We start from the raw sequence: 72,089 nt of genomic DNA on the forward strand, positions 1-72,089 counted from the left end.
GACTTGCCTATTTAGGAAAGCATTCTTCGTTCTTGTTCTGCCAGGGTATGGGATGAAATGGAAGACTTTTTTTTTCATTCTGAGATTTTCTTCCATCCCATCTCAAAAATTCCTTCTATTTGCAAATTTTGTTATTCCTGTGGGCCATTGTATATGTCACTAGTAAACCCACTAACTACAGGGTAAATTTGAGCAGTATTTTTCTAAGGATTAGGCTACATACAGTCTGGTGTTAAAAGACCTGCCGCATATGTATCGGTGCCGCTTCAACACTTGTTGTACAAGATGAGCAGCGAAATAAAATGCGTTGGAGTGACTAGTTTCCGTGGCTTGTCAATTCATGTGAACATCAGGTGCATCTCAGTGCTTCTAACAAGTGAACCATTTTAACCCACACGTCATCTTCCAAAGATTTTGTGTTTTTCCATTTAAGCTAACTTACTGCCTAAATAGATATATAGAACAGAAAATAAAACTGTTCACATTCACCTTCACGTTCACATTCACAATTCACCTTTTGGACACGCAGTCAGACCAGTTCAGCTTAGAAAACAAAATTGATTGTGTACTTTTGTTTTTTATTTGTTTTATTATCTTTATCCTGCATTGCGGGAAAGCGGACTTGAGCGCTATGCATCGGTGTACGCCTTCCGACGTACACCTGACCAACGCTGCAGCCGACTGCAATGTCTGTTTCCGGTTGTCTACTCTACTTATGACTTAAATTTGGTACTACCCATTACTCGAAATCGATTACTGGGTAGAGACAATTATCGTAAAGTTTCTTGCCCAGAAAAACAACTGCTTGAGTTACGTGATGCTGTGAGAGAGTTTCTAGGAGAAAAAAATCCAAGCTTGTTAGTCACTTCAAATATAGCTTTTGGGATAGCTGTTCTGGCTTACTTGGCTGACATTTTTAAACAACTGAATAAACTTAATTCATCGCTGCAAGGAAAGCAGACAAATTTAATTACCCTCAGTGATAAAGTGTCTGCTTTTACGAAAAAACTTGATCTTTGGAAGACAAGATTACTGCAAGGTAACTTTGACATGTTTGATCAATTGAATTTGTACGAATTCACTGAGAAACCAAAAAAAGCTGAAATCAATAAACAACTGTTGATGAATTTTATTTCTGACCATACTCCGTCACTACAGGATCAATTTAACTTCTACTTTGGTGAGTTGAACGTTCAGAGTTTTTTTGTGAGTTTCCAGTCCGTTTCTTGCACTCATTGATTCATTAAAGTTACCAACATTGGAATTGAACCAATTAGTTGAACTGACCTGTGACACTACTTTGAATATGTTGCATCCGAGAGTGAGCTTGATGAAATTATGGATACAAACTTCACATGAGCATCCACAACTGTCTCAGAAAGCTATAAAAATAATTTTACCTTTTTGCGACATCTTATTTTTGTGAATGTGGATTTTCTGCACTGGTTACAATAAAAACAAAGTATCGTTCACGACTTAAAGTCGAAGATCAACTTCGATTGAGTCTTTACTTATTACACCTCGTTTGGATAGCCTATGCTGTGCTCAAATGTGCAAGCTCTAAATGTAGCATTCTTAAGTGACATTTGTTTGTTACAAGGGGAGGAGGAAGGAGGGGGGGAAGTAGTGGTTCGTGACTGAGACACAATTTTTTTAAGTTGTCCTTGAATCTCAAAAGGTTGAGAACCTCTGATATAGCTTACTATTTTTATCAAATGTGCTGTAGTCATGCCGGTATGTGAAGCCATACTAAAAAAAATTTGATTGGTTTATTAATTATTATGATCACAGTTAGCACTTTGGTTTTCAAAGCGCTCTGCTTTTTTTGCTTGCTGTTGATTGTTCATGTTTGCACACAAATGGAATGATTCAAGAGCGATTTAGTGCATTAAAATGACTGCAGTGAAAGTTGATACTTACGAGGATGCTCGTTTCAATGTAAATGTTGTCGACTTCTCGAACAATCGTCTGCGCAACAGTCTGGTTGGTTCAATACGAAACGAAAATCGAATTAAGTTCTAAGCAAGTTTTAAGGTGACTCAAGTTATTTTAACAATTTTTTACGTCTTAAACCGTGTTAAGCTAGAAAGTTAATGATGGAATTGAGATGGAATGATGGAAGACTGCCTTCCATCTTTGATATTCTCCATCGCAAAATATGCCTTCCATTCCATCACATTCCTTGCAAAATATGCCATCAGGAATGTTTTTAACATTATGTCTCTTTGAAAAACTTTGACTTTGTTTTGGAAACTGAAAAACCGTTTGAGCTGTGTCTGATATAAAGTTTTGAGTTATGAAGTAAAAATATTTTATCAATTTGGGATACTACTATCCGATTAGAAGAGCCACAAAAATATGTCGGGAGCCGCAGTTTTCCCCCCGTTACATTACATCAAGATAAGAACTACCGCCAAGGTCTGAAATCAGCCACGACGTGTGACATATTAAGATGAATAGAGGGTTGCCGCTGGCAACTACACTGACGCTGATTTTAGAATTTAGCAACACTTTGAAACGGTAGGTTATTAAAACGAGAAAATGTATCTTAAATGTTACTGAAATAATTAAATAGCTTTAGATATCGACAATTCAGCACCATAGTGGAACCTTCTTCACCAATCACCAAATCTCTCATCACAGTAAAAAGTGTTCCAAGCCATGAAAGGTCTCAAGCTTCTCTGCCAACTACAAGATTAATAAGATAAAGAAATTTAATAACATTCACTTCTGTACATGCTACAGATAACATTGTAAAAGTAGTTACAGGCTGGCGTGAAAATAAACATACTGTAGCTTATAAAAGAGCGGCACCACATTGGATGTACAAGTACATGGTTCATGCTTGTCATAGAAAAATACGTGCAAGTCACACAAAACTGTACATGATTCAATTTTAAATACTTACAGCAGATACATTCTAAGCAATTCATTAGGCTAAATTACATTATTAAAAGCACCGTATACGTAAAAACACTCTAAATTACGACCAAATAAACAGACACTTGAATGCGAATGTCTTCAAGAAAACACTTGATTGTCTTTTTAAATGCAAAGAAGCCTGTGAACAAATTAGCTTTTATGAGGGCCGACCCTACTCTGACAGCAGTGTTACTTTCTGCACAAGAAGGGCTTTAAAACTGCACCACATTGACTGCACGTCACGTTGTCTGACTGAAATGAGTTTTTTTTTTTTGCGTGAAAAAGTGTTACTAAATTTGACATTTTAAATGCAAAAAGTCAAATAGTAAGTTCGATCAACCATAAAATGACTGTAATGTAAAGACGTCGCACAAAATAACGCATTCGAGCGATTCAATATTACATGGCAGTCCGATGACAAGTGCACGTACCAGGACATAAAATTGTACCTATTTTCAAAGTGATAGTTCATTGAAAACGAATGTAGCGTTAGCCAGTAATACGTTTAGAAATGCAGAATCAACGTTATACATGGCAAAAATAGTTTTAAGCATAGTTATTGAAAAAAAGGCAAGTACCGCTCACAATGGGCTGGATGCAACCAACAAAAAAAAACTATAAAAAGTCACGAAACACTCACTGAAAAAATCACAAGCGATGACATCATAGCAATGAATTAGTTCTTTGTGTTCAACAATTATCAAACAATATGATTGTTGAACACAAAAATGTCCACATTCCACAACTGTAGAATGGGAAGGACTACGAAGCAGAGTATATTACTATATTTCATCCAAGTGGACAGCCCTGACTGCAGCGTCAATTTGTACAAGAAAACGATTGTCGTTTTTTCCGCAAGGTGGTGCATTAAAAGTTTTGTTCGGATTTAACACAAAAGAAATAACAAAATACTGAAAAGAAATAAAATCTTAGTTCATCATTTCTTTTCCTTCGTTGCGTGAAATTTTGTGTGAAATTGATAAAACACAATGTAATGAGAGTTTTTTAGTTGCATCTAGACGTGGTTCAATCGTGAAAATGAAGTATGTCGCTGGTAAAAATAAAAAAGCACAAGAACCGCAGCAAAGCACCAAAAACAAAACAATTATAAAATAAATCAATAATTGTAAAAACAAAAGCAGCTGGTTAAAAAATCAACGCACCTGCATATTATAAGACTAGAACAAACTGACGCGCCATGTTGTTATTGTTAATACGAGAGTTTTGAGGTTATCGTGCTGTGTCAAAACGTGAATGCAACGACAGCGTTGTAACTTTAAAAATTTCTATCAATTTAATAATCTTAAGCGTCAAATTAAAGAAAATGAAATAAAAACGATGCAACCAGCCACGCTTGAGTTGACATAATTGTACCATCACTGCATGAAGTAGCCGCAGTTAATTCGAACATTGAATGTTCGATGTTGAAATGGATGCAAAAAAGACATCTTAGTAAACAAAAAGGGCTTCTTTTGCTTCCTGGAAAAAGAAATTTCTCTTGTCTATGTATAAAAAGTTACACGTTGATTATACGTCAGTTAACAATAATATATATCCGCGTGAGTTGAGCGGGAACGTGTGATCATGAAACACGGTACAAGTTAAAACTCCAAACTACGACGATCACTGTTGACTTCAAAACATCTGATAGGTATCGGTAGCAAAGTGTTATTTGTAGCAGTAGTGAATCAAGAAAATTTTTTGGGGGGGCACCAGAGCTCCACTAAAACAAAAATTATAAAAGAAAGATGCCAATATAAAAGTTTTGGTTTAAAAAAACAAACAGTTTAGTCGAAACTCTGCAGAGCTTGCTCCCCGAAAAAGTTTAAAAACTTTTATTGTTTCTTGGTAGCTTATTGTGTATTTTGAGGTTTCCTTTTAAAATTGTCTTCGCGCCCACAAAAGAAATGCATTAATTTATTTTTTGGTGAAGTTCAATATATTGCTATCATCTTTCAGTGAAATCTTAAGGTATCTCCACTTTGTATTATAGTATAGAAGGGATATTTCAAGTCACCTGCAATAACAGTGGAATAGATTAATTTAATAGTTGAATAGTTAAGGGCGCAATGCATTTACTCCGGACTATCGCATTGTCTTTGTTTTTAGTTTTTGAGGGGCACATAAAAGCCAAAAAATCAACGAGCAAAGTGACCGAGAATTTTTTAAAAACGAAGAAAAATTGTAGGTTTTGGGAGAGAAGAAGGTGACCAAGCGCCTCCCTACTCATGGGCCCGCTACTGATTTGAGGGTTCACCGATACTGGCACGGAATAAGCAAAAGGAAATAGTTTGTTTTTTGATAGCTTTACTGAGCTAGCGCTACTGCAAATTTATAAACTACTAAAAATAATCAACACTTATCAAATATACTGATTCCAGTTAGTCAAATGCATACAAAAAGATGTGGTAGAAATAAAGCGATAGGCAAATTTATGAAAATAATCGCTTTTTTGTAAGTGGCATTTCAACGATCAAAGTGCGTAGCGGTTTCCTCTTGTATTGATTCTTCTCAAACTTCTATTCCATACGCGTGTCTGGCGCTAGCACGAGAGTACTGGCTTTCCTGTGGTGGGTAGTTGTTTTGATGCGAGGATGACGACGATGCTGCCGTAGGTGACCTAAGAATGAAACATAATTTAGCGAATGAGTTTCTAGAGAGTGCAATTTGAAAGCTCTTCTTCTTTTGGAAGCCAAAGCTTTTTAGAAATTTAATCCTGACAGTTTCGCATACAGCAGGCTACTTTTGAAGCTTGTGAACCACACAAGCCTCGCCACCGAGGTTGACAGTGTAAACTTTCGTGTAGTCAAAGTGCACTAAATTGCAATCTATTTCATTCACTACGTTTTACTGTATGGAGAGCTGACCTTGGCAAGCACTGCTTAACAGAAGTGTGGGAGCTCAACTATCACCGTTTAAAAAGCAAAGTGTGCATCGATTAAGGTACCAGAGGGGACAAACGTATACACTTAAACTTTTTACCACCTAATTCACCTAGTCCTCAATTAGTACATTTCGTATCATGTAGAATCTTCCTGATGCCAACGCTAGTCTTTTAGAAAAAAAACACGTTTTAGATTGAAAAGTTTCTGCTTTCAGTGAAAAAATTCAACACCGTTTAAAAAGTTTAATGATTGTAACAGCCTGGTTTTAACTAAATACAAGAGGGGTCCTGAGCTAAGAGCGTTGCATCGTAAAATTTTATCTTTAAAACTTGTTTTTCAACCTTCGACAAGTGATCCTGGCTATGAAAAACGAAGCAAGAAACCAAGAAAAAAGCAAACGCATGTACAAAAATATCTCAGTTTTGTCCAAAGGAGATACACGTGTACAAACGATGCTTTCGGATTTTTATCACGGTCACTCAGGCATTCTAGCAAACCATTGCTCACCTCTCTGATTGTCGCTTCTGTTGCTGACCAGGAGGAGCGGCGGGGCCATGTTGAGGTACATATCTACTGAAGGGCTTATCCTCTGTTGGGACTGGACGCTGCTGCTGCTGTTGATCTAAACCATCAAGTAAGTAGTGGTTTCATGTTCAGTATAAAATCAGATCCATTCCTTCACTTAATCTTTGTTATCGCATTTTCAAATAAACATGATACAATCAAGATGCATATTGCATATAGTGTAGGCGGCAGCTTATATTTTGTGTCTTTAAATGTGTGTTATTTTGAATTGTAATGTCCAAGTCTAACTTCGACTGTTGCTCGAAAGAATTGTGTTTTTAGATTTTTTGTTAGGTTGGATTTTTACACTAAATTCGATTGATTTGCTATGATCCAAGTTTTCGCTTTTTGACACTTGGTACATCTGCAGTCTGAATATGGAGCGAATGTGTCACCTGGTTGCAAACCAGTGTGGATTTAGTCCGATTGGCCTTCAATCTTTGGTGACAAATTTTCTCTCGGATTTTGGAACAGAACCTTATTTACACAGATTACACTGGTCTACACAAAATTTCAGGTTTGGGTTTTGACAACTCATTTTAGCTAATTTCGGGGCGCTGAATCCGAAAATGAACTCAGATTTTCTCTATCACATCACGTTTTTGAGATATGAAATATCCCTAATTTTTGAAAAAAATCAATTTTTGCCCCCCTCTGTTGTCAAAACAAGGAATTCTGATGCAATAAACACTGTTTTACCTGCAATAATCTAGCTTTAATTAGCAAACAAGCATTCTATATTATATTCACACAAATTTGCGTTGTCTTTATTAAAATTTCATGCCTTGGAATAAAAAATAGGCATGAAAAAGATCAACCATAATAACATTAAACGCTACATTATGCTGACGAACATGTCGATAGGACAGTGACAAGGTATTATCTGAATTATAGCCTACAGTTCACACAATATGCACATAGACATTCCAATGGAGTGCAGAAGTTCTGAAGACACATACAGAAATAGTAAAGTGCCAAAATAAAGATTGACTCAAAGGGACTTGGGCAGGGCGAGTTCAGAAGCAGTCAAAAAAAGAACTTTCATAAAATATGAACTCTTCACTTATAAGCTTAAAAATGCTCTTTTGAGGGACTTTCTTTTATGAGCAGCATCTGTAATTTCTCTTTTAAAACTCCAGCAATAGTCGGCAATCATATGACAATCCCACCGACCTTGATAACGTTCCTCCATAATTTTAATATCCTGGTGGAAACGTTCACCCTGTTCTTCACTAACTTTCCCAAGGTTTTTTTGGAAACTCATCCGCATGGCTCTTCAAATAGTGAACTTTGATGCTCATCCTGCATCCCAAATCTTCAAAACTAAGCAGTAGCTCCCTTAAGAGATCTTTATAATTTTCTGCTTTTCTGTTTCCCAAAAAATTTCTCACAACAGCACCGAAAGCATTCCAAGCTCTAGCCTCGAATAGCAACATTGATTTTACAAAATTTTCATCCTGTAACAATTGCCTGATTTGTGGTCCATTGAAAATCTCAGCTCTTTTTTTCTCTTCACTGAGACCAGGAAAAGCATAACATAATACTTAAAACACTCTCCTTCATGATCCAAAGCTTTTACATATTGTTTCATGAGACCAAGTTTGATGTGAAGAGGAGGCAAGAGGATCTTTTTGATATCAACTAACTGATCACGTATGATATTTTTGTCTCCAGGTGTCAAGGTGAGCCTTGGAGGCCACTCTTCTTTGTTCCAGTGCTGATCCTTGGCCCTGCTGTCCCAGTAGCATAGGAAACATGGGTATTTGGTGTAGCCACTTTGTCGCCCCAGCAAGCCAGCATGGAAAAACTCAACGCTACCAATGTCCACTATGTCCTATTACGATTATCATAACAGGAATTTTTTTTATTTTAGAGGAAATCTGAACCAATTTATGAATTTAGTGTAAAAATATCTCTATGTTTGAAAGTTTATAGCTGTCATAAAATAATTATATTTGACATTTTACTGCACTAAAAAGGATAAAAATTGGTCAATTTCATTAAATAATGGCAACGATAGAAAGAAAACTTCATGTGATAGAGAAAATCTGAGTTCATTTTCGGATTCAGCGCCCCAAAATTAGCCAAAATCAGTTGTCAAAACTCAAACCTGAAAAAAAAAGTTGAAATTTGTAGACCAGTGTTATGCTTTCAGAATGATATCATGTACTTTTAGAAAATCGGACTGAGTGAATACTTTTTATACAGTATTAGCAGATCAAACACTTCAAAGACCGAGTAAATGCCCCCCCTCCCGCGGACTTTGGAAAGCTACAACTTGCAGGTTTTGGTGCAAAAACTGTAAAAATCGGGGCATCATTTTTACGTACAGCAGTGAGAACAAGAAGAGTGAGAAATAATGACTAGTACGCGTAGTCGCGTATTGTGAATACAATACACATAGGAAATCTAATCTTCAACCAGTTTAGTTATTAATTATGAAGACAAAAATAAAAAAATGTTATTACTTCGCTGTTTAAAGCTCGGCCGACGAGAATATCTTTTACTTGGGCGACGTTCAAAATTGACGGACTTTCTTGGTCCATGATTTCGTGTGATTTCAAACTCTGTCCTGACACTCGGCCGGAACCTGGGATATGTTTGTTACAACATACAACGACATCGAACAGTTATATTTCATAAAGATTTGAAAGAGAAGTTATCTTGGTGGACAGTACCTCAAATGTATAAAACCAAGCAACATCAAACGCTTTAACGATACTTTAACTGATGTTAATAATTAACATCACACCTTAATAATAAATTATATTTGTTTAGAATTAGATCCTGCTCTTCATTCGCTAATTTTATCTTGAAAGTTTTCATGCAACTTTTACCTCGAGCCGAGTCGAAGCATCTGCTGCCTTTCACGCTGAGGAACGTTGGATTTCAACCTAAAGAAGGCATGGTGTTCCACAGCACACTTCCATAAATGCTTGCATGCCTTGGGATGGTCCAGTCGAAAAACAAACGTGTGCTCTTGTTCTACTCCCTGCAGAAGGTCCGTAAATATTAACGCTAACACCATAAAAAATTATCTTCCATTTCATACATTCTTTAAACTGACAACTCGCGAATAACAAGATCACACTAGAATCATTAGTTGTTAAAATTCAGAACATAACGTTAGAAATGGAATGGCAAAAATTAAAGTCAGTGCAATGAACTGCCATTCTAAAACGCTACTTCTCAAAAACAATTCTCGGCCCACGATTTAAATCTTTTTAGAGTTGACGGAAATCTTGCTTTCTGGCAGTCTGCTATTTGGCCACATAAAATTATTACAAAGATGAGTAATGTTGTACCCGCTCATCATCTTCCGTAACAACCAAAAGGAGACGCTTTCCTTTAAAGTCCAATCTCTTGATCTTTGGCCAGAAGAACAAACCAATCTTTTGGTTTCCTTCAAACACCAGCACACCAGTAGGTGTTAAGCCTAGGCTGTAATCGTTTCCATCTTTGCCCTAGAGCATAAACATTGATTGCAGAAAAATACAGCAAAGTGTAGTATATTATAGAATTTTGGTCTTTATGTCTTCTTGTTATAAGTTTAAATGAACCAACGCCATGCACTTGAAATTTAATATAAAATATATATAATAAAACTATACAAAAGTGATTTCAAATTATCGCTTTTGTATAAGGCGTAAGTCATTGCTATAGCTTCAATAATTACCCAACGCAATGCAAGAACTAAAAGGGCAATAAAAACTACAGCATTTAAACAAAATGACGTTCGAAGCGACCTGCGGTTAGACCTGTTCAAAAATAAAAAATTGTCAAATTTTTTAGCTTCTTACATTGTTTCCCATGATTTTGACCATGAGAAACTAAAAAATGACAACCATTTTGCTCTCAAACAATGGGATACAGTGCCTCAAGAGGCATAAACATTTCCGCCAAAATCGCCATTTTTGCCAAAACCACCAATTTTCGACCTAGTATTAGGCTATGATTCTGACGGTGGAACTCTTTATATCAACTGAAAACACTTTCATCCAATGCCTCACTGATAGCTCACAAGTGAAAATCAACTTTTGGATATTTGATATCATTTTCAAAACCCAAAAGTGTTGGGGGAATAAGAAGATTAGGAAACAGCACTTAGCGCTCCTTAGTGGTGAAAATGCACATTGCTTACTGCTTAGTTCAGGCAACCTATAAATATCATTTGAAATTTCTCAATGGATGTAATCCAGAGGTGGGCAACCTGCGGCTCTTTAGTTCCTCTGAAGCGGCTCCCTTTAGGTTTTACAAGACTTGAAATTTAACTTTGCGTTTGATAATTATTGAAATTGAAAATATATGAAAAAATTTAAAAGATATGAAAATTTCTTGAAATTGGTTCATGTATGTTAATACAATACAAGTGTTTCTGAATAGTTCACGGCCTGCAATCTGTAACATGTTACCATGCACCAAGTTCCAAAGCAGACAAGTTTGATGCAGTAACATTGTGTAGCATTGCACAACATTGTTTTTGTATTTTGGTAATGTTCAGCTGTAATTTAATTTCTGAGCTCTATTTTTATGCAAGAAATTTAGTTTGTTTTGAAAAACGGTAGTATCGATATTACAGCAACAGTTTTTCTTTGAGAGTGAGTGTTTGCAATTTGGCAGGGATAGGAAGTAGCAATAACGCAATGTAGCCTACTAATTTTACTGTCTCGTCTTACAGAATAATCAACTAATCTCTTACCCTTCAATCGATCATTATAGCGCAAGTTTAAAATTTTAAGATGACGCGATCAAGACTTTTATGATGTCACATAGACGTCATAAAAATCTGAGGTCTCTTTCTATCGGTACCCGGACATTTTGCCGAAAGACATTTTGCCGAAAGGACATTTTGCCGAAAGACATTTTACCGAATAGACATTTTTCCGAAACTCATTTTGCCGAAAGACTAATTGCCGATTGGACAAATTGGCTTCTTCTTCTTCTTCGTTTGAACCTTGTTCTTCGCCACTTCAAGGGTCGAGGGGCTCTGCCTTTTACCACCCTTGGGCAGTGGCGGCGACGCGGTTTAAATGTTTGGGCAGGTGTCGAGCAGCCATTGAATTGATTCGTCATCCAGTTCACGCAGTCCACGCACACCATTTGGCGCATGGTAGATGGCGCAGTTACAGATGGTGTGGTCTGCGGTTTGTTCCTCCATGTCACACTCACAGATCGCGGATGGAGCCATCCCCCATTTGTGCATGTTGAAGCGAAATAGTCCGACGCCAGTACGAAGGCGGTTGAGCCGCACCCAGGCCTTCCTGGGCAAATGCATTCCGGTTGGATGGTGGCTGGTGTCGGAGATGAAACTTTGGAGTCTTGAGGAGTTCTTCTTCCACTCCGAGCTCCATTGGTGGTCCGCCCAGGTTGCCGCACTGATGGATTGGTCTTCAGCACTTTTCATCAGGAGTTGTGCGGCACGTACAAATGGGTGTCTCGATTTCAGTCGCCGAGGTTTCTCGTTCACAGACTCGTAGAGACTTGAGTAGAGTAAGTGGTTGGGGTTCGTAGCTCGACGAGAGAGAGACAGGATGGCTTCTTCACGACGAAGCTCAGCTGGTTGGATGCCTGCAAGGACAGGGAGATTTTCCGATGGTGTAGGTCGCAGGCATCCTGTCACGATACGCAGGGCGTCGTTTATGGCAGTGTCGATTTGATGGCAGTGGGCACTGCGGCTCCAGACAGGTGCACAGTATTCTGCTGGAGCGTGAACTAGCGCGATGGTGGCAATGCGCAGGGTATCAACTCCGGCTCCCCAGCCAGAGCCGGCCAGACGCCTTAGCAAAGCTGTGCGTGTTGAGATCTTTTTGCGTAGTGACTCCAAATGTTGACGGTAAGTGAGCGACCTGTCCAGGACTACCCCTAGATATTTAGGGTTTGGGCAGAAGGGCAGGGTTTTTCCATTGGTGCTGATCTTGAGCTCACGCTTTGCTTCCCGGTTGTTTAAGTGGAAGGCTGTCGTCACTGTTTTGGTTTCGCTGAGCTTCAGTCTCCATCTCTGGAGGTATGCCGAAAGTGTCGACATGTCCTGGTTTAGAGTCCCTTCTAATGTTTCCCAATGATTCGACAAGTGTAGAATGGCCAAATCATCGGCATAGGCATACTTTGCGGATACCGTGATTGGCAAGTCGTGGGTGTAGATGTTAAACAGAAGGGGGGCCAGGACGAAATTATAGAATTCGGCAATTAGTCCTGTCGGCAAAATGAGTTTCGGCAAAATGTCCGCGCACGCTTTCTATCAGATTAGAGCCATTGATAAAGTTCAAAAGACATGTATGGGTTGCCTGAACCATTATGCATTTTCACCACTAGGGGCGTTAAATGCTGCTTCTTAATCTTCATTCTCCCAAAACTTCCCAAAATGATGCCAAATATCCAAAAGTTGATTTTCACTTGTGAGCTATCAGTTTAGGCATTGGATGAAAGTGTTTTCAGTTGAAAGAAAGACTTCCACCCCACCGTCAGAATCATGGCTTTACATGTCAAAATGGGTAATTTTGGTAAAAATGGAAATGTTTAGGCCTCTTGACTCTTGAGGCAGAGTATCCCATGATCTGAAAGCAAAATGGTTGTCATTTTCGGATTTTTCAAGGTCAATATCATGGGAAACAATGCGAGAAGCTAAAAAAATGAAATATTGTGATTTTTGAACAGGTCTAACCTGAGGTGTTCTTTGTTTGACCAAAATCTATAATTTGAGAAGTTATTTCCTGTTTTTGCCAGTCTGTTTTGCTCAGTGTTCTTACAATTTGCTGCAAAGCATTTGACCTTTGCACAGTTAAATCTTGTTCCCTGGCCCTTACCTTGACTTGGTGCATGTCAACTCCGTACATTTCCCGCCACTTTGCAATATTCAAATAGTTCAGTTCTGCATCAGCTGGAGTTTGACCCCTTTTCAAACGCAAAAGATTAACAACATTTTAAGAATATAATAAAAAAAATACATGAATGGGTTTGCTGATAATTTATAAGCTATTTATGCATAAACTGACCATTTCGACATATTTTTCGTTACTCTCTAAAACAGTACAAAAACACTAAACATCAATGTAAAGCTCGCGCCCTTCATGAGAAGTGGTTAACACTTGTGGTTGCCCCCCAGTTAAGAACCACTGCTCCAAAAGTGGTTTAGAACTAAGGGTCAGTTGGTTTGTTGGTCAGACAAAATAAATTCTACCACAATATCATGCGATGCAAATTTTCTTTTAAAAAGTTTGTCATGATTACAATCACTACTAGAACACACTTGCACTTCTTGTATGCTTCTATAACAGCCAACTCAAAACGTTCGGTCTGTTCTGGTATAAACCGGAATTCCGATATCAGATAAGGGTTGTGAACATCCGAATCGTAATCTCCCAATTCAGCTGAAAAAAGTGTGAACAAAATGTAAATGCCACAAGGATTTAAAGTTTGTGCTTTTATGCTCCAACCTGAAGCAACGATAACAGACAAGATTTTTCTTCTAAGTAGTGAATTGAAATATGGTCAACCATGGCTGCTAGTGCTTCCAATTTAGGATAAAATATTAAAACTTGGGTTTCGATTATTTGAAAACCTAAATGCCGGGTTTTAAATAAACTACGAATTGGTTCGATATTAAACGTATGACTTAAAATACACAAAATAAAAGAAATTTAACTTTAATTAAATGTTTAGCGTGACAATACGTTGTTTGCAAGTGATTCTTATACTATTAACACACGAATATCAAAGCGTTGAGACTTGTATAAATTGGACTGTTAAATGTCCAAGGTCATGAGATAGTCGCTAATTGTAAGTCGTCTCCTGCAGAACAATCTCGAGCAAAGTAACCATTCTTGCCACAAGAATAACAATTAACTTCAGATTTCTCTCAGGAATATTTCCAATTGTAAGAACAACTAAAGTTTTTTTTTCAAACATAACGCCTTCACAGTTCCACTACAATATGGAGCTTCAAAGTGTATCTTTGCTAACAGTCCTTGTATTAAAGTGTTATCAATTGACATGACATGGCCGACTTTTCCTTTTAATTGACTTTCTTATACTAAATCTCTCCTCACCATTGTGCCCTTAGACCCCGGAATGGCCCGTTTCGGTGAGTCCGATCCCTATTCGGTGATTTTTTCAATTATATTTTTTAAATTATTGGGTACCGTAACCAAATTATCATTGCCGTTTTAGGGTTAGGGGATAGGGTTGGGTCTGCTACTATTCGGTGAGTCCGATTCGGTGAGAGCCTTTTTCGATGAGAGCCTTTTTCGGTGAGAGCCCTATTCGGTGATTTTTTTGAATTTTTTTTTTGAAAATTATCGGGTACCGTAGCCTAATTAAAACCCCTAACCCCAAAACCCCAAACCTCCTAACCTCAAACTCAAAAACCCCAAACCCCCAAAAAACCCCAAAACTCCCAAAACCCCCAAAAAACCAAACCCCCAAAATTCCCAAAAACCCAAACCCCAAAAACCTAACCCCTATAACGGCAATGATAATTAGGCTATGGCGCGCAACAATTTAAAAAAAAAACTCACCGAATAGGGCTCTCACCGAAAAAGGCTCTCACCGAATAGGGAACTCACCGAATCGGACTCACCGAATCGGGCCATTCCGATAAGGTTAGGGGATAGGGGTTAGAGGTTACGAACTCACCGAATCGGACTCACTGAATAGTAGCAGACCCCTTAGACCCAGTATCATGTAAAACTTTAACTTCTTTGTCTCCAACTGTTCCGATCACTACTGGCAGATAATTTTCAGGTAATATTTTTCCATATGCACCTTTTATACTGTATATGCTGCCATATGCACAGTTGCTGGAAACAAACACATTGCTGTTTCACTATTTTTTGCTTTGGAGGCCTATTTGGCCTATCAGTCGTGATTTTCACCTTACACAAATAAAGTGAACTCCTCAGAAGAGTCCTGACCCTGGCCTCTTCAATAAGTTCAACTTCTACACTTTCTCGATCCTCTTCCATATAACCGTCAGGTTTCTGTGGGCACTGGGCAGAGTCTTTCCAAACAAGATTTTGCTAGGAATGTCACTTTTTGCAACAGTTTAAATCATGAAATCGGTAAAACGTGATTTTGCATTGCAGAGGCAGCAGAAGTCAAAACTAATTGTGAAAATGGGCACAAAATAGAGGGTAAGCAGGATGAAAAGTGTACACTGTACAGTACAGCTTGACTGAACTTTTTCAATCGACATTGAAACTTCTTCAGATAAAAATCGGTTTCACATTCTGTCTGAAAACCCAGGTTTCGGGGTACCAAAAAATATCCAGGTTTTGTGTTCATGTAAGTAAACCCTTGCAAACACTAATGGCTATCTGAAGATACAACATGATTTGTAATTTTGCAGATTTTGGCTTTCGCTACTGCTACAGTCTGAACTAGAGATGATAAAAAACGTTTTTAGTTGTTGTTTTTTATCGTTTTTTTTTTTGGTTTGTACTTTTAAGTTTTTTTCCTTGCTATACTATTTTTCAATTGCTTCTTACATTTTTTCAAGTAACACTTGTTTTCATTAACCTTAATGAAGAACTGCAAAAGAAACGGTAAAGTTATAGCTGTGAAACAGAGAAATGAGACGTTAAACCGGAAGTCGACTAATAGGTTAATTTATCAATGTACCGAATTGATTATTTCAGAAGAGATATTTCAGAGAAGCAGAAATGCAACTTTTGTTCCAGCATTTACGCTTTAAACAGATTGTTTGGATAAAAAATTTGTAAGTTGTTTTTGGGCTCTTGAGCTTTATCAAAAAAAACGAGCACAAAATCGACTCAAATCTCCATGTTTAACTTTGACGTTAAAAAAAGGTAGAAAAAACGCTCGTAAAGCTCGCCGGAGCTACATTGCCAAAAGTTGGCTACATCTGGAAGTCTGCAGAATGTGACAATCTGGCCGTATTTTTAGGTAACCATGGATCTACCAATGAAAAAACAATCACATAGCCTGCGATATAACATGGGAAAAAGCAGTACAACCACAATTGTCACACATAGAAGTAGTTAGCAACATAACTTTTGAAATTGAAAATTAAAAGAGATTGCTCCACTTTCTTTTTGGGGGAGCAAGTCTTTTAGGCGCAGACAGTTAGGCGCCGGTCAAAGAGGCGCGCACACTGTGGCGTCTGAATATTTAAGTGCGGAGCACTGTGGCGCTCGTTTATTTAGGTGCTATTCCTAGTAAAGTGTGCAGATTGTATCAGCTTGGCAGGTAGGGCAATGCGTTTCACACAAAATGTTACATTGAACAGAAAAAGTATATTGTATTTGAATGCGCGTGTTCGGTATTTATTTGTGGTTAGTCCAGGTTTGCGTCGGCGAAAGCTTTATCAATAAATTATTCAAGTTTCCGAACATGACTGAGTTCACTTTTAGTGAGTCAAATAATAACTACACTAAACATCAGTCAAAAATATACCGTAGCCTATATTCAAGCGGGTGGTAGGCTTGAGTGAAGAGTAACTTAGTCTTCTGTCAAAACCACGACTAGGTTTAATAACGAGCACATTCGCACCATTATGCTTGCAACTTGTAGCTAGGGTTCATATGCCTTATGGAAATGTATTCATGTAGTAGAGTGTTGTCTCATACGTACTCGCCACACGACCAATCAATCCCGAGTAGAAGTAATTGCGAAAGATAACAGGTTAAGTAAGGTACCATCTGGCTGCAACCTGTGTTCAGGATGCATAGCAAATGTCCTGCGGAGATGTGCTAATATCAAGAGTAGTAGAGCGTTGTCACCCACCTCATCTCCACACTCGCATTACCAAAACAACATCATTTTGGTGCTGGTTTAGCATCGGCCGCTTTGGTCAATGACGTCGTGAAAATGTGTGACGTCATGCATAAAAAACGCAACTACTTTTAGGAAGGGTGCAAAAACGTGGAATAGAAGTAAAAGCGAAATGGCTATTGATTTTTAAATATTTGTAGTGAATAGTGCCTCCACCTTTCTCATTTCTGCTTAAATCGTTGGAAAGCACAATGCTTCATCTACCCGAATGAATTAATTGCCAAGGCGATTCGATCATTGTTCATCATAAGCCGCCACCCGTTTGCTGTGATCGGTGAATAGTGCCTCCACCAAATATGCTGTAACTTTCTCATTTCTGCTCGGATTTTAACAATTTTCCTATCGTTGGAAAGCATGATGCTTCATCTTATTCTACCCGAATGGATTAATCGCCAATCTAAAGTAGGCATTATATTTATGTAGCGCTAACTTAAACTTTACTATTTTGTACCAATTCTCAGCAATTCATTTTTTACAATAAAAATACCAAATCAACACAAATTAAAAGAGTATGTCTTGTTTTATTTATCTGTTAACTTTCACGTTTATATCTAATACACAAAACGAGCAATCATTGCTCAAACGCAACCGCTCGACGAAGCTTTTTCCAATGCATTCAGGCGATTCGCTCCCCAGTTTGCTGTGATCGGTGAATACTGCCTCCACCAAATGTGCTGTAGCTTTCTCATTTCTGCTCGGATTTTAACAATTCTACTATGGTTGAAAAGCACGATGCCTCATCTACCCGAATGAATTGATTGCCAGTCCAACATATGCATTATATTTATGTAGCACTAACTTAAACTTTACTATATTGTACCAATTCTCAGCAATTCAATTTTTAAAATAAAAATACCAAATCAACACAAATTAAAAGAGTATGTCTTGCTTTATTTACCTAACAACTTTCACGTTTATTTGTTATCTACAAAACGAGAAATCGTTGTTCAAACGTAACCGCTCGACGAAGCTTTTTTCCAATGCATTCTTCAAGGCGATTCGATCATAGTTCAGTATAAGCCGCCACCCGTTTGCTGTGATCGGTGAATACTGCCTCCACCAAATATGTTGTAGCTTTCTCATTTCTGCTCTGATCTAACAATTTTACTATCGTTGGATGGCATGATGCCTCATCTACCCGAATGGATTAATTACTAGTCCAAAGTATGCATTATATTTATGTAACGCTAACTTACACTTTACTATTTTGTACCAATTCTCAGCAATTCAATTTTTACAATAAAAATACCAATCATCATCATCATTTTGTTCCTTCCTCGTATGGAGGGTTGGATACAATGCGCCATTGTTCTCGACCATGAGCTGTGCGTACTGCACATTCATAAGTCAATTTTGTCCATTTTGTGATGTTTGTTGTCCAAATCATTCTTGGTCTGCCTTTACTTCTTTTACCGTTTATCTTCCCTTCTATTAATGATCTTTGTAATGAATTTTGCCTTATTGTGTGTCCGAAACACTTCAATTTTCTTCTTTTGACTGTTTGTACCAAACCAACACAAATTAAAAGAGTATGTCTTGTTTTATTCATCTGTTAACTTTCACGTTTATATCTAATCCACAAAACGAGCAATCGTTGCTCAAACGTAACCGCTCGACAAAGTTTTTTTCCAATGCATTCATCACAGCAAACTTGGGGACGGCTTATACATAATGAACAATGATCGAATCACCTGAATGCATTGGAAAAAACTTTGTCGAGTGGTTACGTTTGAATAACGATTGCTCGTTTTATTGATAACATATAAACGTGAAAGTTTGTAGGTGAATAAACCAAGACATACTCTTTTAATTTGTGTTGATTTGGTGTTTTTATTGTAAAAATTGAATTGCTGAGAATTGATACAATACAGTAAAGTTTAAATTAGTGCTACATAAATACAATGCATTTATGTTGGACTGGCAATTAATTCAATCGGATAGAGGGTCCACGTCTTTTAGGCGCAGACAGTTAGGCGCCGGTCAAATAGGCGCGCACACTGTGGCGTCTGGATATTTAGGTGCGGAGCACTGTGGCGCCCGTTTATTTAGGTGCCATTCTTAGTAAAGTCTGCAGATTGTATCAGCTTGGCAGGTAGGGCAATGCTTTTCACACAAAATGTTGTATTAAACAGAAAAAATATGTTGTTTTGTTGATGCGCGTGTGGAGATGAGGTGCGAGACAACGCTCTACTACTCTTGATATTAGCACATCTCCACAGTCCACAGGAGATTTGCTATGCATCATGAACACAGGTTGCAGCCAGATGGAACCTTATTTAATCTGTTATCTTTCACAATTACTTCTACTCGGAATTGATTGGTCGTGTGGCGAGTACGTATGAGACAACACTCTACTACATGAATACATTTCTATAAGGCATATGAACCCTAGCTACAAGTTGCAAGCATAATGGTGCAACTTTGCTCGTTATTAAACCTAGTCGGCGTTTCCACGGAAAACTAAGTTACTCTTCACTCAAGCCTACCACCCGCTTGAATATAGGCTACGGTATATTTTTGACTGATGTTTAGTGTAGATATTATTTGACTCACTAAAAGTGAACTCAGTCATGTTCGGAAGCTTGAATAATTTATTGATAAAGCTTTCGCCGACGCAAACCTGGACTAACAACAAATAAATGCCGAACACGCGCATTCAAATACAATATCTTTTTCTGTTCAATGTAACATTTTGTGTGAAAAGCATTGCCGGTTTAAGCAGCTTCACTCACGGAAGCCATGACTAACATAGTTTTTTGTTCAATATAACAGTTTGTGTGAAAAGCATTGCCGGTTTAAGCAGCTTCACTCATGGAAGACATGACATATTTTTCTGTTCAATACAACATTTTGTGTGAAAAGCATTGCCCTGCCTGCCAAGCTGATACAATCTGCAGACTTCACTAGGAATAGCACCTAAATGAACGGGCGCCACAGTGCTCCGCACCTAAATATCCAGACGCCACAGTGTGCGCGCCTATTTGACCGGCGCCTAACTGTCTGCGCCTAAAAGACTTGCTCCCCGGATAGATGAGGCATCGTGCTTTCCAACGATAGTAGAATTGTTAAAATCCGAGCAGAAATGAGAAAGCTACAGCACATTTGGTGGAGGCAGTATTCACCGATCACAGCAAACTGGGGGGCAAATCGAATCGCCTGAATGCATTGGAAAAAACTTCGTCAAGCAGTTACGTTTGAGCAGCGATTGCTCGTTTTGTGGATTAGATATAAACGTGAAAGTTAACAGATAAATAAAACAAGACATACTCTTTTTATTTGTGTTAGTTTGGTATTTTTATTGTAAAAATTGAATTGCTGAGAATTGGTACAAAATAGTAAAGTTTAAGTTAGCGTTACAAAAATGTAATGGCTACTTTAGATTGGCAATTAATCCATTCGGGTAGATGAAGCATAATGCCATTCAACGATAGTAAAATTGTTAGAATCCGAGCAGAAATGAGAAAGCTACAGCATATTTGGTGGAGGCAGTATTCACCGATCACAGCAAACTGTTGGCGGCTTATACTGAACCATGATCGAATCGCCTTGAAAAATGCATTGGAAAAAAGCTTTGTCGAGCGGTTACGTTTGAACAACAATTTCTCGTTTTATAGATAACATATAAACGTGAAAATTGTTAGGTTAATAAAGCAAGACATACTCTTTTAATTTGTGTTGGTTAGGTATTTTTATTGTAAAAATTGAATTGTTGAGAATTGGTACAAAATAGTAAAGTTTAAGTAAGCGCTAGATCAATATAATGCATACTTTAAACTTGCAACCAATTAATTCGGATAGATGCAGTATCGTGCTTTCCAACGATGGTAAAATTTCTCAAATCCGCGCAGAAATGAGAAAGCTACAGCACATTTGGTGGAGGCAGTATTCACTGATCACATCAATCAAACTGTGGGCAGCGTATAATGAACACTCGAAATTGATCGCTTTGTGTTTGCATTGTTTTGGTAAAAAGCTTCGTCGAGCGGTTACGTTTGAACAACGATTTCTCGTTTTGTAGATAACATATAAACGTGAAAGTTGTTAGGCTAATAAAGCAAGACATACTCTTTTTATTTTTGTTGGTTTGGTATTTTTATTGTAAAAATTGAATTGCTGAGAATTGGTACAAAATAGTAAATTTTAAGTTAGCGCTACATAAATATAATGCCTACATTAGATTGGCAATTAATCCATTCGGGTAGATGGAGCATAATGCCATCCAACGATAGTAAAATTGTTAGAATCCGGGCAGAAATGAGAAAGCTACAGCATATTTGGTGGAGGCAGTATTCACCGATCACATCAAACTGTGGGCGGCTTATACTGAACCACGATCGAATCGCCTTGAAAAATGCATTGGAAAAAAGCTTCGTCGAGCGGTTACGTTTGAACAACGATTTCTCGTTTTGTAGATAACAGATAAACGTGAAAGTTGTTAGGTTAATAAAGCAAGACATACTCTTTTAACAGCATATTTGGTGGAGGCACTATTCACCGATCCCAGCAAATAAGTGGCGGCTTACGCCTTGGCAATTAATTCATTCGGGTAGATGAAGCATCGTGCTTTCCAACGATGTCACGATTTCTTTCTATCTCTTACCAGGAAAAAGACTAGGAAAGGTTCAATGACGTAGTTTAATGGGTTAAACCGAAAAGCAGTCAATTAAATGCGAATGGTTCCACTAGTGAAATGATAATCTGACTTCTTGAAGGACTTTAACGAACGGCTTCTCAAATAACTCTAATTTCGAACACAATTTATATCAGCACCAATTCTCATCTACTTGTATTCGATTACTTCAACTCTCAATCAACAATAATTTCTACACCAAATATCAATCCACAACCCATAACACAACTCTCATAATCAACTCATAATAATCATCATAATAATCCATTACGCAAATTACACCACTATTTATAAAAGGTTTGTTCGGTCTAGTAACTTCGAGAAGGTTACGTAGTGTTGCATCACACGAACTCATCGTCGGTCACGTAGCATTGAGCGGCATAAACAAGCAAGTTTAAAGAATGTCACGTAGGAGTAGAAGATCCTTACATAATAAATATTTCGTAATCAGAGGTCCATTCGTAAACAACCTTGTGACATCATGACAAACGATATTGGCAATTGTGAAAACAACAGAACGTTCCAGATACAGAATGATCTAGAATTACGTTACAAAACACAGATTTCGTAATCAGAGGTTACTTCAGGATAATGACCGATGATAACCTATAGCATAAGAGTTTTACAATCAAAACAGCACGCTCGATCGAGATACAAGCAGCCCGTCGCAAGACCTCGCACATTGATTGTGACAAACGATCTAAGCAGAAATGAGAAAGCTGGAGGCACTATAAGCAGAAATGAGAAAGGTGGAGGCACTATTCACTACAAATATTTAAATATCAACAGCCATTCCGCTTTTATTTCTATTCCGCGTTTTTGCACCCTTCCTAAAAGTAGTTGCGTTTTTTATGCATGACGTCACACATTTTCACGACGTCACTGACCAAAGCGGCCGATGCTAAACCAGCACCCATATTTTTCTGTTCAATATAACATTTTGTGTGAAAAGTATTGCCCTACCTGCCAAGCTGATACAATCTGCAGACTTTACTATGAATAGCGCCTAAATGAACGGGCGCCACAGTGCTCCGCACCTAAATATCCAGACGCCACAATGTGCGCGCCTATTTGACCGGCGCCTAACTGTCTGCGCCTAAAAGACGTGGACCCCTTTTTGGCGTCATAAAATTATCATCCGAGGTGCTCAATTTTAATTTTAGACAGATTGTTTGCGCAAAAATAATGTTTTTATTTAGAGATGTACCGATACCAATATTTTGGCCGATACCGATATCACTTTTTTAGGCCGATACCCAGTGCTGTGTTAAGGGGGGGGGCCAATGGGGGCCTGGCCCCCGGGCCCACCATCTCAGGGGCCCCACAAATAACAGACATTTGCGTTTCAGTGAAGTTTTTTTTGATTTTCTAAAGTTTACTGCGTGTAATTGTCCATTATAAAGATGATTTAGGTCTTATCATACTAAAACATCTCAAATTTGGGCCCTTACTACACTGAAACATCTCTAAAAACACCATTACTATCTTAAAAGAAAGTTAAAATGCGATAACGTTAGTTCCGGTAACATGATCTGCAGAAATATATTTAACATATATATTACAGGTGGGATGCAATTGAATATTGAATTCAAGAAGGGCCCAGTTGCCACAAAGTGTTTTTGCACAACCGTTTTAATTATTTTGGTCATTTACTTTTGTGGTGAAACTTCGATAATGATTTTATGCTCACTGGTAAGAAGCATCATTCCTAATAAGTTCACTCGGTGAAAATTCTTTGGAGAAACTATTACGTTGAAGTGTAATTGATGTAGTTGGGCCCATTTCAAAATCAATGGAAATATTGATAGGGTATTTTTTAAGTGTTTACCGATATGTTTGAAAAATTTGGCTGTTTTTTTAGTATAGGCTAATTTACAAGACATTGAAAGAAATTGGAAAGCACAAATAGTGAAATGAAAAAAAATACTAGAGGGCCCTTTTTGAATTCACATACCGGTATTCAATTTCTTTTGATTGAAAAAAATCGGAAAGCACAAAAAGTGAAATGAAAAAAAAATGGAGTTGGGCCCTTTGTGAATTCACATGCCTATAATTATATTCAATTTATTTTATGATTTATCATTTCATTTTTAACATTTACAATACCGTAATTATAAATATCCTTGACTAGTGATATCACGAGCAGAAAAAACCTTTCCGCTGCCGCACTGCACATGTCTTCCCGTACACTACAACGCAAAACATCTCGAAATGTCATATTGCCTCTGCACCATGAAGAATAAGAGTGCACTTGTGCAAGTGCACATCAAATGCAAGGGAATCTATTAAACAAAAGCAAATTTTGGAAAAAATTTAGGGCCTATTTAGGCAATTGAGGACTTGCACCACTTGTTATCCACCTTTTATAGCTCATCTGAGTTGCTTTTTATTGAATGCTGTTACTTTTAGCAGAAACGTTCTTCTGTATTTACCTTTTTCTGAATATATGCACATGAAATTTCTCTTATCTTCAAATACCTTATAGGCCTGGGCCTGGCATATCACATGTTGTATGGTAGCCCACTGAAATTGCTTTGATCCAAAATAAAAATCATTCTTTCACAAGTGACCTGGTTAAGTGTTTATTCTTGACCATAACCAAGGCTACCATACCCTAAAAACTTTAATTAACTTAAATGCCTGCACAAAATAATGAAAGCTTTGCCTTGGAATGAAATAATGTTAAATATATAAAAATAATTAAACACCTGATTCTCAAAACTCTTGACACTGTTTTTGTTTACAAATTAAAATTTACAATCACAATCATACTGTAATGTTTTTACCTTGGTTGACTGAACAAGTAGTGTTGCCAGATAAACCATAAAAATGGTAAAAAATAATAATGTTACCAGACCAGATGACCAAATCTGAATGAAAATTAATAATTTTTTCAGTTTTGGTTTTATCCTCAGATTTTATCCCGGTACCGCGACGCAAAGTTCAAACAGTCAAAATTCTGTGCGGTACGGTGGTATTACCGCGTCGTGACTATACTCCATTGCCAGTATTTTTTTTTATTAGAAATTGTTAACACTTTTGGCTTTCATTTCGAGCAAAGGTGTAGCTAAGAAATGATAGACCTGTGTTTGCGGTTACTTACACTTGTGTTGTTTTCTAAACTGGTGAGAAAGTCTATTGAAGTGAACCACATTTCCATATCAGTGCAGTGAAAGTATACACAATGCTATAGGTCTGCTTGACGATAGAGGGCCCAAAATTATTCTGGCCCCGGGGCCCACAAAGGGTTTAACACAGCACTGCCAATACCGATATTTTGGCCGATACTTTAGTGTTACAAAAAAAAGCAATTTTGGTATTTGCAAGTAATTATATCAAATGCTAAGTTTTACCTTATTTGCATAAAACTATTAAAAAAACTTTGAATTGGCATAATATGCCAATTCAAAGCTTTTTTTAATAGTTTTATGTAAATAAGGTAAAACTTAAAGCACAAGATCAAAAGTAAAACCACAAGATCTTGTGCTGAAACACAAGCCGTGGCACCACCGCGACTGACACAGTGACAAATTAGTCTAAAACCAAAAAATCCCCTAAATTCAAAATTAGTTGTGTTCAAGTTTGGCGCTTACAATAAATAAATTCCAAAATACGCCACAAAACCAACCAAATTTGGAAATTTATAGAGCAGCAAGGGGAACTTCAAATGGGCAACATTAGGTGCCAAAGGGGGCATTATTACGGCATTATGAGTGACAATGGACGGATTTGGAAGTCCTTGGCACTTGAAGATTCAAGAATCCAATCCCAACTCAATGTTGTGTCATAATAGTAGGTTTTAGTAATGAAAGGCCACCGTGATTGAGAACTGGGGTATAAGGGAAGAAACATGATATCATAATTGGGGTTTCTGAAAAATTAATAAAGGGTTTGCGCAAACTCTCCAAATAGGCAATCATAATTGATAATAAGATGTAAAATGTAAACCAAGTGATTTGTGTAGTCGTACAAAAACTATTCGACAAGTAATATGCAACCTAAGGGCAGTAGGCACTTTAACATACTGATATCCCATTGAACCACGAACCATCAACCAATCAGAAGCTACGCTGTTCATGACGTCATCAAGGTTGCGTTTCTCGGAACAAAGGAAAAATGCAACTTCCCACCACTGCTATTGTTCTTGTTTGTTGTGTAATTACCAAAAAAAGTTTAAAGTAATAATCAACTTTCTGGCTGAATGCTGAAATGGCCACAATTGGACGGACAACTTAACATCTGATGGTTCGGGTTCGTTTAATTGGATATCAGTATGTCAAAGGTTCTACCCCTTAGGGCGCTTGTCGTTTGGTTGAGAAGCTTTTGCCAGGCCAAGACTACGAAGGTAGCAAAAATGTATAATTTTGCATCGTTTTTACGTTGCTAAACGTTTAAAAAAACCATGTAACTTGATTGTGTTTAGTAAGCTGGATCTATCAGTTTGTGATTTAATTTCCACCTTTCGTTGTAATAAACTCATCAAGCTTAAACAATGTCAGAGTAGGCTAAGTAGGCTGCGCAACAAACTCCCACAGCCACAGTTATCACCACTTGCTGCTGACAAGTCAAAGAACATCTATGTCTTTTGATGTTGCCTATTTGCGTTGCATTTTTGTGTTTTTTTTTATAGTGATACTTGCTCTTCGCTATTTCTGTTACGTTTAGATGATGTCACGTTATTATGCCGATTTGAGATATAATAATTTAATTCATGACGCTGTATGGATGAAAAACTTTTACAAGTTTTATACTCTGCTGAGAATAAAAAAAAACACAAATGATTAATATTGGAGAAATTGAGTCTCCTTACACAACTTAAAAATCCAACAACGCAAAACCGCTGAAACAAAATGTTTTGTTTAAGTGAAAGAATCACTCTAAGCAACCAATGTTAAAACTTGCGCGCAAGAAGTCATGGGAGTGTGTCGTATCAAAAATTTGAACAGGTTGTTATTTTTCTACATCAATGTGACGTTAGTTACTACTTTAAAAAAATTATATCTTTGCTTCTGTAGAAAATTCGCAGCAAACGCCCTTTTTTTACGTGTTTAGTATCGGCCACAGCATCGGCCAAATTTTGCCGATACCGATACTAAAAAAATGGCCGATATCACCGATACCGATATATCGGTACATCTCTATTTTTATTAGTTATATATTTCTTAAAAAAAAACATGTTCACTGTCAGATCAGAGTACACCACTACACCAGCAACTTTCTCTTGGCTGTAATATTGCTGTCCTGTAACTAAGACAAAGACTAGGAACAGCTTGAAAACGGACAAGCAGTGCTTTAAGTGCTCTATTGCACGTGAGCTTGTCTCCTGTCAAGCCTCAATTCATCTGATAATATCCAATATGCCAGTCAAGTGTTGCATTATTAGAAAATTGCACGAAGATACATTGTTATCCTCAATCCTCATACTGCATATTGACTTTTTTCATTTATTTGGTCATAATATGACTATGTTTGTTTGTTTGTCGTATCCAGGTTTACACCTGGAGATTGAAGATTTAGATTAAGTGGACGGGAAGGCAAGGAAGCCAATCTTAATGTCCACCTTCACTCCTTCAGGCATGCCTTTAAGTGTATGTTATATTATAACATCGCATTGTGAGTTCACACAAAGAATGACTAACTGTACGATAAAAATGGCAAAGCAAAAGCTTACATTGAAGAGCAAATGCTGCCAGCTCCACAGCGACATCAAATGGACATGTTAGCTTTCCATGCAAAATGTCTTGTTTCAGCTGAAGAAAAAACTGGTATCTGCAGATTTGTTTTAAAGTTTAATTACATTTTGATCAAAAATTCATAAACATTAGGAAAACTCGGATAACAGTTAATTTGAAAAAAGAACTTTGTAAATTCTACAATACATTTTTACAATAAAAAGCCAAAATAGACATCAACACAAATGAAGATCAGCACAAGCACATTTATGCAAGTGGTTTCTTCATTTAACTAGCAAACTTCATTTAACTATTAAAACTAGCAAACTGCAAGGATTTTAACTATCGTATAATACATTAAGAATCCTGAAAATGTTCTGCTTTCAATAAGCTGAATAGCGTGAATGCGTGATGAGTGCATAGATCTGACAGATACCCCGGTCCCCGATTCTACTGTACACAAGTATAGCAATCATGTGTTTAAGAATAAAGTGATTTAAAAATACTTTTATTTCACTAGCGGAAAGACGACGACGATTTAGTTGAATAAACGTTTTCATGGAAAAGGTTTCTAGCATTTTGTTGGAAATTCTCAAGTACGGTATGTATTTTATCAATTTATACACATCGAATCTATAATAATCAACTTAAGAAGTAGCTCTCTTTATTACGAAATAGACCAAGTGGAGTGTCGTACTGCCATAAATATCCTAATAACTAATGCTTTGCCGATAGTTGTTTAGCCAAGCAATATGTATTGACTTGACATTAGTAGAATACCACAACTTGCTACAAATCCACAGCTGCTACAAATCTCACCATACCAGTTATAAGATGAAGCATTGCAGCTAATTGTAAACAACGATACATAACTGGACTATGACAATCCTAACCCACCTTGTGAGCTCCTCTTGCAAAAGGTTAGGCTCTGAAGAGTAAAACTTTACTCTAAAGTGAAATGTGTACGGAGGACCAATCTTGATTTGTTTTGTAATCTTTTTTGTCTTGTCAAGCCAATGGGGAACCTAAATGAAGAGTACCATAGTCCAAATCATAACTGTTCAATCAGGTTTTCAAAAGTGACAGTTTTATTTATGAGGTATATAAACGTAATCTCGTAGAAAGTAGATTGCTAGACCATTAATGCTGAAAAGTAACAACTTTGAAGATAATGCAAGAGAAAAACACAATAATACTTACTTCATGGCTAAAAAATAGACAAGCTTAAATTAATCAATCTTTTTAAACGTGCTAACCAAACTTTAAAAGAGAAGTGATTTTGCTGTATATTGAACAGATGATTCACAACAAAGTAATTACATTGAATAAGATGGCGAATTGGTGATAACAATAACATGAAATAAACACAAGAATTAAGAATCAACATAAGCTCAGCAATAAAGATTCCACTCCCTCAAGCAAAGTACACGAATTAATGCCACGGTCCAAATGACATGAAACGAATGACGCAATCCCTAGACTGCAAGACAAGACACGAATGGTGGTGTGATGGAGTAAGAGAGTAACTTACCACCTGTGTTGTTCCTGAAGCAGTAAAGAACGAGTTTAACTGCGGGAAGCCAGGCTTACACTTCGAATTAGCCAAACGTTTCTGATTAGTACCAGTAAGGCTTCTCTGCAGACATGTCCATTGAGATTAAAAAGCAACAAATGAATCAGTGGCACCTTCATCTACATAATTGTCAAGTGCACAAAAACCATTTTAATATTTTTGCTTCGGGCATCATCATCCATTTTGCTTCAAAGAAGCCTGGTATTCATTTCGAAACATCAGGATCATCATTAATTTTGTCGAGAAATGTCTTGCCACACATCATACGCACCATCCTAGTTTCTGTCATTTTACATTCGCCTAATATCTGCCTTCAGTGCAATTATGTATTCCCAACATATCTCCAAGATAGAGAAACTTATTAACAATTGCTATCTCATCGCATCCTAATTTCACAAACTTTTTGTGTGTTTCATCACTCAGCTACAATGCCCTCAGGCTCACATCTTCTACATTCAAAACGCATCCCACTCATCAACCTTCCATTGAATGCCTGAACATCTCTTGTGCACCCAATACTTGCATTTAATATATATACTGAATAAAACTGCCCATTACTCCCTTGACACATATTGCACATGGGCCATGGATCCATAACATCGACTGCTAAATACCTCATTTTGTACATTTTATTCCTGTTCCCATTGCTTTCATTTTATTTACATTCACTTTTAAACTTTTGTTTTCCAATCCATTTCTTACATCTAACATACTTTTCTTCCACATAATCGTCAGCATACAAAAATTATTTTATTGTCTTATCCAGTTCATCTGTTGAAGCATCCATAATGATGACATTTATGACAATCACCTTGATGAACACCCACTCTCACTTCAAACCATTCTGACATTTTATTCTCCAGTTTTACTGCTGTCTCAGCATCCTTGTACATTTCCATCACTGCTCTTACTTCTGATTTCATCACACCTTTCTTTCTTAGTACCCACCAAATCAAGGAAGCAAGTCTTTTAGGCGCAGACAGTTAGGCGCCGGTCAAATAGGCGCGCGCACTGTGGCATCAGGATATTTAGGTGCGGAGCACTGTGGCTGCCGTTCATTTAGGTGCTATTCCTAGTAAAGTCTGCAGATTGTATCAGCTTGGCAGGCAGGGCAATTCTTGCGAGTACGTGTGAGACAACACTCTACAACATGCATACATTTTTATAAGGCATATGAACTCTGGCTACAAGTTGCAAGCATGATAGTGCGACTTTGCTCGTTATTAAACCTAGTCGGGGTGTTGACGAAAAACTAAGTTACTCTTCCTTCACTCAAGCCTACCACCCGCTTGAATATAGGCTACAAGGCTACAAACAAGTGCATTAAAATAACAATATATTTTTCTGTTCAATATAACATTTTGTGTGAAAAGCATTGCCAGTTTAAGTAGCTTCACTCACGGAAGCCATGAGATATTTTTCTGTTCAATATAACATTTTGTGTGAAAAGCATTGCTGGTTTTAGCAGCTTCACTCACGGAAGCCACGATCAACAACAAATAAATGCACGCGCATTAACAAAACAACATATTTTTCTGTTCAATATAACATTTTGTGTGAAAAGTATTGCCCTACCTGCCAAGCTTATACAATCTGCAGACTTTACTAGGAATAGCACCTAAAAGAATGGGCGCCACAGTGCTCCGCACCTAAATATCCTGACGTCACAGTGTGAGTGCCTATTTGACCGGCGCCTAACTGTCTGTGCCTAAAAGACGTGGACCCCAAATCAATTCTCTCGGAACACGATTGAAAGCTTTCTCTAAATGAATGAAGACAAAATATAGTTCTTTTCCGACTCATTCTTATTTTTCTAACATCCTTGAATTTCACTTATGTCAACTTTCTATCGGATTCGCTCTTGAAACATTCTTTCCCAAACTTTGTAGTGGTGTCATATCAGCACACTTTTTCTCCAGTTTGTTGGTATTTCTTCCCCATTCATCATGTCATTTATAATTTTCACTAGGATGTGCTCAATACTGCACAATACAAACAAAATGCTTCAATTGGTATGCCACTTGGCCAAGCTGCTTTTCATTTTGGACATTTTGCCCCTTTTACATCCTACACAACAATTTCTTTCATGGGTCTTATATTTTGCTTTAGTTCAAAAGTGTTATCCAGCTGATTCTCTTTATTTAATAATTCTTCACAGTATTTCTTCCACAATTTCAATTTGTCTACCAACTCCATCTTAAACTGCCTGGGCCTCTAAGCTCCATTATTTTTCCAGCGACCAAGCAAGGCCTATCAGAGCTTCTTTTCGGCAGCCAAAATAAAAAAAATTGTACGGTTAAAAATCCATTAATTAATATCATATTTTTGCGTTCATTCAGGTAAGAACAACACAAACAATACTCTGAAACACATTTGTAATTTATTTAAAACAATGAAAACTATCAATACTACAAAAAAGTGCTCAATGCTAAGCAAAAAAGCAAAGCAGAGCAAATTAAATCAAATATAGTTATTACTATCTGAAGCCTTTACAAATTGTTTCACCTAACGGATCATCAGAAGGTCTTATTCAAATATTCTGATGATCCGTTAGGTGAAACAATTTGTAAAGGCTTCAGATAGTAATAACTATATTTGATGTAATTTATTTATATGCACTGCTTCCCGACTAAGTGTACACCTAGTCCTCGAGTTTTTATAGGTCGACAGTTAACACGCAGACTTTTTGCGAAACTTCAATCAGCAATATTTCTTGTCGCGTGTGAAACACTATGCCTTGTTTGTGAAAAAAGATGGCGAAGAAGAAGGAAAAAGAAAAACTTTTATGTACAAACACAAGTAGATAGAAAAGTTTAAAATATGAACACGACAGGAGAAATGTTGGTTTGTGAAAGCTGGTGGCTAAACAATAAACATGGCCTACCGGTGCGATAGTTTCAGAGGTCATTTAATGATTTCTCGGCAACTATGGCTGCTGGGAGCATACTAGTCCAGACTGCCCATTTTTATTGAGTATGCAAGGGCTGCCAACAACATCTCTTTCACCTTTATTCTCGCCAGGCGATACATATACTTTAGTGTTTCTTCCACTCTCATTTTCTCAATCTTTTGTGCCTCTATGCATTGCATTTGAAATCACTTGTTTGCTTTATTGCTGTAATCTATGTAGCGGTACTCAACTTTTGCTTTGTCACTTCTCTCTTTTCTCGGGAGCAAGTCTTTTAGGCGCTGGTCTAATAGGCGCACACACTGTGGCGTCTGGATATTTAGGTGCGGAGCACTGTGGCGCCCGGTCATTTAGGTGCTATTCCCAGTAAAGTCTGTAGATTTTATCAGCTTGGCAGCTTGCCAGAAAATTATATCATGGCTTCCGTGAGTGAACCTGCTTAAACCGGCAATGCTTTTCTAACAAAATGTTATATTGAACAGCAAAAAAAATTGTTATTGTTGTTTTATTGATTTATTGTTTTATTTGTTATTAGTCCAGGTTTGCGTTGGTGAAAGATTTATCAATAAATTATTCAAGCTTCCGAACATTATTGAGTTCATTTTTAGTTAACTCTTTTGCGACTACGGACGTATACACTAGGGTGGAGTGAAAAAAGTTTTTTGTTTAAATCGAAAAAAACGGGGTTCTTAAATCCCGACAAATGACCTAAAACTTCATTAAAAATTGACTTTAGGGGGTTGCCCCCATTTTCCAGCCGGCAACCCCCCAATTTATGCGCGCGAGGGGGTAAAATTGCCTATCTCGGTAACCACTGGTTGTAGAGTCATGATATATAGCTCAAAAGCTGCCAAAACATCATGTTTCTATCTGTCCTAAGAAGAAAGTTTGCTCTATTTACAATACAAAACGAGTTATAGCCAAAAAACCAAAATATAGTACACACATTTTTGTTAAAATTCAGCATTTTTTCTGACAAATTGTGATCTGTCATAAGTTTTTTCAAAAAAAATCTGATATGTTGCACAAGATATAGTAACACACTAATAATACCGAAGATTGGGCCCATAATCCAAAAATATTCACAACACAGTCCTTTTAACATCAGTTCAAAACATCATAATGAAGCACTCACATTAAGCATTATGTTAATTGCAGCAGTGCAAAATATCACAAGTGTTTGGTGATGAACTTCAAAGAACTCATATTCATTTTGCAAAAACAAGTTGCTTTGCCTGGTGTGACATGTTAGCGACATGGCCGAGCGGAACTGCTCCTGATTTTCAATACTGCAGCGGCAAAGCACGAGTTTGATAACGGCTGGAGGCAGATTGTGTTTGACATATGTTTGGGTGGCTGGAGACTCGAAGAGTGGTAAACTCATATCCCAGTCGCCCCCAAACTTAACGTCTTTTCATAACTTCGTCGACTTGTAATCCCTCAGTTGAAATATTTCAAGTGTAAGCTTTGCTAATCCTAAAAGGTTCTGTTTTTAAAATGACAATTCAGGCCTTCTGATGGCACAATAATCACAAAAAAAAAATTGAATAGGTATGTCAATTGAATTAAAACGACTTATTTCAAATGCATTTTTGTGTCAAATTTTTTCATCAGTTTACGAGACTTAACTTTTTGGCGAATGAGTCCATCTCGTCTTTCAAATCCTGAAACTTGTGCTGATGCTTCTGTTACGAGCTTCACATGTCGTTTCACTGTTTGATTGTGGCATGGATAAAACAAAATCAGAGGCTTCTCGCGGCATTCTTCCAACTCTGCATCGGTTAAGTGCTCAATTGCTGGAGAAAGTTGTTGATAAGGTTCAATATCAACTAACTCGTGGTATGCCTTTGCTTCCAAGTTCAACTTTGGAACACAGAACAAACGAATTGGACTGCAGTTCAATGTATTGGAACTGCTATGACTTTCAATGTCCATAAGTGAATTTGTTTCAGCGGCATGTTTGCGAATTGCAAGCACCTTGGTCACACCCTTATTTCGTATGTCTTCATTATCATCCCCCAGCATTGCAATCAGAATATTTTCGGGGTGTGCGAAATAACCGTTTCTTGTCACCACATTCAAAGCAATTTCCCGAACGTTTTGGTCAGAAAAATTCAAAACTCGTTGAATCAAGTTGAAAAAGTTTATGGATCCATTTGTTATATGGTTGTTTAGCTTGATTTCAAACCAAGTCGGAAAATATACTTCAAGGCAAAAACGAACCAGAATCTCCAGGTTCAAAGGCGGTTTATCCACTGTCACAAAATAACGTAAAATTCTGCATTCCAAAGTTAGCCATCTTGAATGCACAACTGGTCCAACCTCCAAATAAGCCAGATCATCATCAACGTTTCCTTCAATAATTGCCCAGCACATTTTATAAGCATAGAACTGGTCCGTACTTAAGTCATTCACAACTTCGGATGGGAGCTTTAAAAAGGCCAAAAGTGGTGGCGAGAGCTCTTTGAATTGAGTAACTGGTTAACAGAATACAGTTCCATGTAGTTTTTTCCAGTTGGACCTGCAAATGTGTCTGGGCCACTTGTAGCACCATCGAGACCTGCAAACACATGTCCCAAAGGCAATTCATTAGTAGCCTATGTAGCAGACATACTATCCATTGAAGTGGCTTATTCAGCAACCCTTCCAGGCCTCGAATGCATCCGTTGTGTTTTCCTGTCATTGATGCAGTGCTATCAGTACCAACAACTGCCAGTTTATTTTGCAATTCTGTACCTTGTAATGAATTGAATAGATGTTAAGCTATGGTTCTGCCCTTGCCATCTTCAGGAGAAAAGTGGGTGAGGTAATAATTCCCCGGCTCGCCAACTGCAGTATAGTGTTCTTCCAATTGAACAGATCTGTAGTGCTTTTCGTTTGGACCTTGCACAACCGTTTGTTTGTATCTTTACGTCCATCAAAGTATAGACTAGGGTGTTTTTAGCGTAATACGCAAAATTCTAACCATTGTTAATATTAATGTACAGAGTGGTGTTCATTTCCTTTCAGTAAAAAAATCCTTTTGACAAATTTTTGTTGAAATCCGTCGACATTTACTACTTGCGCAAGGAAGCTAAAGTTTAGGTTGTTTAGCCTATAATCTAGCAGCGGAATATAAGCAATTACCGGTACTTGTAGGCTACGTTACTTCACAGAACAAATAAAGCATTGTTACGTCACAATTGCAACACCTCGTAATACTACAAAAATTACACTGTCATGTCTGTTGTGCTGTTGCATTTATTTCAGTTTACTAACAATTTGCGGTTGTACAATGGCTGTGACAAGGTCTAAAGATAAAATTTGCCTGGTAAGTAGCAGTTCAGGTCATTTCCTTGAAAATTTCCTTGGAGATTGTCCTTGAAAAAGTTTTCTCTGTTAAATTCCGTCACCCTGGTGCACTTTATTGAGCCAGATGGATGGCACGAACGATATATTCCCTTAAAATATGGCTGTTCAGGAAGCAATTCCAACTGGACCTTTGTACCACTGGCCGAAGACAGACGCAGCCCAAAACGTCCAGTCAATTGCTACGCATGTGCTTATTTATTGTGAGTGTTTACATAGGCCACTGGTACAGCTGTGATTCAGCCATACAGGCACCTCTCAACGACCTGAATTTTATGAAGAACTTAACAACGTATGCTGATGGAGAAGTATCTCAATTAGCCTTCAAGGCTTACTCCAGACACCTGTGGTACTTGTCGGAAGGTCTCATTGCCTTTGCACTGTTTGACAGCAGAGTCACTGACATTGATAAGAGGGAAATGGTTCGCAGTATGGCAACCAGTCATGGATTCGAAGATCCGCCAAACCGGGCGGTGGTACCTACCGATATTGCTGAGAAAAAACTGTCTGATTTCTGCACTACTGCAACTGAACGATTATTCACAATACTTGGTCTAGACAAAAGCTTCTTAACCCTTGATCCTAAATACTGGGCTGAAAATGAGGCCTACCAAAGTGCCAAGGAAACAATTTCTGCCCTGAGGGTGACAAACGATTTGGCAGAACGAGGAGTGGCGCTGATGACAGAGTTCAATTCGACATTGACCAGAGATGAGGAGCAGAAACAGTACGTTCTGCAGGTAGTGGAGCATCATCGAAGAAAATTTCCCGTAGCAAAAAAAATTAAAAGCCATGTTTGAATGGTCTAGCTCAGATGTATTTAAACAAGGATATTGTACTCGAGTATGATGCAGTCATTGACATATTTGCCAAGCGCAAACTCTAAGTTTAATGCGATGGCTGTCATTGCGAATCGTCGAGAATATTCAAAAGTATTCGAGATCTGAAGGACTAACTTATTGTTTATGTTCCATTATTGTTTATGTTTTGAAGTGTTTGATATCTTTTGTTGGTTCATTGATTGGAACAGTAACTTACTTCTGCAGAATCGCTCATGATTTAAAGTATGGGGCCGTTCAAATATCATATGACGGTATTTTGGCGATTCTGGACCGCTACACGGCTGACTGACACAATGTATTGCTCCCCCCCTAATAAGCTTTCTAAATACGCCACTGCTTCTGATCATCTCGGTTATGGGTGAAACACGGTGTAAAGGTTGTTAGAGGAATAGTTGCTTTGTTGCTATTTTTGCTTTGTTATCCTATAAACGTGCCTGAAATGCGTGCATATTAAAAGTACTGAATAAAGCTGGTTATTTGGTTGCGTGTTGTAAAGTTGCTTGTTTTCTTGATTTTGCAAATTTTTCAACCTCCTTGTGCAAGTTGTAAATGTTGAAATAATTTCTTGAAATTTGAAAGACATTGTTTTCTTACCAATTGTAACAACCTGGTGCCCTGTACAAATCAAACTTACGATATGAGAAAATTAAAAACACCCTAGTATAGACCATTCACTATACTGAAATTTTGTTGCTCTTCTTGCCGTAGTTCCTCCCTGCATCTTTCACATTCGGTATTATCAGTGTGTTACTATATTTTGTACAACATATCAGATTATTTTTTCAAAAAACTTATGACAGATCAAAATTTGTCAGAAAATATGCTGAATTTTAACAAAAATGTGTGTATATTTTGGTTTTTTGGCTATAACTCGTTTTGTATCGTCAATAGAGCAAACTTTCTTCTTAGGACAGATAGAAACATGATGTTTTGGCAGCTTTTGAGCTATATATCATGACTCTACGACCAGTGGTTACCAAGATAGGCAATTTTACCCCTTCGCGCGCATAAATTGGGGGTTGCCGGCTGGAAAATGGGGGCAATCCCCTAAAGTCAATTTTTAATGAAGTTTTAGGTCATTTGTCGGGATTTAAAAACTCCGTTTTTTTCGATTTAAACAAAAAACTTTTTTCACTCCACCCTAGTATACACACGCCTTGGTATTTTTGCCATGATGACTAAGGAAGTATCTCTACGTCCAAGGTTAAAAGGTAGCCTATTTCAAGCAAAAAAAAAATGTTACTTAAATACCGTAATACCTGAATGCACTACTTATAATATATACCTAAATAAATACCTGAATGCACTATTACTTAGCGCTGCCTACTCCTAGAAGGCAATTTCGCATCCCGTAGTCTACTACTAGAAATCCTTGTAGCCTACGATTGCAGCATGTCTTCTTGCTAATAGGCTAATCTATGTTCACAGCAATTTATTTAGTGGTAGGCCTACTGCTTAGCTTAGAGTATCTTTGTTGATACGAATCAACTTTCAGTGCCTTTTCAAGAATAACTTCTAGCGAGAAAATTGCAACATCGACAAGACTTTGTTTAATAATAGTTACGTAGCCCATGCCATATTACCTCGTTTGTTGTAGCATCCGTGTGAATTCGAACTTTGCATCCCTCGTTTCGACCAACACAACGCCAAAACTTCTTAGTTTTATCGACACTCATTTTTTCAAATGTAGGCCTATACATTAGGCTGGCCCCTTTTTGGGTGATTTTGGAAATTGATTAGGCCTGGGTGTTAAATTTTTGCTTTGACCCAAAAAAATGAGATTCCCAAAATTTTTTTGGATTTGAACCATGTCTAGACCCTGCCCCGGGCCCCGGTCCGTCTCGCCAGTTGACGAAATTTAAAACAGCTGTAACTTTTACAATATTCATGTTAATAATGTCATGTAAGTACTCATTTTCATTGGTTTTTCATGGAGAACAAGAATCTAAAGGTTTTTGATACATATGGCATGATTTAGAAATCTTGTTTTTTTGTAATTATTTGAAAAATTACTGTTATTACGCTTATTAGCCTTATTTTGCATAGCAATGTCTGAAACAACTGCCTTTGTGTTTACTGTATTTATTCTCTTGATTTCAGCATAGTATTGTAAGGTTTGTCAACTTTTTAATATGGATGAGAGAAAAAGAAGAAAAATTGCAAAAGATCCGCTTGATATCGGCATGTACCAACCCATGAGTCAGTCAATGCTTCCGCTTAAGCTACATGTCCTGAGGCATTATCTGTATCTGCGAAATATTAAGTACACAAATGATGTAGGACAAACTGTGCTCTACAATGAAGTTTATGACTGCATTTGTAAAATCTACACAGCTGCATCGTAAAATCTAAAATCTACATCAGCTCATTTTTTTCTTTAGCAGTGCCCCAGAAATATTTCCATCATTCACCATCATGCACATTTGATAAAGATATTTTGCATCTGTTGACAAACTATTTTCGACTTCTTTGCTTAGCAATGGAAATTCTGCAAGCTTGAGAGGATCAAACTTCTGGCAAGGCTGCTGCCAGCTGACCAATTGGTCCAGAAAAGCTACTTGGGCCTGTTGTTGAACCATCAAGTTTTTCAAACTGCTTGCGTAGTGGCAGTTCACAATGATACAACATGCATACTACTCGTTGACACGGTCTTGCCAGCCTTTGTTCAATGCATGCCATTGAACCCCCTTTCAACCCAGTGTTGCAGCTTGTTCCGTCACAGCCTAACACACAGATATCCCCAGCATCAACCTCCAATGATTCCAAGAAGTCCAAGGTGCTATCAGCTACACATTTACCTGTTGAGAAAAGTGTCATTGTTAGAAATATCCATCCAAGAACAGAAGCAGTCTTTCATAGGCTACTTTAGTTCACTTTGTATCATGTGTACTGTAGTAGTCCAGTTTTAATCCGGTGATGTCCCCGTTACCGAGGGTGGCCGGATTCACCTCTAAGTGCCGCAATCGTCTTCACACCCTGCCTCCACATCGATCTGTCTAACGCGTCCTCTCTTGTCAAGCCCACCTTGCTGCTTTCTTCCTCAACTTGCTTTTTCCATGTTTTCTTTGGTCTTCCTTGTTTTCTACGACCCTCCACTCGCAACTCCAGCGCTCTTCTCAAAACATCATCTTCATCCCTTCTCAAAACATGCCCATACCACCTCACTCCATTCGCTTTTGCCAACTTATCAACACTCTCATTCAACCCAAGCAAGCTCTTAAGTTCTTCGGTATTCCTTTTGTCCATCAGCTTTACACCACACATTGCTCTCACTAGTTATGCTTTATATGGCTATCCAGCTCCTTTAGTTCAACAGATAATATAAAATCATATGCATTACATACCAGTCCCACTTTCAGGGCTGCAAAATCCCAGATAAGTATCGTCAGGCTGTGAAACAACAGAGTAGTTAAAAACTAGCTTAGCACCATACCAAACATACCATATACAGCATTTTGTCTCATTTCACTTATCTGTTGTCTCCGTGCTTTTTCCCTCTGACCAAAGACTTATTTTCTGGTTACCACTGATTGGTAACCAATGTCTTGGTTATAAGCAGTTAAAATTTTCGCTACCTGCTCTTCACCAACATTGATCTGCGCTGCAACAACAGCTGTGTTTTGCAGTGATTGTGTGAAGTATGAAGAGCTAGAAGCTGACTGGTGTTCCTGACAAGTTTCTTCTTCCCATAGTTCGGAGCTACTTGCACTGCTCTTTTCAGATCCGCTTCCTCGACAAGAGCTGCTCTCTTCGTGGCATTCCAACGTTGATAGTTCCGGTTGAAGACTGGTCAGCTGGAGTTGATTTCTGAGTTTACGCTGATATTTAGCAGTTTGTTGTTTGTCAACAGAGAAGGAATTCATCATTTTCCTGTCAGTGCACTGGTCATTGTAAAATTCTCTCTCTGGTATTGGTACATCAGTTGTACTTTTAAGAATAGAGAAAATCAAACTTAGATGATCTGTGAAGTCAAGAATTCGTTTGGGATTTTTTCTTTTGTTAACTTCCTTCCTCATTTTTTCTAGGTCTTGCATTTCGGCTATTATTCTTACTTTTTGTTGCTGGAATGGATGTAGATTTTACAAATGCAGTCATAAACTTCATTTTAGAGCACAGTTTGTCCTACATCATTTGTGTATATACTTAATATTTCGCAAATACAGATAATGCCTCAGGACATCTAGCTTAAGCGGAAGCATTGACTGACTCATGGGTTGGTACATACCAATATCAAGCGGATCTTTTGCAATTTTTCTTCTTTTTCTCTCATCCATATTAAAAATTTGACAAACCTTACAATACTATGCTGAAATCAAGAGAATAAATACAGTAAACACAAAGGCAGTTGTTTCAGACATTGCTATGCAAAATGAGGCTAATAAGCGTAATAACAGTAATTTTTCAAATAATTACAAAAAAACAAGATTTCTAAATCATGCCATATGTATCAAAAACCTTTAGATTCTTGTTCTCCATAAAAAACCAATGAAAATGAGTACTTACATGACATTATTAACATGAATATTGTAAAAGTTACAGCTGTTTTAAATTTCGTCAACTGGCGAGACGGACCGGGGCCCGGGGCAGGGTCTAGACATGGTTCAAATCCAAAAAAATTTTGGGAATCTCATTTTTTTGGGTCAAAGCAAAAATTTAACACCCAGGCCTAATCAATTTCCAAAATTACCCAAAAAGGGGCCAGCCTACTATACATGAAGCCATCAGCAGCATTTTTTTCACGATTAAGTGAAGTTGAAATAGTCGAAGCTGCCATATCAATCTTTGCTTTATGATGTAGCAAACTTACCAAACTTCGGTGCAAATGAAGTGCTCAGATCCAACGTCGGCTTATATGCAGGGCAATTAGAGCAGTAGACCACCTGATCTCCGCAGGACACGTACTTCTGGAGTAGAAGTTGCCGGTTTAAAGGCGCAGCTTTGTGCAGTCTGTTACCTTTAAGAATTACTCCTACTGGAGACGGATAGATCGTGTGGACATGAGGTGCGGGAAAACGCTCTACTACTCTTGATATTAACACATCTCTACAGGACATTTGCAATGCATCCTGAACACAAGTTGCAGCCAGATGGAACTTTACTTAATCTGTTATCTTTCGCAATTACTTCTGTTTGGGATAGATTGGCCGTGTGACGAGAACGCGTAAGACGCTCTACTACTGTTCACATGAATACATTTCTACAGGGCATATAGGCTACACCTTGGCTACAAGTTGCAAGCATAATGGTGAGACTTCGCGCGTTATTAAACCTAGTCGGGGTTTTGACGAAAAACTAAGTTACTCTTCACTCAAGCCTACCACCCGCTTGAATACAGGCTACGGTACATTTTTTACTGATGTTCAGTGTAGTTATTATTTGACCTAACTAAAAGAAAAAAGTTAACTCATACGTTTGGAAACTTGAATAATTTATTGATAAAACTTTCACCGACGCAAACCTGGCCGGTTTAAGCAGCTTCACTCACTGAAGCCATGACATATTTTTCTCTTCAATATAACATTTTGTGTGAAAAGCATTTCCGGTTCAAGTAGCTTCACCCATATAATTTTCTGTTTAATATAACATTTTGTGTGAAAAAGCATTGCCGGTTTAAGCAACTTCACTCACTGAAGCCATGACATATTTTTCTCTTTAGTATAACATTTTGTGTGTAAAGCATTGCCGGTTCAAGCAGCTTCACCCATATATTTTTCTGTTTAATGTAACATTTTGTGTGAAAAAGCATTGCCGGTTTAAGCAGCTTCACCCATATATTTTTCTGTTTAATATAACATTTTGTGTGAAAAAGCATTGCCAGTTTAAGCAACTTCACTCACTGAAACCATGACCAACAACGCACATGCATTAGCAAAACAATATATTTTCCTGTTCAATATAATATTTTGTGTGAAAAGCATTGCCCTACGCCCCTCCCTGCCAAGCTGATACAATCTACAAACTTCACTAGGAATAGCACCTAAATGAACGAGCGCCACAGTGCTCCGCACCTAAATATCCAGACGCCACAGTGTGCGCGCCTATTAGACCAGCGCCTAACTGTCAGCGCCTAAAAGACGTGGACCCCTTTTCTCTATGTACAATAATTTTCTATATATTTTTTAAGAACTTTCTTGATCGCATCAATGTTCCACATTCGACATTTTCAACCAAAATGCTTTAATCATCTTCATCAATCCTTTTCGCTGTCGAAAATTATTTTCAAGAAAAATACCCATTACTATGGGGAGATGTTGCATCATTACCTCTTCCTCTAGATATATACTGCTGTTATGTTTTTAACCTTATCCTCTTCTTTGACCAGACCATAACCAACCATTGTCCTGTGGCCACCAGATTCATATATGACCAACTTTTCCACATCATGCTTTTATTATATAATATTTTTATTTGTGTAAAAAATGAAAATTGAAATTGCTACCGTGGCAAATCAAATTACTACCATATTTAAAAAAAAACAATTATTTTAGCAAGAAATAACAAAGTCTCGCATCATTCATGTATATATTGCAGAATTTGAGACTTGCATCAATCATGTATCACAGCCTAGGAATTGCGTCATTCGGACTGTGTTTCCTCTCCAACATGCAACTATCACATCAGCAAAAAGCTGTGTATCCTCTCCAACATGCAACTACTTACTAAGATTGGGATTGTCTCGTTAAAAGCATGATTTCAGTTTCAAAATAGCAGATATATATAGGGTGATCAAGCCAAGGGTAGACAAATATTTATTGAAATAACAGTACATCCAAACAGGAAAAAATTTACACATATAAAGAAAAATACAAAGTATAAATAAACAAAATGTATATACTCTTATTTTTCAATATACCGGTATCCTCCCTTTGCCTTCACCAAATGCCTTAGTCTGTTGTGCACTCGACTGCATGAGGCACGTATGGTGTACAGGGCCGGAATACCATTAGGCTAATTAGGCTGTAGCCTTAGGCTAGGGTGTTGCGATTTTTAAAAAAATTTTTTTCGAAAAGTAAAGTGATGACTCCAGAAGCTGTTAACATTGCGACAGCATCGGTTAATACAGAAAAACTACTTTTAACCAATCCTGCATTCTTTGACATTACCAGTCAGTGCTCTCCTTGCCTTTCAGTTGGTTCACCAGGCCACTGGATGTCTTTTAAAGACAATCAAATGGCAACTGAAAGGTTGATAGGAAATTTGACCAGATGCATTCAAAACAGAAAGGTGAAAGACAGCGACGATAATATGACAGATGCTGAGATGAAAGCAACAGACAATAAAGTTAGAGCATAATTATGCTCTCACTATGACGTCAGAAGCAAGTCATAAATACTGTGAAGACTGGAGACACTTGATAAAACTTGTTTTTAACACCTTTCTTAGGACTCGCTTTGCATTGGATCGTGTATTTCGTTTGTTTAATGTAAGTTACAATTTTTTACAACTTTTACTATGGTTAGTTTTTATTTCATTTCTAATTTTCTAGTGCTAAAAAGTTTGCTTATTTCCAAATGGATTGTGGCCAAAATTCTGGTTAATATGATGTGGTACTTGACCTTTTAATATGGGGCCAAGCATTCAAGCAGTCTACCAGTCGTGGGGCCCAGTCCAACAAAAGACTTGTAATAGAACCCTAAAAGGGTTTCCAGTGTTGAAGTGGTCAGACAATATGTCTGAAGGACATACGTGTGGTCCCTCTGGTTCATATGCATAAATAAATATTAAAAAAAGTGAATTGAATGCAAAGTTTTATGTTTTGCTAATTGCTCGCTAATTTTCTTCAAATTTTGAGATTAGTGTGATCTTTGCTTTGTTGGTAAGATTAAAATTCAGAAGGTACGGTAATTCTGCGCATCCTCAAATTGAAAGTAAGAGTGGTTGCATGTAGGGCTTGTAGGCTAACAATCACTAAAAATTTGTTTTTATGTCTAAGTGGCCTTTTATTTTATGTTGTTTACGAGGCAGTCCATTATAATACAACAAATCAATGCAACCACTAGGTTGCAGAATAAGATGGTTCAAATATATATATGTTGTAGCCCAAGTCCATCAAAAATTTACTTTTCAAAATCAGGTAAGTGGTTGCCGAGTTAGAGACTTGGGCCGTCACTAGGTGGTGCACTTCATCCGCATAACTAATTTTTGATTTTGGACACTATACTAAAGGTAGAAAGATGGTTGAAGTGTCTATTCCACCATTTTTGAGGATGCAGAATCCAAAAATGGCTTTCTTTTTGGTCTAAACCAAGTATTTTAGGAGGTATTGGACGTTTGTAAAAATTAGTTGTATTAATGGAATGCCTCTAACCTATTCTGCAAAATAAGAAAAAAAACTACTTTTAATCAGTTGCCTAAAAATTTTCAAAATCCTATCAATCTCATTTTTGTTTATTGCAGCTCATTCTACATTCAATTCCGACAAAAATGATATGTAACATGACATATCTATCATTTATAATGTAGATTTCACAACAATTTAAAAATGTTGCCATTCGCGACCAAAAATGAACTTTTCGGGGTAAGCGTGGGACCCCTAAATATTAATATTTTTAAATAAAAATTTTTTTGGTGTGGTTTTGGAAGATTTCCCACCTTACAATCATACTTCCAACATAGGTTGTAAAATTTGCAACACCCTACCTTAGGCCCTGGAAAAATTCGGCCCTCAATTTTTTTAAGGTTAAATTTTTGTAAGGCTGATGGTGATACAGATCCAGTACCAGTGCAGTTTTTGCTTAAAAACGAATGACTGAGTTGAGTCAATATATAAGAAGAGCCCATTTCCATAAGCACGTAGGCCCCACTTTTACCGTTTACCGAACGATTAGAGCAGGGGTTCTTAAGCTGAAATTTTGGTTAGAGCAGGGGTTCTTAAGCTGGGGGTCGCGAGCCGTTTTTTGGAGGGTTGCAAGGCGCTTGAAATTTCAGCGTATAGTTTTCAATACTTTTTTGCCAGAAAAGATTAAAAACTGTGTTTTTTTCGCAAACGACCATTTCTTTACTTGAGGTTATTATATCGTTTAAGCTTTCAGACGTTGCAAGGCTTTAACTATAAGAAGCATTCAATATTTTTCACCAAGTTTTTGTACGTTGTTTTGTGCAGACTGAAGTCAACCAGAAACCACGCTATGGTGAAAAAGCAAAACTATGTAGAATCCTATGCAAAATACAGATTTCTCAATATCGTTTTCAATGGCATTGAAAACAATTCAGTGTCGGCTATTTTGTTTGAAAGTTCTTTCAGCAACAGGTGCACGCATTGACAAAGTTAATGTTAAAAATATGCAGCATCAACCATCTCACTGAAATTGATTTAAATAAATCCATAATAGATTGCAATAAATTGCATGGGATTTTCTTCACCAGTTGAAGTTACCTCACCCCAAACCATCCCAGGGGCTGGTTTCTGTCTGCGGAACATCAGCCTTTGATTCAGTGGGATATCTTCTTTATTCTTTGCATAAATACGGTCATTCTGATGATGATGCACACACTGGACAGTGAATAACTTTTCGTCTGACGTCTGTCCAAAGAACTGGTGACTGCGTGCCTCATGCAGTCAAATGCACAACAAACTAAGGCGTTTGGTGAAAACAAGGGGAGTACGAATGAAAAATAAGAGTACCGGTACTAAATAAGAGTTTTGTTTATTTATACTTTTCTTTGTATTTTTCTTCATTAGGTGTAATTTTTTTCCTGTTTGGATGTTATTTCAATAAATATTTGTCTACACTTGGCTTGATCAATGATCACCCTGTATAATATTCTACTGTAGAAGGACATCTTTTCTGAAACTTGACAACCCATAACATAAGGGTCCACGTCTTTTAGGCGCAGACAATTAGGCGCCGGTCAAATAGGCGCGCAGCCGCGCACACTGTGGCGTCAGGATATTTAGGTGCGGAGCACTGTGGTGCCCGTTCATTTAGGTGCTAGCCTATTCCTAGTAAAGTCTGCAGATTGTATCAGCTTAGTTTCGGCAAGACCTCGTCGGGATTTTGACGGAAAACTAAGTTACTCTTCATTCATGCCACCACCCGCTTGAATATAGGCTACGGTATATTTTTACTGATGTTTAGTGTAGTTATTATTTGACTTAACTAAAAGTGAACTCAGTCATGTTCGGAAACTGGAATAATTTATTGATAAAGTTTTTGCCGACGCAAACCTGGACTAACAACAAATAAATGTCGAACACGCGCATTAAAAAAACCATATATTTTTCTGTTCAATATAACATTTTGTGTGAAAAGCCTTGCCAGTTTAAGCAGCTTCACTCAAGGAAGCCATGACATATTTTTCTGGTCAATACAACATTTTGTGTGAAAAGCATTGCCGGATAAAGCAGCTTCACTCACAGAAGCCATGACTAACAACAAATAAATGCACGCGCATTAACAAAACAACATATTTTTCTGTTCAATATAACAGTTTGTGCGCAAAGCATTGCCCTACCTGCCAAGCTGTTACAATCTGCATACTTCACTAGGAATAGCACCTAAATGAACGAGCGCCACAGTGATATGCACCTAAATATCCAGACGCCACAGTGTGGGCGCCTATTTGACCGGCGCCTAACTGTCTGCGCCTAAAAGACTTGCTCCCTAACATAACCATTAACCATCAACACTGCAAAATGTCCAACCGATTTTTATTAAGATTACAATTCATACTAAAAATATATGACACAACATAATAGTAAGATACAAAGCAACTATATGTTAGTAATGAAACATCTATCGACAGTTGGCTGACCTGATTAGCATCCATAAACTGCAGACCAAAGTAATCAACTTCCACCAAATCAAGATGATAAGATATAACTTGCTGATAAAGAACTTCTCCGAGAGCTTTTCTCTAAAAGTAAAAACAAATTACAAAAAGGATCTTTGATATTTTGGATTTGAAGATAAGGCTAAAAAGTAAAGAAAAAGCACTGTGTAATCTTACTTGAATAAACCCAATAAATCAAATGCATTTCAAACTACATAGCAGACACCTTGCTGTAGCATTGAGCATAGCTCACCGTTCCAGCAGTTTGAGCACTCATTGCAAGGTGGGTGAATGTATCCAAATGTGGTTCCTTGAGTACCACAAATAGAAAAATCACCACGCTGAATTACTTATATATATATAAATACCGGCGTATTGTAATAATGCGTTCAAGTCTGGTGTACATTTACTGCACTGATGAGACCGGTCGAAACAGTGGTGTCCTGCCTATAGTTATATAAATATAGACAAATAATTCCGTAAACCGAGCAACATGTATGCATAAAATTTAGGAATTTTACAAAGGTATTTCATCAATCATTACAAGACTTTAAAAAGTTCTGCAGATCTTCGGATATAAGAGAACTGTTTCAAAGCCATAAAAACACTTTAGTACGATAGTGAAGGAGAAACAAACTGCAGACCACATAATCTGTAACTGCAACATCTGCCATGTGCCAAATGGTGCGGAACGGCTTGTTTCGGCGAGTCCGATTCGGCGAACTCCTTATGTGGCGACAGTCTTTTTCGGCGAGTTCCCTATTTGGCGATTTTTTGAAAATCCAACGACGCCTTCTGTTTATTTAGAGAATTTTGTATTTTATTCCACAATATCGTTTTTTTTTGCATTCCGACAAAGAAAAATAAATTTAAATGAAATTTAGCGAAAAGTGTTTGAACTATTAAATTAAAATGTTTGCTCACATAAAATTGACATTTATCTTACGTCATCCACCTTCTTTGCGTCATGTTTATGTCATTCGTCATGTCATTCATTTTTTAAATATGCTATTTGTTGATTTTATATGATATTTCAAATATATTTTACATCAAAACAACCTTTTTCACAAAACGATGCTGTAACTCAAAACAGTCAAAGAATTTTTAATGTCAACAAAACTTTTGACTGTAATGTAAAGGCAATTACATCGTTTTAACGTCGCCAGAGGTTGAAATCGTGTACAAAAGGAAACTTTTGCTGATTCGATTTGTTCAAAGAACCCAATTAGCCTAACAGTTTGTAGTTACATTGATTCAATGTCTGAATATTGAATAATATTCAATCGTTGGATTTACAGAAGGCGTCGTTGGATTTTCAAAAAATCGCCCAATAGTAGCAGACCCCAAATGGTGTGCGGGAACTGGATCACGAATCAATTCAGTGGCTGCTCGAAACTTGCCCAAACATCTAGACCGAGTCGCCACCACTGCCCAAGGGCGGAATATGGCCCGTTTCGGCTAGTTTCCTATTCAGCTACAGTTTTGAATTGCATTTTGTTTTTATTTCACAATATCGTTTCTTTTGCATTGCGACAAAGAAAAATAAGTTGAAATGAAATTCAGCGCAAAACGTTTGAACTATTAAATTGAAATGTTTGCTCACATAAAAGCGACATGCATCCTACGCCACCGTCTGTATGCAAACTTAGAATATATTAGAATCCTCAACTATTACAAAATTCCAAATCCAACAACGCCTGTTTATTTAGAGAATGTTGCATTTTATTCCATAATATCGTTTCTAAGTTGAAATTATTGAAGGTTTAGATGAGTGGGGTTTAGACCTAACCACTGAGATCTTAAATCATCTTTATGGCACCAGAAACATCCCTAGTGATATGGTACGTTCCATAAATATTCATAACTTTACCAAAGAAAACCGAAGCAACGGAATCGGTTCACGACAACTGGGCGAGACAAAGTGGGCGATACCCACTTAGGCAAGACCAGGTGCTTCGTGAAACTCAGCGTGAGAACTCTCATTGCCTCCCTTCCACAAATCAACCATTGTATTTTAAAGTAAAAATTAAAAGTCATATTTTATACTGACAAGCTTTGATAACGGTTAGGGAGCGTTCATAACTGACTTAAACCACTCTTTGGCCATTCGTTTGTCTCTTTTCTGAGAGGTTTCTCTTCAGCTTCACGATAAACGCTGACGCCTCAGTTTGCAAAATAATGTGTCAAGATGATGTCACAATGCATCAATGTCACAATTAACATCAAACAGCAAGCGCTATTACTAGACTACTGTCACAATCAATGTGCTAGGTCTTACAACGAGCCGCTTGTATCTCGGCGTGCTGTTTTGATTGTAAAATTCTTATGCTATAGATTATCATCGGTCATTATCCTGAAGTAACCTCTGATTACGAAATCTGTATTATGTAACGTGTATTCTAGGTCATTCGATTGCTACGTGCAGTTCTAGAGTCTTCTTTAAACTTGCTTGTTTATGCCGCTCAATGCAACGTGACCGAACGATGAGTTCGTGTGATGCAACATTACGTAACCTTCTCGAAGTTACTAGACCGAACAAACCTTTTATAAATAGTGGTGTAATTTGCGTAATGATTTATTATGATGATTATTATGGGAGTTGTATTATTATGAGTTGATTATGAGAGTTGTGTTATGGGTTGTGGATTGGTAGTTGGTGTAGAAATTATTGTTGATTGAGAGTTGAAGAAATCGAATACAAGTAGATGAGAATTGGTGCTGATATAAATTGTCTTTGAAATTAGAGTTATTTGAGAAGCCGTTCGTTAAAGTCCTTCAAGAAGTCAGATTATCATTTCACTAGTGGAACCATTCGCATTTAATTGACTGCTTTTCGGTTTGACCCATTAAACTACGTCATTGAACCTTTCCAAGTCTTTTTCCTGGTAAGAGATAGAAAGAAATCGTGACAACTACAAAAAATAATGAAAATGTTGCTTCCAATGCTTCGTGAAACTCAGCGTGAGAACTCTCATTGCCTCCCTTCCACAAATTAATCATTGTATTTTAAAGTAAAAATTAAAAGTCATATTTTTTCCGAACAGCTAAACTTTTGCTACCGTCGCCCACTTTGGCCGTCGCCCACTTGGTCGTCGCCCACTTGGTCCGTTGCCCACTTGGTCCGACGCCCACTTGGTCCGTCGCCCACTTGGTCTGTCGCCCACTTGGTCCGTCCTTGGCTCGTCGCCCACTTGACTCGTCGCTCACTTGGTCCGTCGCCCACTTGGTCCGTCGCCCACTTGGTCCGTCGCCCACTTGGCTCGTCGCCCACCTGGTCTCGCCCAAGTGGGTATCGCTCACTTTGTCTCGCCCAGTTGTCGTGTACCGCAACGGAATGCTCACTCCACAGAACAATTAGCCTTGAGAATCATCTAACAAAAATCTTACTCCGAATCATGATGAGATTGAGACCAAAACTAAAATCGGAAATTTCAACAGCACAGTTTGGATTTGTTCCAGACAAAGGGACCACAAATTGTTTATTTAGAGAATTTTGTATTTTATTGAACAATATCGTTTCTTATGCATTCTTGCATTTTATCCAGTGTTTACCTTTGAGTGCCTTCCCAGACGGCGAAATCCGTCATTTTCAAATTGATTCAACGTCTGCAGATGTTGAATCAATGTAAAAATGACGAATTTTGTTGTCTGGGTTTGTTCAAAATAAGTGCTTTACATCAAAACAAAATTTTTCATGATTAACAATAGAGGTTAATGAGATAAAGTCTCAGCGAAAACGTGTCAACAAAAAAAAGACAGTTGCCAAATAGCGTTTGACATAAAAGATGAAGTTAAAACCTAAGTGGCAGTTTAGAATAAACCTGGGTTTTGGCGTTGCATGTCTTAGTTGTTATTGAAGTTGACCATTTAAATGCTTGCATATGTTCACAGGCATAGGCGCCGACTTTTCAAAAAACCTTGGGGGGCGAGAAAGGTGATGACGTCATAACTGTAACGCTATTTTACTCAATTAAAATAGTCTTTGATTAAGCTTAGTGTCTTGTTTATATTGACAAATAGGTCACAAACCGAATTCATTAGAACCGCTGCTTGAAACGATTAGTTTTACGCATGCAGACGCAGTACGCCTAGTCGTAAAAATTTTGATATTGTTAGCTCGTAATTGGAACAGTTGGAAAACAAGACGATTCGTTTTCGTTTCGTGCGAGTGAGTAACAACGATCAAGACAGTGAAGTTATCGAAATAAAACGCAAAAAATCATGATCTCAAGCAGAGTGGAAACCCGCTATCAGTTATATTAACCTCGTTTCGCTAATTACTTACTTTCAAAGCGTTGACAACGGCGAAGTGTATTCTCTTCTGTTTTTTATCGAAAGTCTTTGTAGTCTTTTATTGAATACAGTAGGCTATATACTCGAGTAAAGGTCGAGATGTTCGCAAGTGATTTTCACCTCAAAAAGGCAAGTTCAACTAACACGTGGACATGCTGTTGTCTCCAGCTCGGCAGTTTTCAAAATGAACGCACTAAAAATCATTGTCGACGTAGATTACGGAGTGTGAAATCGCGTCGGCCTAAGTAAAAGTTTTGAATAGGTTTATTTGCAGTGATTCAAACTTAATTTTCAAATTCAATGATTTCTTGTCAATTCTAAACTTTATGCACTTGTTGAGCAATATGCAAAGCTCACGAGACAAAACAGAAAGAGCTGTTTTAAGAGATCATTTTTTTATTTTTGCGTGTAGGATATAATCGTTCTTATTATTACGTAACATTCCATGATCGTTAAAGTCGATGTCAAACCTGAGCGGCCGCATAAAACAATGATGCCAGGTTAGCTAGGTGATAATAGCGGTAAGAGACGTCGTTAATGCAGGCAATATCTGCGACCAAGACCATTAAACACCTTTTCTTTTATCGGTTTTCGATTTAATTCTCACACATTGCGAAGAAAACAATGCGTTCTGTTAAATCATAATTGTCTCACAGCGGGAAGACCTCGTTGAAAATAGCGCGTCTAATTTAGCTGGTTTACTGTCCAGCAGCGTAAGTTACTTTACCATCTACTTTGAAATTTCCATACCGTATGAGAAAGCCATGCGATCAGCTGCTGTTTTGCGGGCAAGAGCAACGTAGGCTTTTCTTGCTTTCGGCATTCTTTAAATTTTAAATTATCTAAATCTCTTTCGCGAACTTTTTATCTTTAAAACACCACTTGGAATCACCATTTTTGTTGCCCCTCAACCATAAATTTACGGGGGGCACCGCCCCCCGGCCCCCCCGGAAGTCGGCACGTATGTTCGCAGGTCGTCCATCAAAAAAAGACTGTAACCAAATAGGGAACTTGCCGAATCGGACTAGCTGAATTGGACTGTAGCCGAATAGGGAACTAGCCGAATAGTAGCAGACCCGCCCAGCGCCCAAGGTGGGTAAATCTAAAAGGCAAAGCTCCTTGACCCGTGGAGTGATGAAGAAGGTTCAAAAGAAGAAAAGTAGGCCAGCAAAATGTGTGACCAAAACTATGCATGAAGTTCTTGAAGCAAAGATACTCATAACAGGTGAGAATGAAATCAAAAAATTACAAAAGAAAAGACATTTTATCATCTTGGTTACAAACATCAATATTGTCGTTTTGACATTCTAAACATTTACTTCATTGATTTTCATGCTGAAAACGTCACACAATGTAAAAACTTAAAAAAAAGCTCACCGAAACATCCACAGAAACATCAGTGCCATCCAACAGTACAACACGGGCTGTTATGACAGACTTTCCTCTTTTTCCATCAGGCGAAGGAATATGAATTCCCGATTCAGCAACTCCATGGCTTGCAGCAGGTGGTTTTGGACGACGTCTGCCACGTCTACTAAATGTTCTTCTCAACAGACGTAACATACTTCACCAGTTTCTAAACTACCAAGCTACGGTTAATACACCACTAATCCACTATGCCTGTAAAACGGGTCTGCTACTATTCGGTGAGTCTGATTCGGTGAGTTCCAAACCTCTAACCCTAACCCCTTAACCCTAAAAATGTTAATTAGGCTAATGTTAATTAGGTTAAGGTACCCGATAATTTTTAAAAAAAATTGAAAAAATCCCGCGTTAAGGTTTCGGACTCACCGAAACGGGCCATTCCGCTGTAAAACCACTAGAAAATATATTATTTAAAACAATGAAAACTATTAATACTACAAAAAGTGCTCAATGCTCAGCAAAAAAGCAAAGCAGAGCAAATTAAATCAAATATAGTTATTACTATCTGAATCCTTAACAGCCTGTTTCACCTGGTACCTCTAAATACCCATTGTCAGGCACTGTCGGCTTTTCGGGGGGTTGAGGAGCATTTCTAGGGGTTGTCGAAAATTGTCAGGGGTTGTCAGGCATTGTAGAGTAGCTACTTTCAGGCAATGTTGGGAATTTCCAGGCATTGTCGATCATTATCAGTGGTTGACGGATTTTTTAGGCATTATAGAACATTTTCAGGCATTGTCGAACATTTTCAGGGGTTGTCGAGCATTTTCAGGGGTTGTCAGGCATTGTAGAGTAGCTACTTTCAGGCATTGTTGGGAATTTCCAGGCATTGTCTAGGAATTCCAGACATTGTCGATCATTATCCGTGGTTGACAGGTTTGTTAGTTATTATAGAACATTTTCAGGCATTGTCGAACATTTTCAGGGGTTGTCAGGCACTGTAGAGTAGTTACTTTCAAGCATTGTCGGGCATTGTCTAAGATTTCCAGGCATTGTCGATCATTATCAATGGTTGACAGGCTTATTAGGCATTGTCGGAACTTTTCAAGCATAGTCAAACATATTCAGGGGTTGTCGAGCATTTTCAGGGGTTCTCAGGGGGTACGTCTAAATACCCATTGTCGGGCATTGTCAGGTAATGTCGGCTTTTTGGGAATTTGTGAAGCATTTTCAGGGGTTGTCGAGCATTTTCAGGTGTTTTCAGGTAGGCTATTGTAGAGTAGGCTATAACTACTTTCAGGCATTGTTGGGAATTTCCAGGCAATGTCGATCATTATCAGTGGTTGACAGGCTTGTGAGGCATTGTCGAACATTTTCAGGCATTATCGAGCATATTCAGGGGTTGTCGAACATTTTCAGGCATTATCGAGCATATTCAGGGGTTGTCGAACATTTTCAGGGGTTGTCAGGCATTGTAGAGTAACTACTTTCAGGCATTGTTGGGAATTTCCAGGCATTGTCTAGAATTTCCAGGCATTGTCGATCAATATCAGTGGTTGACAGGTTTGGTAGTTATTATGGAACATTTTCAGGCATTGTCGAACATTTTCAGGGATTGTCGAGCATTTTCAGGGGTTGTCAGGCATTGTAGAGTAGCTACTTTTAGGCATTGTCGATAATTTCCAGGCATTGTCGATCATTATCAGTATTTGACAGGCTTATTAGGCTTTATAGAACATTTTCAGGCATTGTCGAACATTTTCAGGGGTTGTCAGGCATTGTAGAGTAGCTACTTTCAGGCATTGTTGGGCATTCCCATGCATTGTCTAGGATTTCCAGGCATTGTTGATCATTAGTGGTTGAGGGGTTTGTCAGGCATTGTAGAACATTTTCAGGGGTTGTCTAGCATTTTCAGGGGTAGTCAGGCATTCTAGATTAAGCTACTTTCAGGCATTGTTGGGCATTTCCTAGCATTATCTAGGATTTCCAGGCATTGTCGATCATTATCAGTGGTTGACAGGTTTGTTAAGCATTATAGAACATTTTCAGGCATTGTCGAACATTTTCAGGGGTTGTCGAGCATTTTCAGGGGTTGTCAGGCATTGTAGAGTAGCTACTTTCAGGCATTGTCGATAATTTCCAGGCATTGTCGATCATTATCAGTGGATGACGGATTTGTTAGGCATTATAGAACTTTTTCAGGCATTGTCAAACATTTTCAGGGGTTGTCGAGCACTTTCAGGGGTTGTCAGGCATTGTAGAGTAGCTACTTTCGGGCATTGTTGGAAATTTCCAGGCAGTGTCTAGGATTTCCAGGCATTGTCGATCATTATCAGTGGTTGACAGGTTTGTTAGCCATTATAGAACATTTTCAGGCATTGTCGAACATTTTCAGGGGTTTTCGAGCATTTTCAGGGGTTGTCAGGCATTGTAGCATGGCTACTTTTAGGCATTGTTTATAATATCCAGGCATTGTCTAGGATTTCCAGGCATTGCTGTCGATCATTATCAGTGCTTGACAGATTTTTTAGTCATTATAGAACATTTTCAGGCATTGTCGAACATTTTCTGGGGTTGTCGAGCATTTTCAGGGGTTGTCAGGCATTGTAGAGTAGCTACTTTCAGGCTTTGCTGGGAATTTCCAGGCATTGTCTAGGATTTCCAGGCATTGTCGACCAATATCAGGGTTGTTGGTATTTTACCCAACCCAAAAAAATCCGGGTGGGTTTTTTCAATAAAACCCACTTAAAAAACCCATAAAAAAACTCAGAGCATCATATTTGTCCAGTTTTTATCAGAAAATTAAAAAAATGAACAAAAACACTACAAGGCACTTAAAACAAACTTGAAATTAGGACTTAAGGATGTGATTGTGAAGTAAATTTCCAAGAATAAACTGAAAACGCAGTGGATATTGTATAGTGATTCCCTTAATCCACAAATTTTTGGTAAAATAACCCGCAACACGAATTTCAAAATAAACAGGCTAATATTTGTTCAAACTCAAAAACTGAAACGGCACAGGCAAGAAGATTGCTATCCCTATTTCTGCACTAAAAATTAGGCCAAAACCGCTTTTCAGATTTTAGCAATCAGCAAATGTTTGACCTAGTCCCAAAACCCTGTCCCTAATAAAATTCAAAACTTTCTGACTGTATGCACTAACTTCGTCGCAACAAGTTTGGATCGAGTTTGTGACTTCATTTCACAGATAGAACGCAAGAACTGTTCAAGCTAGCCTATATATCAGGATTGTGTGAAGGGAAAGTTGCCAATAGTAGGTATTCAGACAAGCAGGCTAGTAACCAAAACTGTTAGTGCACTGTTGTCACTCTATCTTTAGCCTATATTTTTGTTTTGTGGGGATTGTTTGTTGATTGACCGACATATTTAAACCTGAACGAAAGACATTCATTGGGTTGTAGTATTTATTAACCCAGTCTTAAGCATACGAGGGTTTCGCTGCTTGTCTTCAAAGGCGTTTGGTCAAACTTAAGCAATTACAGCCAAACTACATGGTGCACAAAATGTTGCACGACAATCGCGACATTTCGGTTCTCAAATAGTGCATAGCAATCGTTTAGACTGAAAATCGGCAACTTGAAAAATCACTTTCAGGATTAGTGGGAATTCTGATCCCCCTGGAATTACCTTACTTCAATAAAACATCCATGCATACGTGTAGGCCAAAATTTTTTTAAATAGGTGTTTTTATTCCAACTTTTCTTGTAAATACTTTTTTGTTTTGTCGGCTGTCAAACTCACAAGAATGCTTGATATGAACGATTCGGTTACATGTGTTGTAGTGGACTGCAACTACAAGTTTATTTATTTGGACATGGTTGAAAAATTTCGATCTGTTAAATCAACCAAACCTCCTTGATAGAGCTTATTCGATTGTAGATTCTGTCAAAACAATAAAGTACTTTCGAAATCAACATTTACCTGCAATGTAGACCTATACCCATTCAACCACTTTATTCGGTCTAGATCTTTACCAGATCGGGTACGGATTTGACCAGATCTGGACCAGATAAAGTGGCTGTCCATGTAGGATTAGTCTGTCATAGCAAATCTTCGGCAACACTGGAAATGTCATTGTGCATTGGCTCTTATGCCTGTACCAGGGAACTGGATGAAGAAAAACAAGGCTACTGAACAGGAATACATTAGTTTGTGCGTTTATTGTTGCACCAGTGACTCGCAAAATCTTGCCCAAAACAACAAATCATAAGACTAGCATTTGCCTAATTTGTCACCTCAAGTGAATTAGAAAAATTTAACAAATTAGGCGAACTGACGATTTATGCAAACAGGTCAAAACTATAACAACTCGTATACATGGCGCATTTATTTGTATTTATTAATGACCTTTTGTTCATTTGGGACCGCACGCATGTTGATCTAACTAACGAGACTGAGTTAAATAATCTATGTTGCTGTAACTAACAAAGCTGTGAATTTATAGCATTAAGCGAAGGACGAAGTGTGAGACGCGTTCTAAATCCTTACTGTGAAGCAGGTAGAAAATGTGTAAGTTTAGTAAACATTTGAGAAGTGTTAATTTTAAATAGAGCGACATAAAATATAAGAAGTAAATTAAACAGGTTTTTAGCTTTAAAAAAAGCTTCCTCACTTGACAGTAGGCTACAAATCGGAGTTGCAATTTCTGCGTTTCATTTCAGGATTAGCCTATAGTCAGAGCGAAGTCAATGCCAAACAAACGATATAAGCACGTAAACACTTGAAAGCATTAATCGAATGGCAAATTAGCCCAACAAAATGCTTTTCGGGGATATAAATGTAGTTGACGAGTTGAGCAAATCAGACAACCACAATTTAAACGAACTATCACCCAATTCCACCATAACTTTCTATCACTGTATCTTGCCCTACAGTAGGCCTAAGGGGCAGTTGGTCCTATCTCTTCAAAAACCGATACAGTACAATTTTTTTCACTTTTTCCAAACTTTCTAGCTCGCTTTGCTCGCTCCATTACATTGAGCTTGCATTAGCGTAACCCACGCGTATTCTGAGTCAGTAGCATACTTGAAGCAAGAGAGAGTAAAGTTAGCCAAAAATAATGCTAGTTTTGAAAGTAAAAAAATCAGCATTCATATGCGTAAACTTAGGAGTTTGTGTTTAAAAATCTTTATAAAGTTAAAGGGGACTGATATTGGCGTTTTTGTGCCTTAGTATTTACGGGTCTGCTACTATTCGGCGAGTCCGATTCGACTAGTCCGATTCGGCGAGTTCCCTATTCGGCGAGAGCCCTTTTCGGCGAGTGCCCTATTCGGCGAGGTTTTGAAATTTTTGAAAGGAAATTATCGGGTACCGTAGCCTAATTATAATTGCCGTTTTTACATCGTTTTAACGTCGCTAAACGTTGAAATCGTGCAGAAAGGAATAAAAAAAAATGTTTGAACTATTAAATTAAAATTTGTCGTGTCAGTTCGGTTGTTTTTATTTCTGATCATCATTTGAAAAACAATACACGTCAACATAGCAAAGGTAGAAGCGACAAAACGCGAACGTTAAAACGTGCTTGAATTCGTCATGTCAGTTCAGTTGTTTTTCTTTCTGATCATGATATCAAAAACAATACGTCAACATAGCAAAGGTGTAGAAAAAGGTAGAAGCGACAAAACACGAACATTAAAACGTGCTTGTGACCGAAGTAAGTTATTGAGTTGAAAGAAATTTGGCACGGTCGCAACACTTTCAGAAAAATTTAAAATATGAAAGAAAAATAAAACAAAGAAAATGTTGCAAAAAAAAAATAAAATAGATCATGTTTATGTCTATAAGTTAGTACTTTTGAATAGTTAAAATGATTAGTTTGGACCAACAAATGTGTGGCCTACAGCTTAGATTGAAAGGAAATTATCGGGTACCGTAGCCTAGTTATCCCGACCAGCAAAAAATTGTTCCAAGAACACAGTTCATTTTTACATTGTAGTAACAGAATGAAAAGGCTAAACAAATGTGTGGCCTATCGTGTTAACGTCGCTAAACGTTGAAATCGTGTAGAAAAGGGAGCTTTTGCTGACTAGGATACTTTGAAACTGAGAAACATTCACAGAAGCTCTACGATTTGTTCCAAGAACCCATTTAGCATAACATTTCATTTGTACATTGATTCAACGTCTGAATACATTATCCTAAAAATGCAACGTATCGTAGGGCTTCTGTGAATGTTTCTCAGTTTCAACGTATCCTAGTCAGCAAAAGCACCCTTTTCTACACGATTTCAACGTTAAAACGATAGGCCACACATTTGGTTAGCCTTTTCATTCTGTTACTACAATGTAAAAATGAACTGTTAGGCTAACTGGGTTCTTGGAACAAATTTTTGCTGGTCGGTATAACTAGGCTACGGTAGCCTACCCGATAATTTCCTTTCGATCTAAGCTGTAGGAGTGTAGGTCACACATTTGTTGATCCAAACTAATCATTTTAACCATAGGCGCCTAAGCCGTGGGGGCCAGGCCCCCACGCATATTTCCGCGTGGGAGCAACTTTTTATGCGGCATTGATACATAAAACAATAGATGAACTAGCGATCGGCAGCAGGAAAACATTTTTAAATACAAACCGCAACAGCTTTGCAGTAAATAATCACTAGAACGAGTAGCGATGCTACAATCCCACCCCAGACAAAAAATCTGTCATTTTTACGTTGATTTAACGTCTGCAGACGTTGAATCAATGTAAAAATGACTGATTTTGCTGCCTGTGACATAACAAAAATCTACCATTTTGCGTCGATTCAATGTCATCAGATGTTGAATGCACCCAAAAACAACATAATTTGCTACGTTGACGCAGCGTGCGTTTAACTTAATGCGCTTGCAAACAGCCTCCTGTCGCTTTCGAAAGTCGAAACCTCTGCAGAGAATTGTCGCGGCAGTGCATCGGTTGCTGTGAAAATGAACTTGAAGTCTCGGCCCGAGTTACCACTAACCAACGTAACAAGGGCTGGTACAAACCGCACTGCCCACAGTCGCACAAGCGGCATAATCAACACAACAACGGACTCGCGCAAACTGCATGGCGCACACACGTCCGTTGCCATAAAAACCCGATCAAAGGCGGGGAATATGCGCATCTTTTGTTTCATCTGCAACACGAAAACGGGCGTATTACAGCGAATTGAAACTTGAAAGCTGGTCAGCCATAAGTTGCGATATTGTAGTGAAAAGGGAGCAATGTCAAGTCGAAAACTTAATCAAACGTCTCTCTGTAACTATTTTTCAAGGGCTGTTTACGGATGTCAGCAACTTTTAAATTTATTAAAGGTGACGTGCTGTTGAATTGATGTAAACATGAATGATTTTGCTTTCAACAGGTATATTTTCAAGCATATGATCAAGTTAGTATTTTCATTTCATTTACAGTATACCTTTTAGTAAACCTTTTCGTCTCTTGTTTCATGCTAATAAATCTAGTTCGTTGCTAAACTTCATGTTGCGCTTAGCTTAAAGAGTCGCAGTCCATCAACCGCTAACCAACGCAGACGCATAGCATGTGTTTTGGTCGAGCTTTGTTTATAATAATTAACGGTAGGTCGAACGTAGCGATAACTCCGAGTGTGGCAATAAAAGCAATCCTAGTGTGACGACATAATTACGTCATCCATCTGCGTGACATTTCGCTGAATTTACATTGCTGCTGATGAAACACGCTTTCCCCCCACGGCCAAAAAAATAGTTACGCGCCTATGATTTTGACTATTCAAAAGTACTAACTTATAGACATAAACATTTTTTTTTTTGTAACATTTTTTTTGTTTTATTTTTCCTTCATATCTTAAATTTTTTTGAAGGTGAAGCAACCTTGCCAAATTTCTTTCAACTCAGTAACTTACTTCGGTCACAAGCACGTTTTAACGTAACTCGCGTTTTGTCGCTTCTACCTTTTTCTACACCTTTGCTATGTTGACGTGAATTGTCGCTTCTACCTTTGCTATGTTGACGTGTATTGTTTTTCATATGATGATCAGAAATAAAAACAACTGAACTGACATGACGAATTTTAATTTAATTAATAGTTCAAACATTTTATTTTTATTCCTTTCTGCACGATTTCAACGTTTAGCGACGTTAAAACGATGTAAAAACGGCAATTGCAATTAGGCTACGCTACCCGATAATTTCCTTTTAAAAATTTCAAAAACTCGCCGAATAGGGCACTCGCCGAAAAGGGCTCTCGCCGAATAGGAAACTCGCCGAATCGGACTAGTCGAATCGGACTCGCCAAATCGGACTCGCCGAAACGGGCCATTCCGAGTATTTACTGTAGTATGTTTGATTGAGTTTTATTGACGAACTTTCGCTAAGTGCCCCGACTTGAAAAGAAATAGCGGCGTGAATTTGCTTATTGTGATAATACGCTTGCGATAATAGTTTATGTTGTTAAAACCGACATTTGTCCATTTTGTATATATTCCAAAATTTCCTTTGAAAAAATTGTCCTTTGGTGATTTGAAACTTTTTGTCAATTTTTGATCCTGATCCGCTACTGCTTGAACTCTACAATCTTATACGAACGGATTCACAAACCTCAACCAAAAACACTTCTTAGCTATGCAGTTGCAAATTTTGAAGAGACGTAGCCCACTCCTTTCCTGAATACGCCAGATTCCGACTCCAATTTTACTTGGTGTTTTGACTAAACATGGGCCAACTCGAGGTGCGATTTTTCAAATTGCGAACTGAAAAATTGGAATGAGAAAAACATTAGCTTATAAAAGTTAGACTTTCCACTCTATCTTCATTGTGAGATTCAGTTTGTTTTCATTTCTTCGATGCAGCTTGAAATATGAAGATCACGGGTAGGCTATGCTGTACAGTAGGCCAGGGGTTCCCAATTACCGGGTCGCAACCCAGTATGTCCTTAGCCATAGAATAAACTAATTACAGTTAAACAAGATCAAGCGGCGCTAGTTCGGCTCTCGGGGTGTGTATTTTGAGCAACGCCTTTCAGGTTAGCTCTCCATTTAGTGGCACCAAGTAGATGGAATAATTCACGGACAAGAACACTTCAACACAAGCGAAAATTCCACTCCGTCAATCTCAGTGACCGGCTGGTTCAAAGCCTCTACAAGTAGCCTACGCGAAACTGTCAGGATTAAGCTCTCAAAAAAGCTTTCCCAGTCCGAGGATAAAGATCAATCAATCAACTAACCAACAATAAAATTGAAGTATAAGGTAAAATGTGCATTGTATAAGCTACCTACAAAAGGTGGGGGCACCTGAAATGGATTTTCGAAATTTTACTTTAAGCTCATACAATATACTACTATACAAACCTTTAGGCTTTAACAAATAAATTATTGAAATCCTTCTGTTGTCGAGAAAGAAAATATATTTAAAAAGTAACTTTAATTTTAAATCAAAATTTGTCACTCAAACTTCTAAAAATCTACTTTTAACTTGACGATATTGATCAATTACGAGGTGTGCGACTTCATAAATAAATCATTATTGGGCCTAAAAGTGCATCAAAATGCGATCAAAACAATGTAAAATTAGTCAAAATTTTCTGGGGAGCAATCCTCACAGACTCCCTGCTAAACTAGCTTCATTTTCCGACCTCAACTGTTACATTGTCTATTATATTTTACAAATCTTGCTCAAAGTGTGTTTAAACCGCAATAAAAAATTGGACCTGGGCTATATACGTAGATGTCAAACTTTGTTTTTCCTATCGCCGGTCTGCAAGGCTATTTTCATTTAAAAAACGGTCCGTGAGAGCAAAAAGGTTGGGGACCGCTGCAGTAGGCTATTTCGATTATCATGCGTATGGTGCTGATACCATACTCAAGTCCTACTTTGGATGGGGGTGAAATACCACAGGGTGAAAAAAATCAACTTCTATCGTAGCCTATAACCAGAAAATACAGGGTGAAATGGGACAGGGATTAAGACAAAAAGGAAGGGGAAGGGTGAAATGGGAAGGGGAAAGGGACAGGGTGAAATGGAGAAAAGGGATTAAGACAATTGCTGCTCGGAAACAATCGGCCACCCCCACTAGTGGGGAACAAACGGACGATGGATTATGATGATGATGACAGTATGGCAGCTCATCTTCTATGATTTACGGCCTATAACAATGTAGTAATGAAGTAGCCTATGGCAATGCATTAAAATCAATCAATTGAGAATTAAAACAAAGTTCCTCCAACCCAGCCTCTATGCTGGCGATTTTAATTGCCACCACGTTCACTGGGGCTACAACACCACCAACACAGACGGAGAAAGCCTGGCCTCATGGTCAGCCAATAATAACCTCACCCTACTGCACGATCCCAAGGGTGCAGCGAGCTTCTTCTCCGGGCGCTGGAACACTGGTACAAACCCCGACCTGGCTTCGTGAGTGATGACCCCGATAATGGCCAACTGGACAAACGTGTGCTAGAGAAGTTCCCCAAGTCCCAACACCGACCCTCGCTTATCATGGCTCCAACGCTCACAATGCCTGTCCCGAGCAAGCCTGTTAAGCGATGGAACTTCAGAATGGCTAACTGGGAGTACTATAGCCTCCTCACCAACAAAGCCACGCAGTATCTTCCATCCCCACACACCAAGAACGTGGAAGAAGCTTACTAGGACTTTTGTGATGCAATAACATCAGCGGCAAAACACTCTATCCCCCGCGGCCGACGAAAGAACTACATGCCGTTCTGGGACAAGGAGTGTGAAAGCCTCTACTCCGACTTCCTCCACGCCCCTCAGGGCAATGACGCCAACAGTTCAGCCACAGCCCTGTTGGCAAAGCTGGACTCAAAGAGGAAGGAGCGCTGAACAGAAGCCGTTGAATCAATCAATTTCACGCATTCCAGTCGCATAGCATGAAGTACATTGAACAACCTAACTGGCAGATCATGTGCCTCTCATCAACAACTTCCCGTTTCAGCGAATTCCATCGCCTCACAACTTGTGGAGAACGGGAAATACAAACCGAGAGACCGTGAATCAGACAGATTCGACTTACAAGAAATGACGAACCTCTGGAGAGTAACAACCCCAGACGGGGATAACATCTCGCGTGAGTTCACCACGAACGAATTTTCCGCCGCCCTCCAGCACATAAAGCCAGGTAAAGCCCCGGACCTTGACCACCTATGTGCGAAGTTGATACTCCATGCTGCTGCCTCCTTAAAGTCCTAGTTAAAAGACTTCCTTTCTTGCTGCTTGCGCCACCTGAGAATTCCCAGGATCTGGAGAAGAGCCCTTGTGGTTGCAGTTCCTAAGCCGAAGAAGCCCCCAGGAGACCCAAAGAGCTACCGCCCAATGTCACTGCTCTGCATCCCTTTCAAGATCCTCGAGAGACTCATCTACGCCCGTGTCGAACCAATAATAGACCGGCAGCTCCCCCGTGAACAAGCTGGCTTCCGACACGGACGATCAACCGTAGATCAGGTCAAACTTATGATGCCCGTGTCGAACCTATAAAGCAGCGACTGAAATCAAGACGCCCCTTTGTGCCTGCCGCACAACAACTACTAGGGGCGTGAGACCAGAGGGGGGGGGGTACCCAAAAAATAGTATATCCAATTTTATTTTGATAGATAGGCTATACTAAATCTAGGCTGCATTGGCGTAATTTTTTAAAAAAATTTGACGAACTTAGGGGTGCTCTAAGTTATCTTATGAAAATTGTCAATATAGGCTAATCAATTGAAAACCTGACCGATGGAAAATGTCAAAACAAATGACTCAATCTAATAGTAAATTCAACCATGTTTAGCCTACGTCATGAAACGTCGAATCAACATAAAAGAAGATAATTTTGTCGTATGTGTATTCGAATAGACTGCAGCGGTATGTCAAACGATCAGATAGAAATGAAAACAAGTATTAGGCTACATGCGAGGCGAAAGTGATCTTACATTGAATATTGAAATATATTCGACTTTAATTGCTTTAATTTGTTCACGTCTGCCTTATAATGCGGCTTGCTATAAATTAATCACATCCAAATTTGTTTCTGCGGGTCGTTGTCTTGGAAACAAACTCCGTGACAAGTTCTTCCATGTTTAATTTCTCCGCCAATTCGCGATGACTACCTGTAACGGCCAAATTGTTCAGTCGTTGTTGTGTTCGAGTGCTGCGAAAGTAGGCCTTCAAGCGTCGTAATAACGAAAAGGAACGTTCGGCTTCACAGGAAGAAGTCGGCATAACAATGTAAGTTACCAAAGCTCAGGGTTGATCTCTAAGTGGTCTAAACTGGTTTTGACCACTAAGCAGTTTAAACCTGGTTTTAACCGGTGAAAACTAGGTTTAAACCGGTCAAAACCCAGAAAAACATTTTTATTATATGTAGTGAATGGTCGGCTACCTGAGCTATGGGCTATTTAGGAAATATATATAAAAGCAGTTGTGAGTTGTGACCATTATGATATGCAGGCCTCGAAATAGCTTGCGGCCATGGCCGCCTAAACTTTCATTAATGGCCGCCAATGCCGACCTGTCAGGCAGCCACAGATGGCTGCCTGTAAAATTCGTACGAAAGATTATATTTATCTTGGATTTTTCTCTTGTTTCAGCGCCGCCAAAAACAAGACAGACTACTACCTTAATTACATGTCGTGCTACGTCTTATGTGCTACGCAACGGGAGGGCAAATGTTGCGCAAATTTTATGGCAAATGTTTTTCATAAAAAAAAAATTTGTTGGAATAAATTCTTGTACTTCAGTTGGCTGTGCAAATGGTTCATCGTTCTACCAAGCATTTTTTGGTTCATCAGAAACTTATCTTTAGAATTTGAATTTTCTCATTAATTAAAATAACCAACTGATTGAAATATCAAAAATAAACTTAGAAATTGAATGTTTTTTGTTCCAAATCCAGCATTTAGGTTATTGTTGATCAAAACAAAATATAGTTGAACATCATTACTATTACCATTCATTAACATGGAGGGTAATATTTTTAATTCAATCGAAAAGCAACTTGATTCATACACTAAAGGGGTTTTGACCAGTAATAGGTGGTCAAAACTGCCCGGTTTTAACCGGGCGGTTTAAACCGCCCCAATTTAAACCGATCAACCCTGCCAAAGCTGCATATATATTTGGCATTATATCGACCATTGACGGCTGTGCAATGAATTTCTGACGTAGCGTATTCACTGCCACAACATCACCGTCACGTTTGCAACAAGCGAACCACTGTTTGCGTTCACGCAGCAAATCCTTGCGTTCTCAGTCACCATCATAAAATTTGCTTACTTTCGTAACATCGGCTTCTTTCATTGTGGGATTCTCTAGCAGCTCTCGTAGCAAGTCTGCCATTCGGTATGATGAAGAAGGGAAACGGCTAACGATTGCATCTGACGCCGTTTGCAGAATGTTTTTTTAGACGTTTGAGTAGAAAACAGCAATTTTGTCTTCAAGCCAGACAAATTGTTTTCTCTCGAACAACACTTCTTGACGCAGTGCGGTGCTAGAAACGATTTGTGCTTAATTGTTACGCAATAGTACAATCATGTCTGCCTTTGATATGTGTGGCGCTGCGTGCCACACACAAATGTAAAACACTGAAAATATTGCGCTTTGGTGAAACGACTTTCAAGAAAGAAAAAAAAAACGTTATTTAGCAATGCAAATTTCCATTTGAATCGGTGTATTTTGTATGCAAACCAGGGCCCAGGGGTGCTCTCTCATTTATGTTGTTACCTCAGATTTTTATTTTGGGGTGCTTAAGCACCCTTCGCACCCCTGAAATGACGCCTATGCTAGGCTGTATACCAAATTTTAGGTCAAAATATTGAAAAACCATTCATTAGGGGCAAAAAATGTGATTTTTGACCCCAGCGAGGGAATTTTTTTCATAAAAATTAATTTTGGATATAAAATCTAACACAGTTGAGGGAATCAGTTGATTTAAAAGTGTATTCCAGTATTCCTATTCCAGTCTATTCCAATCTCAATTGAAGAAAAGGTGGAAAATTTATGCATACTGTTAGGCGGTTCCTATGGCACAGCAATATCATCTGCTCATGTAGCATTGCCTACCAATGAAGACGCATTGGCAATAATCTCAAACCAACCTGCTCCTATTTCTCTTTTTGAGGCCAATGAACTTTGCGCTACATTATGGTGGAACGAGATACTGTAGTTTGGTATATTGGATACTTCAAGGAGATGCTTTCAGCCAAAGATTATAGTATTGAACATCTTGTAAGAAAGGACTCTGAAAAGGAGTCGAGGTTGTGACAAATTGGTGGCAGGTGCCACTGCCGCGGCACCTGCCACTGTTTTTGTGGCAGGTGCCACCGATTTTGGTGGCAGGTGCCACTGCTTTTGTGGCAGGTGCCACCCATTTTGGTGGCAGGTGCCACGGTTTTTGTGGCAGGTGCCACCGATTTTGTGGCAGGTGCCACTGCTTTTGTGGCAGGTGCCACCGATTTTGGTGGCAGGTGCCACGGTTTTTGTGGCAGGTGCCACCGATTTTGTGGCAGGTGCCACCGATTTTGATGGCAGGTGCCACTGCTTTTGTGGCAGGTGCCACCGATTTTGGTGGCAGGTGCCACCGATTTTGGTGGCAGGTGTCCTTGATTTTGTGGCAGATGTCACCGATTTTGGTGGCAGGTGTCACCGATTTTGTTACAGGTGTCACCCAAATTCGTGACATGTGTCGCCCAAGTTTATGTTTGTTGAATATTATTCTAGTCATAATAATGCAGCGATAGATTTCACGCTACAGTGGTCACAATAGTTAGCCTCACACTGCTGTAGTAAGGTTCTGCCGATGTTCTACCACCCAAAATCTCACGCAAAATATAGCATTTCATTTGATAAAAATGAATTTATGTAAAATCAAGTTATTTTTGCCAATTTTTAAATTTCGCAGTGACCCTCCAGTTGTCCATATTGCAAGAAAAACTAGTAAAGCAAGTCGTCCCGATCTTCCACTGTCCCTATCTTATGTAAAGGCATCGGCCTATTTGAAACAAAGTTTAACCTAGATCGAGTTAACGCAGCTATAGTATAGGCCTACTAGCTTACTGCGAACTTCAAACACGTTTAATCCCTTTCATCATAGCCGTAGAATTAGGCTAAACATAGAAGAATAAAACAATTTATCATAGAAGAATATTTATTTCATTTATTATTTATTTGCGTCAGACAAAGCTGTCCATATCCAAAACAAAACAACGAAATAATACACAAACTGCAAATGCACAAAGGTCACAGAGAGCCACTTTGGATGCCGCCGGTTTAAAAGCTCACTAAATAGGCAGTGTGTTCACATATCTACTGTTATAATTTACTGTTTACATATTTACATATCTATTACATATCTATTCTTTACATATCTATTTAATTTACATATCTACTGTTATAATTCACATACAATGAGCGTTGGAAGAATTGAAAGTATTCAGAACGATAAAAACAATCAGATGACATCATGTCTGATATAAAGCGATTTGAGGAGTGTATGCAACGGTTAATAAACGAAAACATGTTTTTCCTAATTGAAAGCATCAAACGTTGCTACATTATTCATTACTTTAATGTTCACGGGCACTGACATAACGAGGCAAGTTGTGCAATATTCTGAAAGAGTCATTGTAAGCAACAAGCAATCGTTTCATACTTATTATAGAAGAATATAGAATATATTTTATTATAGAAGATCTAAACTTGTTCCACAACTGGGATGAGTAAAACGACATACAATAAGATCTAAATAAGTTACAATGTTTTTTACAGCGGGTGAGCATTTAGAAAAATGAGATTTTGCATTATTTGCAGCACAGTACTGAGAGCGTACTTGCCTTGAAATATCATTTTCATCTGAAAGAGAACTCTCAATAAATACACCGAGGTATTTTACAGAGTCTGTGAACACAATTTCAGATTTACCTAGATGTAGCAAATAAGCACGTGAAAGATAAAATTTTTGGGGAGAATAACATACCAAATTACTTTTTAGAATTGAAAGTAATTTCATGTTCAACAGCATACTTGTGGCAAACATCTAACAAATTTTGTAAGCCACACAAACTAGGCGAGATGCAGCAAATGTCATCAGCAAACATAACAGGCTATGATCTAGACAAGAGTTGCCAACATAGCAACCAACTTTTGTTTTATTGAGCTCATAAGAAAGCTAATCAATATATACGGCAAAAAGATAGGGGCTTAACACCCCACCTTGTCTGACTCCGTTGGACACAGTAAATGATTGGGACAAGTGACCTCCCCACATCACTCGCATGGTTTGTTTACTAGCCTAAAGTTTACTAACAGTATTCCCATTAGCGAACAAAATACATAGGCACGTTACGTGTGATAAGCGTTTCAAACAATAAATGATGATTGACTTTGTCGAAGGCTTTTGAAGCATCCAAAAAGACAGAATATACAGGAGTGTCATGACTGATATAAGAGGACACTGCTTGTTTTAATAAGAAAACACTCATGTCAGTACTATGACCAGACTTAAACCCAAATTGATTGTCACTGGTATTCAAGAAAGGCAATAGATGATTCAAAATAAAACGTTCAAACAGTTTTGCATTAACCATTTTGGTGGTGCAAACAAAATTTTGTCAATACAAATATATTTATGAAAACGTAGTAGGCCTAATTTACAATTTGACTAAATAACTGGACAACTATCCTCTCAACGGCCCTACATACATCAGACTGTTATGCCCTTAAAAAATTTTGTTAGCCTTCACCTTCAGGCTTAGCTCATGATGTACTGGATTGAAAATCATATTGCTAATTATAAATTTCGTCACTACCAAGATAATGTGTTAGTCCGAAAATAAATACTTAACTTCTTTAGCCTATGTAGTACCGTATGTAGGCTATTGGTTTATTTGTATTTTATTTCATGTTAAGCCAGAAGGTTCACATCAGGCTACCACGGTACGCTAAAAGAAACACAATATCTTATTAAACACGACATCGACTCCAAAATTATAAAGCAGCGGTTCCCAACCTTTTCACACCGGGGACCTGTAAAAATTACATAAAAATTGGGGACCTTCATCAAACGATCGTAGGGAATAGAATAATCCTATTTGCAATCTTTTGAGGACCAAAGTTGTCTTTGCATACCGTAATGCAAGATTTCCGCATAGACCATGAATTTAAGAAAAAAATTAAAACAAAACGTTAAATCAAAACATTTCAAACAAAAATGTCAATCCATGAAAACACACACAAAATCAATATATTCGGCTACTAGGAAATTTATTGCCGTTTCGCTGTTGCCGTTATCTGAGGAAATAAGGAATTAGAAATAATTGCCTCTACCCAGGGATCAATTTCGAGTAATGGGTAGTACCAAATTTAAGTCATAAGTAAAGTAGACAACCGGAAACAGACATTGTCGTCGGCTGCAGCGTGGGTCAGGTGTACGTCCGCGTCGGAAGGCGTACACCGATGCATAGCGCTCAAGTCCGCTTTCCCGCAATGCAGGATAAAGATAACAAACAAACAAAGGAAGATTATTTCGAACGCCTAGAACCGTTGGACGTGGAGTGAACAACAATTCAGTCTTTGACTCCATGTTTGATGAATTTCACTTTGATAGTCCATTAGGCTTCAACACATCAACAATGATGAGGGCACTAAAGTTTTGAAAAGAACCGGATTTGCAGAAAATCTGTAGAAGTTGCTTCATCTTCGCCATGGGTCTGTTTGGGTGTTGGTTAATCTGTGATGGGCAATAAAAATCGATGAAAATGAAGGCTGCATGCCAGGGCTGAGGCGCGTTGTGATATAAAGCGCGCCTCTTTCCAGAACTAACTGTTCTAATGTAGGGTAGTAGGCCTATTTTCACTGCAAGTCTGCAATGAAAGTTAGGCAATCTGTAGTGCAAAACAATATCAAGCACAATACCATCTGGATGGAATGGGCTACATTTAACCAATAGGTTTATATACTACAGTAATGTAGGCTACAGTAAAGACTACGTATGTGATAAACACGCGAAATAGTTGCCAATAGTGTACCATCGTCAGTCGCCACGGATGTTTCCTAGACTATAACAAACCAATTACTCTTGCATCTCAAAAGAAAATGTTGTTTCAAGAAACGAATTTTTGACATATTTTTGTTTTGTAGCATCACCTTATGGGCTGTCGAACATATAAGAATTTAGAAGTATGATTGTGTTGTTTAAGCAAACTGGATTCTTACCTTGATCACAAAAATGCCACAATTGTTGGCGTCGTATTGTTTCAGATGAAACAATTCCCCTGGTACCCAGCACACCTCTCTCAACGCCATGTCCGTTTTGCTCACTCGTGTGGTAAAGAATATTCTAAAGCAAACACTGTGTAGCCTAAAACACAGAAATGGCAACCAGGCTTTGCTTAAACATGTACCATAATCCGCAAAAACATTACACATGAACATATACACATTGCAATGCAAAACAATGTGAGTTATGCGAAACTAAACTTTTTTTAAATCATAGACTACTCTCACTTTAAACTGTCACATGCTTTAGAACTTCCTTCTTTTGTCGTCCCATATGGTTCAACCAGATAAACCGTGGAAGAAGGTATGTGAACATACTGTGAACAAAATTAGTTGCATTGGACAGTGGACACACACGATGAAGTGAGAGGAACAGCCTTTTTAGGCCTACAAGTTAAGTTTACCTGGTCAAGTTGCAATCTGCAAATGTGATGATAACATAGCGAAGTTTTTCTATTGCAGTACAAAATAACATATATAGGCTATCTGAAACATTGGGCATGCGCATGGGCAAAGTTACATTATACCACCGCAAAGCAAAGTCATACGGTAAGAACCGGAATGGCCCGTTTCGGTGAGTCCGATTCGGTGAGTCCGATCCCTTAACGGGGGATTTTTTCATTTTTTTTTTAAATTATCGGGTACCGTAGCCTAATTATCATTGCCGTTTTAGGGTTAAGGTTTAGGGCTTAAGGTTAGGGCAGGGGTTCTTAACCGGGGATAAATTTACCCTCAGGGGGTAAATTTCACCTACCGAGGGGGTAAATTTACTGAATCATAAATTAAAGCAAACTTTATTTTTTCAGTTATTAAAAAACTGATAGTGTTGCACTCGATTTCAATTCAAATTTATGCTTAATGTAAGTTTTCTTATTTTTCTTTTATCTCTATGCAAGTAGACTACCGGTAGGCCTACCAGTTTCATTTCAGCAGCGTATGTGTGCTACATTTTTGGAAAAAATGGATACTGGAAAAATTGGATAAGTACTTTCAACAAAATAATATATCCTGGAATCATGTGGGTTTACTTTGCATAGAAGGTGCCCCTTCTATGCTCGGTGCTAAGTCTGGTTTTACAACTCTGGTGAAAAAACGCGCACCGAACATCATTTCTACTCACTGTGCCTTCATCGACATGCACTGGCAAGTAAAACCCTTCTAGAATATTTGAAAGCAGTATTGAAACATGTGGTTGAATGTGTGAATTTTATCAGGGCACGTGCTCTTAATCATCGTCTTTTCAAAGTGGTTTGTAATCAGATGAGATCAGAACACTCTGTTCTCCTTTATCACACC

At 38.2% G+C, this 72,089-nt stretch overlaps 2 protein-coding genes across 3 annotated transcripts in view; both read right to left on the reverse strand.

Moving 5' to 3' along the window:
* Window positions 1–2,706: 2,706 nt before the first annotated feature.
* LOC145770048 (band 4.1-like protein 5) lies at window positions 2,707–52,823 on the reverse strand. The gene is made up of 11 exons (XM_082581635.1): window positions 52,576–52,823; window positions 46,888–46,989; window positions 28,359–28,486; window positions 27,461–27,558; window positions 13,618–13,738; window positions 13,175–13,262; window positions 9,677–9,835; window positions 9,209–9,363; window positions 8,840–8,961; window positions 6,315–6,429; window positions 2,707–5,542 (listed from the first exon to the last, which is right to left on the reverse strand). The coding sequence occupies exons 1-11, from the start codon at window positions 52,759–52,761 to the stop codon at window positions 5,434–5,436; spliced, it is 1,383 nt and encodes a 460-aa protein (XP_082437761.1). The 5' UTR covers window positions 52,762–52,823; the 3' UTR covers window positions 2,707–5,433.
* Window positions 52,824–67,654: 14,831 nt separating this feature from the next.
* LOC145770841 (uncharacterized) overlaps window positions 67,655–72,089 on the reverse strand; it is a 7,341-nt gene continuing 2,906 nt past the window's right edge. The window contains exons 4-6 of one of the 2 annotated variants that reach the window (XM_082582575.1): window positions 71,022–71,110; window positions 70,731–70,854; window positions 67,655–70,245 (exon numbers count right to left, since the gene is read on the reverse strand). In XM_082582575.1, the coding sequence (XP_082438701.1) occupies window positions 70,111–70,245; window positions 70,731–70,854; window positions 71,022–71,110 (348 nt within the window). In that variant the 3' untranslated portion in view covers window positions 67,655–70,110. Of the gene's footprint in view, window positions 70,246–70,730; window positions 70,855–71,021; window positions 71,111–72,089 lie in introns of those variants that run through there. The other variant, XR_014289180.1, reaches the window with a different exon arrangement.

This window comes from Aplidium turbinatum, chromosome 5 (genome assembly GCF_918807975.1).
Source record: "Aplidium turbinatum chromosome 5, kaAplTurb1.1, whole genome shotgun sequence".
NCBI lineage: Eukaryota > Metazoa > Chordata > Ascidiacea > Aplousobranchia > Polyclinidae > Aplidium > Aplidium turbinatum.

Excerpts from the sequence above, each read along its gene's own strand:
- LOC145770048 (XM_082581635.1), bottom strand. The coding sequence starts at position 52,761 with ATGTTACGTCTGTTGAGAAGAACATTTAGTAGACGTGGCAGACGTCGT. Across the intron at positions 13,739-27,460 it reads GGCAGCATTTGCTCTTCAAT|CTGAATTGGGAGATTACGAT; the intron begins GTAAGCTTTTGC and ends CACTTTTTTCAG. Across the intron at positions 6,430-8,839 it reads GCCGAGCTTTAAACAGCGAA|ATCAACAGCAGCAGCAGCGT; the intron begins GTAATAACATTT and ends TTGATGGTTTAG.